The sequence below is a fragment of the Zootoca vivipara genome, chromosome 9 (genome assembly GCF_965207765.1).
Source record: "Zootoca vivipara chromosome 9, rZooViv2.hap1.1, whole genome shotgun sequence".
In the NCBI taxonomy this organism is placed as follows: Eukaryota; Metazoa; Chordata; class Lepidosauria; order Squamata; family Lacertidae; genus Zootoca; species Zootoca vivipara.
This window is the reverse complement of record NC_142592.1, coordinates 77,519-140,897: the sequence shown is the minus strand read 5'-3', so window position 1 is coordinate 140,897 and position 63,379 is coordinate 77,519. Positions and strand designations below refer to the sequence as shown.

The 63,379-nt window shown below is 43.3% G+C and overlaps 1 protein-coding gene, 2 long non-coding RNA genes and 1 pseudogene across 8 annotated transcripts; 1 reads left to right on the top strand and 3 right to left on the bottom strand.

Moving 5' to 3' along the window:
- Positions 1 to 2,680: 2,680 nt before the first annotated feature.
- LOC148684512 (uncharacterized) lies at positions 2,681 to 6,039 on the bottom strand. The gene is made up of 2 exons (XR_015951751.1): positions 5,905 to 6,039; positions 2,681 to 3,942 (listed from the first exon to the last, which is right to left on the bottom strand). It is a non-coding gene; the product is annotated as an uncharacterized LOC148684512 (long non-coding RNA).
- BMAL2 (basic helix-loop-helix ARNT like 2) lies at positions 5,881 to 44,664 on the top strand. 6 transcript variants are annotated; one of them, XM_060279465.2, is made up of 16 exons: positions 5,881 to 5,972; positions 16,307 to 16,454; positions 18,157 to 18,189; positions 18,962 to 19,119; positions 19,677 to 19,756; positions 21,516 to 21,608; positions 22,839 to 22,956; positions 24,162 to 24,308; positions 26,505 to 26,745; positions 27,260 to 27,366; positions 27,959 to 28,109; positions 29,883 to 29,941; positions 33,931 to 34,039; positions 35,123 to 35,204; positions 38,394 to 38,502; positions 40,545 to 44,664. In XM_060279465.2, exons 2-16 carry the CDS (start codon positions 16,318 to 16,320, stop codon positions 40,673 to 40,675), a joined length of 1,755 nt encoding a protein of 584 aa, XP_060135448.1. In that variant the 5' UTR covers positions 5,881 to 5,972; positions 16,307 to 16,317; the 3' UTR covers positions 40,676 to 44,664. The 6 variants fall into 6 exon arrangements, with proteins under 6 accessions (XP_060135448.1, XP_060135447.1, XP_060135449.1 ...); XM_060279464.2 differs by having other exon boundaries at positions 5,905 to 6,020; XM_060279466.2 differs by lacking the exon at positions 5,881 to 5,972 and adding an exon at positions 6,048 to 6,181.
- On the bottom strand, positions 14,130 to 53,214 carry LOC148684511 (uncharacterized). Its single transcript, XR_015951750.1, has 4 exons — positions 53,082 to 53,214; positions 27,286 to 27,344; positions 18,004 to 18,054; positions 14,130 to 14,147 (listed from the first exon to the last, which is right to left on the bottom strand). It is a non-coding gene; the product is annotated as an uncharacterized LOC148684511 (long non-coding RNA).
- Positions 53,215 to 60,514: 7,300 nt separating this feature from the next.
- LOC118091090 (translocon-associated protein subunit delta pseudogene) lies at positions 60,515 to 61,056 on the bottom strand (annotated as a pseudogene).
- Between the last annotated feature and the right edge of the window lie 2,323 nt (positions 61,057 to 63,379).

The window sequence follows — 63,379 nt, the reverse complement described above, 5'->3', positions numbered from 1 at the left end:
ATAGAGGTTTCATGAGAAGTAGCATACAAATATGCAAGCTTCCATGTTCATCCCCTATCTGCCTGTTGGCAGGAGAGCTGTGCAATGAATAAATGGACAGAGTTTTGTATGGGGAAATGATCCAGAACAACCAATGTTGCCAGTATTTGAAATCTAATATAGCTAGAGCAATTGCACTTTTTGCTTTGTTTTGCTAGAGGTTTTATTTTTTTAAAGGTTGGTTATACAAAGCCACAGTCACTGGATGCAGTGAGAGAGAACCTGGTATTAACCTGAATTACCCTCGTTAACTGATCACAGAAGACTTCATAGGCTGCATGATTAAAGTAATAGTTTTATTTTATTTCCCTATGGTATCTGGAATACGCTCCATTATCCGAAGTGCTGAAGCACATCAGAAGGCAGCAAAACTTCCCGCTACTACTGCTCTTCAAGAGGACCTGCTTGTAAACCCATATAGCTACTCCCTCCATGCCAGCCCTCTTGCTTGCTTGTTTGCTTGCTGGCAGTGGGTAGAAATTGTTGGGACTCCAGCTCCCATCAGCCCCAGTCAGTATGGCTAATCATTAGGAAAGATGGGGGCTGTATTCCAACATCAGGAGAGTCACAGGTTCTGTATCTCTGGGCAAAATAGTAGTACTCTGGGAACTCGTTCTAGTTTTTACAGCAACAGCCCATGAAAAGATGCAGAAAACCATGTGAATGAGTTTTTGCTTTTTCTCTTTGATTTATTTCTTTTGCACATTTGTGCACAGCTCTTCCCCAGTAAATAGCCAGTGCTTGAAAAGTACCTTGACCTTGTTTAATGATTAAAATTTCAAAAAAAATATCACTTGATAATTGAATGGCAATTACAATCTATATTTTCTCTCTTTTTTAAATATACAAATTCATTAGTTGTGGTTTGGGGAAAGTTACAATAGAAAGCATTATAAAGATTTATATAAGGCTTTTTACAGCATATTAAATAAACATGGCATTCTTTTCTACAAGTTGTAGTTTACATTTACTGTTGTTTTATACCCGTGTGATCTTGGAGGCTCCTCTAAGGCTCTTCAAAACACTTTGCAGCCCCGCCCCACCCCCACAATCCTGCCTTTTCCATTATTATTATTATTGCCATAATAGCACTGCAGTGCTAAGCGGCTGCAAAATGAAAAATATTTTCATTAGATTTGAAAATGGGCCCGCCTCATGATAGTTTATTCTGTACAATAGAATCCTGATGGAATTGCACTTCCAAAAGCTGAGTGAATAGAAGAAATCACAGCATGTAACAAATGTTTTTTCTGGACTATTGGTCCAATGTGGATGAAATTGCCAAGGTATTTAGCCTGTGGCCGCAAGAGCAGCACTGGTTTCTTTAAAAATGAAATATTCAGACGGTAGTGGTGCAAACTTCACAGCTGTTCAGAAATCTATGGTACAGCCCTGCAAAATGTGTGCTGGAATGCAGGTGGAAGAGTCTGCAACAGCATTTACCAACCTAGTGGCCTCCAGATGTTGGACTACAACAAATTCCATTGGTCCCAGATGTCACATACTAGTTTTATATACATGCACCATGTTTTACATGGGAAAGCATATGAAAGTACAATCTTTCATTGTTTCTAAAAGAGCATTTTTATGGAACTGTAGGTAGATAGGAGGAATTCTCCACCTGGGTCATTGCCACAGCTACTAGTCCTCTTGCCTGGATGTTGTTCAAACATAGCACATGAAGTACTTCTTCATCATGTCACCTTGATTAAATAATGGAATAGAATCGTAGAACTGTAGAGTTGGAAGGGACTCCAAGGATACCTAGTCCAACCTACAATGCAAGAATCTCAGCTAAAGCATCCAAGAGAGATGGCCATCCAACCTCTGCTTTAAAATTTCCAAGGAAAGAGAGTCCACAACCATCCAAGAGAGTTCATTCCACTGTCGAACAGCTCTCGTAGTCAGAAAGTTCTTTCTGAGGTTTAGTCGGGAGCTGTTCTGCAATATTAAGCATTTTCTGCTTTTTTCTTTTCTTTTTACATATACCTTGGATCAACTTTGTTTTGATTTTCATGCTGCCCTGTTCTCCATTTATGCTTTTGAGCACATCTGCATGAGAGCATTTCTAAGTACTCTCAACAGCTTGCTTCTTAATTTTATCGATATTTTTGTTTCAAAAATGTATGCCCCACCTAATTTTTGAGGAACTAATGAGGTACAGTATCAAAACAGATTTGTTTTTAAAAATAATAATCCCCAAGCCAAATGAAGCATTAAAAACTACAAAACAAACCAACAAACCCAAACACAGAGTGGCTGGGGAGACTCAGCCAGGTGGGTGGGGTATAAATAATAAATTATTATATAATAACTCCAATCTGGCAAGGCACCAGACCCCCCCCCCATCATCATAATCTAGAGGTCTTTTTGAAAAATGACATGCCTGAAATACCTAGAGTGGGTGTTCACCACAGGTTGAGGGAGCTGGAATAAAGTTTCAGATGATGCCTAGTTAATGAGTGGATCAGACACATCAAAGAAGCGATTCAGTTAAATGTGTTGTAAACTTCATACAGGGAAATCCCGTTGGCTAAAGACTGGTCTCCACAGCATCATCTGGTGTCAGTGTTATAATGCATATAAAGCACTTTATCTTTACCAATATAGCGGAGTGTGAGAAATGTACAAAAGAAAGCGGTCCCAAGTGGTTTGTTTATTTAGCAAAGTTATACAGTCAAAAGAAAAATTTTTCAGCAATAACAATAAACTTAAATGTAAAATATAAAATTCAAAACATGTATATTGTTCAATCAGTAAATTAACCAATAATTCAAAATTAGTCACAGTTCAACACCAGCACCTTGAATAGAGCTTGGAAGCAAACAGACAAACAGTGCAGGTTGTACAAAACTGGAGTGATGGAATCAAAATGCCTGGCATCTGTCAACAAGTATGTATGATTGGAAATGGCCCAAGACTTCTTTTAGGGTTCAAAGTCCCCAGTTCCATATTCATAAGCATTGATCTGGGGGCTGTACAGTTGATAATGCCTTGCATAAAAACAAAGCTTTGCACTGGACATGGTGCTAGGCCATCACAGAAAGCAATGGTGGGGAACCTGTTGCCCTCTTAATGTTGCTGGACTGTCATGTCCATCATCAGCCAGTATAGTGTAGTATGAATGGATGGATGAATAAGGTCTCTGGAAAAAATGGAGGGCTCCACATTTGCACACCACCAAGTTGGGGGCCAGAGGGGTCTCTGGGCTCCTTTCCACCTCTAGAATGGATCACGGGGAGGCTGCAAAGGACCTTGAGGGTTCTGTCCCTGAAATGGCCGGCATGAAGGGTGGCATACAAATTGAAGAAATCATCACTACCACCTGCCATTCCCTGGGCATTAAAGCACCAGAACCTTCCGATATTGGAGCTTTCAGGGGGATGAGGGGGTTATGTGAACCCCGTTAGGATGTTGGAGGCAAAGTTCCATGAGGAAGAGATGCAGAATTTCTTGTCTTCTCTTCCCTCCCTCCCTTCCTTCCTTCCTTCCTTCTATTTTGGTTTGGTTTCCACATTTGTGATTATTCCGGCAGGCAGAAATTCAGCAGGTGGGGAGCATTTGCCAGGCACTGCCTGCTGCTGCCTGTGGGGCCAGATAAGCCCCCCAGGGGAATCAGAGGGGCAGCTTGAGCCCCACAGCCCCCCTGATGTTGGGCATGAAGGCCTACAGGGTCAGTTGCTACGTCTCTGTCCAAGAAGAGCTGTAGGTGCAGCTTGGCCCCAACAGGACAGGACTTGCCTGGGGACATCTCAGGCCTCTCCTTGGGCCTTGGGAAAGGGGCTCTTCCTCTGCCTTGTTCCTCCACATCCCTTTCATTGGGTGTCTTGTCTTTGGACTTTCCAAACCTGAGAACAGGGCTTGTCACACCTTGTTTTAAATCGATGTCAGCTGCTTTAGAGTCTGCAAAGCAGGATACAAATAATAGAAGAAGTATTAAACTGTATATTTCAAAGTGTGTGTGTGTGTGTGTGTGTGTGTATGTGTATATATATATATATATATATATATATATATATATATATATATATCACCCTAGCGTTGCATGGCATTAACATTGTTCTAACCACTAGGCCACACAGACTCTCCTAGAACCTTGGCACTGAGGCTGGGAATTCCATATTCTCCGCCTAGCAACGGAGCTTGTGACCGTTTGAACAGAGCTTCCTGCATCCTCAGCATCTCTAGGTTTGCAGAGGTGGAAGAAGATGATGTCCCAAAGACTCCTGGAAGATGATGTCCCAAAGACTCCTGGAGGTAAGTGGAGGAGGCCAGAGGACCTAGATTAATGGTACAGTATCACCAAGTTTGGAAAATAGCTATCCAGCCAAATAAAGGGTTGAGCTTTGCCCAGGTTTTTGGAAGGGGAGAAGGAATGCCAAAAAGGAAAATTCAGTGTCCTATATTGCGATTGAATATTATTTTGAACAGAGGATTCCTTCTGATTTATGTACATGTGAATCTGGAAGAGGCTTCAGTTATATTTCTACATGCTGGATGTGATGTTCTACTATAATTTGGAAGGGAAAGCGAAAAACAGAAGAAAAGAGAGAGTGAGCGGCTGGCCCAGTGGAGGGGAAGGGGATGCCGGGTGGATCTGTTTTTTCTGCAGAGCTGAGGCAGGGAGCCCTGCTGTCCACCTGTCCACAGAGTCCATCGCAGGAAAGGGCTGCTCTCAGGTGCAGGTGAGGGAGAGACAGGAGGCCTGGTGGAGCTCTATTCCTGGAGGAAGGACGGATGAGAAACAGCACCATGGGCTCTGCTGAGACAGGCCAGATCCCTCAGGCCTCCTCTCCCCCAACTGTCATCTGGCGGAAGCCATTTCATCAGGCTGCCTCAGTGGGAGAGCTGAGAACAGCATTCTAGACACTGGGACCTGGGCTTGTGAGTTGTCTTTTCCTCTGCCCTCCTTGCCCCCTTTCCTTGTGTGTTGTATTTCTGTTTGTCAGATTTGTTTATTACAATAGAAGTTTGCCAATAGGGAGTTTTCTTGCATTTGATTTCACGGAAGGCTCTCTTGGAGCCTTTTTGGCTTAAGAGAGGGGTACAACTGCTCTAAAGTGGTTAGTGCTGGACTAAGACTTGGGAAACCAGGCTTTAAAATCTCCATTCAGCCATGATGTTCACCTAGGGCCAATCACAGCCTCAGCCTAACCCACCTCAGAGGGTTGTGAGGATAAAATGTGGAGAACTATGTACAGCACCTTGACCTCCTTGGAGGAATTGTGGGCTATAAATGTGTTTTGTAAGAAAAACAAACCCCACGATTGCTGGTCCTGCTGTCTGGAGTTTCGAGTCCAGCAACACCTGAGGGCCACAGCTTCCCCATCCTTTCCCTAGGGAACATTTTATTAGCAGCTGTGTTTTCTGATTTGGGAATGCTCAAAGCTTATTTTGGGAAGCAGAGGCCTCCAGACACCTGTTCTTGTAGAGGCATTTCCAGGGCCTCTGTTGGGCACTTAGAGGTAGGATCCAACTTCAGCCTTGCAGCGTGGCCTGAGCTTTTTGAATACTGTAGTTGACAACAGAATTATATACATGTTTACTTAGGTAAGTTGGAACATACTTTCACAAAAATGTCCATACTGCAAGAGGACTGCAACCTCAAGTTAGATCTTGGGCCACCTGCACCCATAGCTGCCAAGTCTCCCGTTTTCCCCGGGAAACCCCCCGTTTTTAAAGCCGTTTCCCACTGTCATCCCGAATGGCAAAATATCCCGTATTTCCCCCAGATTTCTTCCAGTGCCGCTCTGCCCATGTCTGGGCACCGGAAATTGGGCAGCGCCGGTCCGACATGCATAGAAGCGACTTCCGGTGCCGGCGCCGTGCCTGCACCGTGTTGTTTTGTTAAAGGTGTGGGTGTACCTGCACGTTAAGATGGAGAAGGCACTTTTTGCGCGTTATCTTCTGTACTGCGTAGGATTAGAGAAACCGTGAGTTGGCAGGCCCGTGAAACTCGGCGGTGGGAATCACCGCTGCGGGTGAGAAAGAGTTGCTGCTGACAGCCAGCGTAGGCTGGAAGTGGGTCAGCGGATTCCGTGTGGATCCAGTCAGAATTGGCCTCCACGGACCCATTGTTAAAACCGTGTTTATGGGAGACAATCTTACTCGGCTACGAGTGATCGCCAAAGAAGAAGAAGACGTAAGGCGGCGGAATTAGAGTATCTGGGTCTGCGGCGGGGGGCGATGGCGGGGTGGAGCTCGGCTTGCCCGTTGGCTGGGTGCCAGCTGCTGAGCGCCCCTTGAGCGCCGAGGTCCCTTCGCGTCCCCATCGAGCTGCGCCCCCCGTCCGACCCCGAGCTGGCCAAAAGCGTTCAAGCTTCCTCGCAGCGCGTCGCACGGCTGAGCGGAAGAGGCGTCCTCGGCTCCCTTCATCCTGTCGTGTAACCGCAGAAGGGGAAAGGGACCCCCGCAGGCCCAGCGCCACCCAGCCTTTCGCCCGACGGGGGCTCGAGAGCTTCGTGCGCGCTCCGCCGACCGAGCTGCCCGCCCCCGAGGCGTCCTTCCCCTCCGAGGAGCCGAGGAAGGGCGCCGAGGTGGGCCAGCTGCCCCTGCCGGCCGCCCTTCCTCGCCTCTCCCTCAGCGCGGAGACCCGAGCATAGCTGTCAAGTTTTCCCTTTTCTCGTGAGGAAGCCTCCTTAGCGAAAGGGAATTTCCCTTTAAAAAAAGGGAGCACTTGACAGCTATGGACCCGAGGCTCCCGGGGGCGGCGGGTGGGGGGCCGGTCGCAGCAGCAGGGGCCGCTTGGTTGGGAAGCTTTTCGGAGCGCCGCCGCCGCCGCGGTCCGAGCGCCATGAGCCGAGGCCTTTCTACTCGAAGCTCTTCTCGCTCCGGCGCCGAGGCCGCGATCTCGCGAGAAGAAGCCCGCTTCCCACACACGGAGGCGGCGCTGCGGCTGAGGAAACCCGCGCCCAGGTGCTCGCTCGCGCGGCGGCGGCGGGCTAGACGCTCCGCCCTCGGCCGCCTCCTCCTGCTTTGCCTCATGCCTGCTGCGGGGCAGGGGGCCGCGGCTGCCTCCGTAGCCCCGGACTAGCCGGGGGCGCTCGCCATGGCAGAGGCGGGCGCTGAGGAGATCGGCGGCAGCAGCAGCAGCAGCAGCCAAGGGCTGAGGGCAGCCGCGGTGGCCGGCGCAGGTGAGAGGAAGGGCGGCGGCGAGCGGGGAAGCGGGCGAGTCCTTCCTCAGAAAGAGCGGCGGGTTTCGCGTCTTTCGCCGGCGTTGTGAGGGGTAGGACTAGATGACCCTTGGGGTCCTTCCCGATTCTGTAGTTCTATGAAACGCCACCACCAGCGAGGTCAGCTGGATGTGGAGGGAGGCGGGAGGTGCGGTTTCCTCTCTTCTCCCGAGGCATTTAATTGATGGGTTGGTTGGTTTTAACATATCCTAACCAGGACAGCCGCCCACAGCGCAAAGGGGATTTGCTGGGAAAGAAAGCGCCGCAAGGCAATAGTAAGACTCGAAGCAACTTCGCCGAATTTCCCTTTTCCACCTTCACCCCCGAAACAAACGAAGACGCCCGAAGGATCGAAGAATAAGTGAAAGTGGGGTTGATGGGTGTGTAAGCGGGATGCGAAACTTCCTCCTCCTCCGCGCTTCGCTACGGCGACCTTTACTTCTCCTGCCCTACTTTGGCAAAATGTGCGTGATCTGGCTGCCGGAGTGGACACGTACATTTTAAATCTGTACGGCTGGTGTTCGTCGCGCAGAGAACAAAGTTGCTGCCAGCCTCCCTTTCTACTTCAATTTTCTCCAAATGACTTTTTTTTCTCTCGGAAAAAGCGGGGAATAGGAAGAGGAGGAGAAACCTGCAGCGATGATGCTTTAGGAATCCCCTCTGGAGCTTTTAAAATGTGTCCTGGTGGAACTCCAGTTTTCTGAAATAAGTGACTAGCCGTGACATCAGTTAGATACTTAAACTAATACTGTACTTGTTGTGTATTTTATGTTTGACAGAGAAGGTTAAAATCAGCCCCAATTTCGGTATGATTTCTACATTATTTAACTGAAATATTGGGATGCATTAAATGCTGTTAAATGCAGTCCAAGTGCATTTTTCTGTGAAGAGTTTATAGAATTATAGATATATGTAGATGGATAAATAGTTTTACCATTTGGCTGGAATTGTTCTGTAATCAGAGTTGCATATCCTTGGAGGTCCTGATTCTTGGTGTACAACATGCTGCAATTTTATCTACAGTTAATTTTAAAATATGTTTTTACTCATTAGCTTTTTAATAATTTTGTATGTGTCAAGATATTTTTTTGCCATGCTGTGGTACTTTAGGTTATGGATTATTTTTGTGTATATTAATATCCCTTGTTCTTTCAACCTGAGGGTCAAGTGATACGGTATATAGAACAATGTTAGTGTATAGCTTCCTTCTTAACACTTCAAAGTTGTCTGTTGCCAAAATTTAAATCTAGAAAGGTATATGCTAATTGTGTTCCAATTTGAGACGGTTTTCTGTTGTTGTCACTTCTGTTTTACTTCATACTAGAGAAGTAGCATATATAAGTTCTGTCTTCAAAAAGTAGGTCAAGTGCTATCTTGTTTCAAGGCTGGTATTTTCCTTGCTAAGGTTATGACTGAATTGTTTAATTTTCCAGTTTTCACCTATTAAGAAATAGTTATCAAAAAACTATAGGCCATGTTACTGATCTTCAGGAAAAAAACCAGCTCCTAAAGCAGTGATGGGCAACCTTTTGAGCTTGGTGTGTCAAAATTCGCCAAAAAACCGAGCATAACTCGGATGGTGTGTCACTTCAAGAGAAAAACCATAATTTCACAATATTTATAGTTTAAATAACAAAAATGTATAATTGTAATATATAACTGTATTTAATAAACCAAAAACTAATTATTTAACCAAACAAAACCAAAAAACCTTTATTTATCACAAAGTGCCCAGAGTTGTTGAGCTTTTTGGGGGAGCTGCTAACCAGAAGTTTTGGAGGTTTTTTTTGGAGGGGTGCAAAAGTTGCTTTGCTTTTTGGGGGGATGCCCCAAAGCTGCTGTGCTTTTTTGGGGGGAAAGAGAACAGAAATAAATGATGAATAATATCTTCGCAGGAACTAACACGCAGCACCGACATAGTCTGCCAAACTGCAAAAAAAACCAGCACAGAACGGGTTAAAAAACGCACGCTGTTACACCCAATCATAGTCTGCCAAAGCACCAGAAAAACAGCACAGAAAGGGTTAAAAACCCAATCTCTGGCTACCAGCAGCAGCAACAACAAAAAAGGATCCGGGTTTTAACAGCGGAGACAAGCTGTAGCGTGAGGAGCGGGAGAACAAATGGGGGAAGAACAGCGCGAATGGACCAATAGGGCGCGTGCCAGCATTGAGGGCTCTGTGTGTCACGTTTGACACGCATGTCATAGGTTCACCATCACTGTCCTAAAGAGTACTGGATCTTTCTACACCCTCCTTTTCTGATGCTGAACTAAACAAGGTGTGTCTTCTTTTTCTTTGGTGATCACTTGTAGCGCAGGTGGCACTGTGGTCTAAACCATTGAGCCTAGGGCTTGCCGATTGGAAGGTCGGTTCGAATCCCCGCAACGGGATAAGGTCCCGTTGCTTGGTTCCAGCTGCTGCCAACCTAGCAGTTCGAAAGCACGTCAAAGTGCAAGTAGATAAATAGGTACCACTCTGGCAGAAAGGTAAACAGCGTTTCCATGCGGTGCTCTGGTTCACCAGAAGTGGCTTAGTCATGCTGGCCACATGACCTGGAAGCTGTACGCCGGCTCCCTCGGCCAGTAAAGCGAGAACACTGTTCTTTGATTGCTATGAAAATTCAGGAGTGGAGAAACACAAGCAAGCTTCACACACAGACATGCATTTATGTGTGTGCACATGCTGTTCACCTTGTCATTGTTTTGCTCACTGCCTGCAGGGGCAGACTGGTAATATGGTGCCCTGAGTGAGGACATAATTTGCCCCTACCCCCACCATCCAAACATTCTTATTTTCAGAATAATTCCTAATGGTACAAGTTACAGGTAGGTAGCTGTGTTGGTCTGAGTCGAAACAAAATTAAAAAATTCCTTCAGTAGCACCTTAAAGACCAACTAAGTTTTTATTTTGGTATGAGCTTTAGTGTGCATGCACACTTCTTCAGATACCAATGGTACAGTTAGTTTTGTATGGATCTTCTCAGTAGGTACCCATATAGGTACACACACACACACACACACACACACACACACACACACACACACACACACACACCATAGAATCAGAGTTGGAAGAGACCACAAGGGCCATCCAGTCCAACCCCCTGCCGAGCAGGAAACACCATCAAAGCATTCTTGACATATGGCTGTCAAGACACAGTACTCCAGGTGAGGCCTGACCAGACACAGTAGGACACAGTACTCCAGGTGAGGCCTGACCAGAGCAGAATACAGTGGTACTATTACTTCCCTTGATCTAGACGCTATACTCCTATTGATGCAGCCCAGAATTGCATTGGCTTTTTTAGCTGCTGCATCACACTGTTGACTCATGTCAAGTTTGTGGTCTACCAGGACTCCTAGATCCTTTTCACATGTACTGCTCTCAAGCCAGGTGTCACCCATCCTGTATTTGTGCCTTTCATTTTTTTTGCCCAAGTGTAGTACTTTACATTTCTCCTTGTTAAAATTCATCTTGTTTGCTTTGGCCCAGTTGTCTAATCTGTTAAGGTCATTCTGAAGTGTGATCCTGTCCTCTGGGGTGTTAGCCACCCCTCCCAATTTGGTGTCGTCTGCAAACTTGCTCAGGATTCCCTCAAGCCCATCATCCAAGTCGTTTATAAAGATGTTGAATAAGACTGGGCCCAAGACAGAACCCTGTGGCACCCCACTAGTCACTACTCTCCAGGATGAAGAGGAGCCATTGATGAGCACCCTTTGGGTTCGGTCAGTCAGCCAGTTACAAATCCACTGAATGGTAGCATTGTCTAGGCCGCATTTTACCAGCTTCTTTACAAGAATATCATGGGGCACCTTGTCAAAGGCCTTGCTGAAATCAAGATAGGCTATATCCACAGCATTCCCTTCAACTACCAGGCTTGTAATTCTGTCAAAAAATGAGATCAGATTAGTCTGACATGACTTATTTTTCAGAAACCCATGCTGACTTTTAGTGATCACAGCATTCCTTTCTACGTGCTCACAGACCGTTTGCTTAATGATCTGCTCTAGAATCTTTCCTGGTATTGATGTCAGGCTGACTGGGCGGTAATTGTTTGGGTCCTCTCTTTTCCCCTTTTTGAAAATAGGGACAACATTTGCCCTCCTCCAGTCTGCTGGGACTTCGCCTGTTCTCCAGGAATTCTCAAAGATTATTGCCAGTGGTTCTGAAATCACCTCTGCCAGTTCTTTTAATACTCTTGGATGTAGTTCATCTGGCCCTGGAGACTTGAATACATCTAAATTAGCCAAGTATTCTTGTACTACCTCCTTACTTATTCTGGGCTGTGTTTCCCCTGCTGAATCATCTGCTCCATATTCTTCAGGTCGGGCATTGTTTTCTTTTTTTTGGAGAAGACTGAGGCAAAGAAGGTATTGAGGAGTTCTGCCCTTTCTCTGTCCCCTGTTTGCATTTCACCATCTTCTCCCCTAAGTGACCCCACTGTTTCCTTGTTCTTCCTTTTGCTACGGACATACCCATAAAAGCCCTTTTTGTTGCTTTTAACCTCTCTAGCAAGCCTGAGTTCATTCTGTGCTTTAGCTTTTCTGACTTTGTCTCTACACGTGCTGGCTATTTGTTTGAATTCCTCTCTGGTGATTTCCCCCTTTTTCCATTTTTGGTACATATCCCTTTTAAATCTTAACTCAGTTAAAAGTTCTTTAAATAGCCACCCTGGCTTCTTTAGGCACCTTCCATGTTTCCATCTCATTGGTATTGCCTGAAGTTGTGCTTTTAATATCTCCCTTTTTAACAAACTCCCAACCATCATGAACTCCCTTCCCTTTTAGTATTACTGTCCTTGGGATTTCACCCAGCGTTTCTCTAAGTTTTCTGAAGTCAGCTTTCTTAAAGTCTAGGATTTGAGTCTTAGAATTATTGGTTGCTCCTTTCCGCTGTATAATAAACTCCAGAAGAGCATGGTCACTCCCACCTAATGATCCCGCCACTTCTACCCCACTAACCAAGTCATCACTATTGGTTAGGACCAGATCTAAAATGGCTGATCCTCTTGTTGCTTCTCCCACTTTTTGGACAATGAAATTGTCTGCAAGGCCAGTGAGGAATCTGTTCGACCTTATGCTCTTGGCTGAGTTTGACATCCAACAAATATCAGGATAGTTGAAATCCCCCATTACTACTATCTCACTTCCTTTGGAATGCTTGGCCATCTGTTCCAGGAAGGCATCATCTGTGTCCTCAGTTTGGCTTGGGGATCTATAGTAAACTCCCACAATGAGATCACTGTTATTTTTCTCTCCCTTAATTTTGACCCAGATACACTCAACTTGGCTTTGAAGTTTTAAATCCTGGATCTATTCACAGGTATACACATCCCTGACATATAATGCTACTCCTCCTCCTTTCCTGTTTGGTCTATTTCTCTGAAATAGATTGTATCCCTCTATTACTACATTCCAATCATGAGACTCATCCCACCAGGTTTCAGTGATGCCTATTATGTCGTATTTAGTTTGCTGTACCAAGAGCTCAAGTTCATCTTGTTTATTTCCCATGCTCTGTGCATTAGTATACAGACATTGAAGACCATTGATCATTCCCCCATGTCTCTTATTTAAGGATATTTTCCTCCCGCCACTAGGTCTGCATGCTGCTTGCTCCATTTGGTCATTGACATTTGGATGATCAAGGACATGTTCAAGGACATATGTTGCTGTTGTTGTTGTTGTTACTATTTTGTGTGCCCTCTTGGTTCACACCATTGGTGGGAGAACTGCCTGCATTGCCCTAAATCTGGTGTAGCTGCCTGCCTTGGGCCAGTTACTATCAGCTGGACCAATCTCTTATGGCTGCTGTGAAGATATAGAAGGTGGCTACAAAAGGGGACTTCTTTCTTGTTTTATAGACATCAGTTTTTGCTTCCTTTAGTCAAACTGATTGTACTCTAAAGAGACATTCCTCCCCTGTCCCCAAATTAGTACACCTCCAAGGCTTCAACCAGTCTTAATCTGGCATATTTATTAGGTGTTTCGATGCAAAACCCCAATTGTATGCAAGTGAGTTCACTCCCAGCTTGGTATAGCATGCCCAAGGGTATAGCATCACCATAAACCCTTTCTCTGGGACCTCCTCACAAGAAAACCTAGGCTGCAAACTTCTACCCACTTACCTGGGAGTAAGACTCATTAAACACCTATACTTTATTCTGAATAGACATGTACTATACTGTACTGAGAGTTAACGATACAGAATTATTATTATTTTTTTAAAAAAATGCCTGGAGTTTAGAAGACGTGCCTTAGCCCCTTTGCAGAGTTTTCAGTTTGCATGTGCTTTTTCTTTTTCTTTGCAAGGGTGGAAGATTCTTTGGCACTCACCCACATTTACCGTACTCTGTAGTGGAATTAGCAGATAATAATTTAAAGGGAGTACCTGATCTCAAATGGAGATTACAAGGTTGGGTAAAAACACTGAAAGAAGGAAGCAGCCAGTCTGGTTTCTCTCACAATAATCATTTAGAAGGTTAAGACATGTCTACATAGCAGTTAACGCCAAAGTTTAGGGACATTGCCATTCAAATGGTGTGTGTGTGCCACATCATGTGATTGATTTTGAGGGGTGGGGCTTATCCCCCCCCCATATTTTTTATTCAATACATGTGTGCCCTTTGTACCTCCTTCTTGACACCCCTGCCTGGACACAGATTAATATTCTTAATTTGCGTGATTTGATAACATTTGTTTATTGGACGTGTTGTAATCTTGAAAAAACTAAGTGTGGAAATTTAGTAACAATGAATTTATAAATGATCCTGTGGTATGGGAGAAATACTTGAATTATGTGCAATAACAGCTATGTGTAGAACAAGGGTTGCTTATATATAATATTAGCCACAAATGGCTACCAGTTTGTATATTTGTAGGATTTTACTGTATTTTGAAACTATTGGTTTTGTTTTGTCATTTTGGAAATTTATCTAGATAAAATAAAAATCATAACAGCAGTTTAAAGATAGCAGCCACATGATCCATATAATCGGTTCTGGATTGGGTGTAATGGTAAACCATAGTTTATTTTCATGGGCATGGGCTGAAAGCTTGTGCACTCCCCCTTCTGAAGCAGCTGCAAGGAGGGCAGTAGAAATCCAATTCCATTTGAAACTAACTTCAGTTTGTAAGTTTTCCCCCAAACTAGGGCAGAATGTTTAAACCAGTGTTTCTCAAATTTTAGGCTCCAGCTGTTGCTGGACTACAACTCCTATCACCCCTAGCTAGCAGGACCAGTCAGGGATTTTGGGAGTTGTAGTCCAACAACAGCTGGATACCCAAGTTTGAGAAACACTGGTTTAAACTACAGTTTGTCCAAACAAGCCTAGATATTTTAACTGTGTTTTCTGATTCTGGTTTGTTTGAACAAACCATTGTTTCAACTGGCTGCAGGTCCGGGTTATGAGACAGCAACGAATTAGAAGTAGAACAAAAATTAGAATTAGGAAGTACCTATTTCTGATCTTCTTGCATTTGTGCTGCAGGAGCAGAGGATAGGAGGAGGCAGCTTTTGCATGTAATGCTAAATTAAGATTTTTTTGTTATGGCCAAACTGCTCTGTCATCTACCTCCTAACACAATAAACTGCCAAAAGCTTTCCTAAAAACTAAACTTTCTTAAAACTGGACAATCAGACTTTGGCAGATTTCCTTGGGAAATGAGTTTTATTTACTCTAGAATCACCACAGAAAAAGCTGCACTCTGCATTATAAAGTTAGGCTACAAACAGAAGGAAAGATGAGAGCCTGCAAGGTGTGGATAAGAATGTATGGGTAAAAAAAAATCCCATTAGCAATTCTGCAGAATGTTGTGATCTGTTGTAGATACAGCATGTAAAAAAATTGGGTCATTCAGGGATGCCTGGATTTGAGTCACAGTAATCTGTTTACTTTCCCTAAAACGGAAGCACAATTGGCTCTTATATTTACTGCAATATTCCAAGATTAAACACCTACAGCAGTGGGTGGTGAACCTTTTTGTTGCTTACCAGCTATTACAAGGGTGCTAGAAGGTGCTAGAAGGTATGTAAGGGACGTGGGTGGCGCTGTGGGTTAAACCACAGAGCCTAGGGCTTGCCGATTGGAAGGTCGGCGGTTCGAATCCCCGCGACGGCGTGAGCTCCCGTTGCTCGGTCCCACCTCCTGCCAGCCTAGCAGTTCGAAAGCACCTCAAAGTGCAAGTAGATAAATAGGTACCCGCTACAGCGGGAAGGTAAATGGTGTTTCCGTGTGCTGCTCTGGTTTGCCAGAAGCGGCTTTGTTATGCTGACCACATGACCTGGAAGCTGTACGTCTGCTCCCTCGGTCAATAACGCGAGATGAGTGCTGCAACACCAGAGTCGTTCCCGACTGGACCTAATGGTGCCACACCTTTAAAATACTCTCCTAAAGGAAGTCCACCCAGAGACTGCATTACTATCATTAAGGGCTCATCCACACTTTCGCTTGTCCTGTGCCTAGAAAGCATGGGTCCAAATGACTTTCTTTGTTTTCTAGGCACAGGTCCAAGCAGTTTTGCCTTTACCTCGCCACGTCCCCCTGAAAAACTGCTCTTCAGCACTAAATTGGAGCAAATGTCAATCCAGAGAAAACCCAATTGACATTTATTCATCAGCGGGTTTTCCCCAGGGAGTGTGTGGTGTGTGGATGAATCCTTAGTTACCAGGCAATCTGTTTTCCTAGGCTTAAGGGACTGTGAACATTCTTTAACTTAGTGAAGATTTGTTTTACCATATAGTTAAATTGGCTGGTGATGTTTTAGTTTCTTTTTAATTTCCTGTATTAGTTTGTATTTATTATTGTTGTTGTTATTTTATTATTTTAAGTTTTACTTCTTGCTTCTTACACCATGGTTAGCAGCTAGCCTAAGAGCATAAATCTTTGTTGACGGTGTGGGACATAAATTATGTAAATGGACAGATTGATTGACACAGAATTAAGAAGCATGTTTGTGATGGTGGAGCTCTTTTGTATCAAGGTAATTCACGGATTTAGGTCAGCAGTTTTTTTCATTTCTGTCTAGATTGATCAGAATACAGTACATACAAAATCACTCTGTCTCAACTTTGGCACTATTTTACTATTTGCAGATAATTTTCAGATGGAAGGAAACCAGTGTGTTGCCTCTGCAATCTCAAGCCTTATGACTCCTATAGCCCAGCCTGTCACTGCCAATTCAAGTAATACATTTGGGGTGGACTTTCCAAGAAAACGCAAAGGAAGTGATTCTGATAACCAGTAAGTGGGGGGGGGGTGTATTTTTGCCTCACTATAGTATAATAATACTGGATTTGTGTTAGACCTATAGTTGCTAGTGCGTGCGTACATGTTATGCATCTAACACATCCTTCTTAAGGTTTTTACCTCTTATCTGTTCTTTCCATGAATAGAATTTGATACTTCCCTGATATTTTGTAATAATAAAACAGGGCTGGAAATCAACAGTTGAAAACATTATAGGATTTAATTGGAGGGGATTACATATTTTAAAACAACAATAACAAATATTTAACCTAAAAACCATTAGATTTGGTACCAAGATTATCCTACTGAACGAAGCCTATCTGAAGGAGGGTATCAGAATTTCAGCTGTTTCAGGTAGCCTCCATGATATAATGAAATTTATTCCTACTTTCCATTTGTCTAGTGTAGATTCTTCTTGCCACAGATGGTTTCAGTGAGTTAACACTGAAAGTTTTTATGTACATCTTTATCTTTTCCAACAATGGCATCTTATCTCATCAGATACATCATGCTGCTTCTTTTTGGACTTTCCATACAGTTATTGAAAATCTGTTTCAGAACTACTAACTCATATCTGAGCTCTCCAAAGTGTTTTTCATAATACCTCTTCATAAGACTAAAAATTGAGATAATAACAAAAGTTTTTAAGCAGAGGTTGGATGGCCATCTGTAATGCATGCTTTATCTGAGATTCCTCCACTGCATGGGGTTGGACTAAATCAGGCGTCGGCAATGTTTTTCGGCCGTGGGCCAGATCATTCCCACGGACAATTGTCCGTGGGCTGGACATGCACTGGACATGCGCAGAAGTGATTTCCGGTGCCCGCGCTGCCCATCTCCAAAATGTCCTCAGCACTAGAAATCGCTTCTGCCCATGTCCGGAAGCCGAAAATCACGTCTCGACATGCGCAGAAGCGATTTCCGGTGCCTGTGCTGCCCATCTCCAAAATGTCCTCAGCACTAGAAATCGCTTCTGAGCATGTCCGGAAGCCGAAAATGGCGTCTGGACATGCGCTGAAGCGATTTCCGGCACCGTGCTGCCCATGTCCAAAATGTATGTAGCGCCAGAAATTGCGTCTGAGGCTGCGCAGACACAATTTCTGGTGCCACTTGGTGAGTCGCCGCGCTTCACCAGTTTAGTGCAGCACGTGGGGGACTTGCTGAGCAGGCGGTCCGTGGGCCAGATGCCGTGTTTCCCCTATTTTAAGACACCGTCTTATAATTTTTTTCCCTCAAAAAAAAAACACAGGGTGGCTTATTTGGGGGGGGGGTGTCTTATTTTTATTACGTCAGTATGGTACGGTACAGCATTCTACATTTATTCAATTATAATTAAGTCGTCTTCTTCTGGAACATACAGCAATCTACATTTATTCAGCAGATTTTAAAAAATCCTCCCACCTCCAGCCAACAAACGGCAGTGGCTGGGCAAGGAGGAGGAGGGAGGCGATCCTTGGGGCAAAGCTAATAAACTGGAGGAGGGAGGGAAGAAGGGAAGCTTCAAAAGCGCCAAGTTCCCAACAGGGGTTCCTTCTTACCGTACCTGTATTTATCTCCTTGCGTGCGACGTGTTCTTATGTGTCCCAGGTCTCTGCTGTAAGAAGAGTAAGGAAACCTCAACATGATTTTCTATTGTAATTGTTTTTCATTCTTGATTTTCATGTTTCCTAAATAGTTTAAATTCTCTTTTCTCTAGGTATGCCTGTGATACTGATGATCTCCAGAACAGGTATAATGCCTTAACAAACTAACAAGCAAATAGATAAATACAGTACTGTACTTTTGAATACCATGCTCAGAAGAGTTAAAGTGGTGGTTAAATGTACCGGTATATTTGTGTTTCTACAAATTCAAAATGCTCTTCAAGATCACTTAAAGACTAAAATGTATAGTGTAGTTAAGTAAAACAGTGTCTCTGCTTCAGATAAAATGGCTAGTATTCCTTGTTTGGCTAGTAGAGTTACGCTGAATTTGAGAACTGAGTAGACTGCTGAACTCCTCTATTTACAGGGCATAAAGTAATACCTGAGTGAGTGGAAGATCCCACAGAGACTGGCATATCCCTAGTTCTCGTGCATGTGTACTGGTTAGTGCAGGCTTTAATTTGTTTGCTTGAGGGGTCATGGTAGTTTTAAGAAGATAAAGTCTTAACTTTCATTTGTTAGTGTTAAGTTTTGATTTAATCCTAGATCGTGTTCAGGTGTGTGTATACATACATATATACTTCTGTAATTAACATTTGAAAAAAATATGTCAAAAACTATAAATAAGAGGTTTTGACAGTCATTTATTTATCCCCCATGAATATTCAGCCCCTACTTATATTTGTACATTAATATTTTCTCCCATCTCTAGTTATTAATTGCAGAAATCAGTATGGTTCTTTCTGCGTTCTCTTGCTGTTCATATAATAACTTTGCAACATGTTCATATGGAGTTCAGCTTGTACTGGTTTTTATTAAGTACCACTGCACAAAATAGGTCTTCTGCATTCTTTTTAGGGAGGCTCATAGCCAAACAGAGAAACGAAGAAGAGACAAAATGAATAACCTCATAGAAGAACTATCTGCTATGATACCTCAGTGCAATCCAGCGGCCCGTAAAGTGGATAAACTCACAGTATTAAGGATGGCTGTGCAGCACTTAAAGTCATTGAAAAGTGAGTTAAGAATGATATAAAATATCCTCTTTTAAGTGTAAAAATGGTGTACTTCCACAAATATAAATACTACAGTGTCCTATGTAGGACAAATTGAGTGCCCAGCTAATGCTTTCTTTGATTGCAATATCTTTTGAACAAGCTGCCTCTCTGTAAGGCATGAAAAGTGTCCTGGCAAGTTATAATGTTGTACTGTACTGACATAGCAATCCTTGCTTTTATTGCTGTTGAAACAGCCCATTGGATTTGATGTTAAATTCAGAAGTTTTCCAATGCTTTAAGTATTTATGAAAACGGAACCTGAAAGATATTATTATTATTATTATTATTATTATTATTATTATTATTATTATTATCTGGCTGGGTTTCCCCAGTCACTCTGGGCGGCTCATAGCGTATATCGAAACATAAAAAACATCAAACATTAAAAACTTTCCTATACAGGGCTGCCTTCAGATGTCTTTTGAAAGTCAAATAAACCTACAACTTTGTGTGAAATCTCTTTATCTGCCTTTGGTCTCCTTTTAGAAATTAATTTATCATTTATCATTTTGCAGGTTCTTCTAATTCTTGCTCAAAAGTCCGCAACAAGCCTTTTTTTTTACAAGATGATGAACTTCAACACTTAATTCTTAAGGTAAGTAAAGAAAGGTCAGGAATTGAGTGTTATTTCAACAGTAATTGCTTCATACTGCATTATTAACTTTCTTTGCCTTTCTCCAAGACAACCTCAAGATGACTGATATTAATCAAATATAATACGACATTAAGCACTATTAAAGGCTACTTCCAGGTGGTTCAGGCTGCTGCCCCTCTCCTCATTCTACATGTAAACTAAAGAGGGCATGACAAGTTTTCTATCATTTCTACTGTCTCACAAACAAATCATTCTCCAAGATTGACTTCTTCAAATTGGATCTTTGTGGTGACAAAGGGAGGGACATACACACACCTGAACCAGACCAGAAATGGAACATCCTCTCTATTGGGTGGCAACACGAGAACAGGCCTTCTCTGCAGTGGCTCTCCGTTTATGGAATGCTCTCCCTAAGGAGGTTTACCTGGGGCCTTCATTATACACCTTTAGGTGCCAGGCAAAAATGTTCCTCTTTAACCTCTTTAACCAGGCCTCTAGTTGACTGACATTCAATGTCCTTTTAAAATGTGTTGGGGTGGGGGAGTTATTGAGTTGTTTTTTATTTATTTTCCTTTTGTGGTTTTATATTCTGATTTTATCCTGTGAACCACCCTGAGACTTGCAGTTATAGGGCAGTATCCAAATTCAATCAATCAACCAACCAACCAACCAACCAATCAATCAATCAATACTGTACCTTTGAGAAGACACCAGATATGTCATCTGACTCCTGTATGGTATGCCACATCACATGTATTATTTATAGTCATCCCTTCAATTTCGTCAGTTGAATGTTGACCAAACCTCTCTGACAGAGGGAATGGAGACTTCCAATTCTGTCCCTGCCTAATGCTTCCCAGGTCCAGTCTTTGGAGAGAACAGAATATAGAATCCTGTATACCACAAAATATATAAATCCTCCCAGATATTGGTTTTAATGTATGTGCTCATTCTGATCCTGGTGAGTTTACCATATCAGTTGATTCATTGGTTGAATGCTTATTCTGAACCAGTGACACTTTCTTTTAACAGTGTTTTTTTTACTTAAGGTTCAGTAGAGACTTTAAGATAATGCTTCAAGTTCTGTTCTGGGGTTTGGTGCAGGTTCAAGTTCAGTTTGACTCCCTGCTTTAGGCAATCCTGAGTTGGATCCAAGGTTCTCTTCCTAAGATAGAAAGAACGTCCCTCTGACATTAAGATAGAAAGAATGTCCCTCTGACAATTGGGAGAGAAACTCTGGATCCAAGCTATAATGCTTTTAAAGATTAAAAGCCAGCATTTTGAATTGTGCTTAGAAACACACAAGGATCCAGGAAACATTGTTTTCTGCTGCTCCAGAGAAGCGGACACGGAGCAATGGATTCAAACTACAAGAAAGAAGATTCCACCTAAACATTAGGAAGAACTTCTTGACAGTAAGAGCTGTTCGGAAGTGGAATTTGCTACCAAGGAGTGTGGTGGAGTCTCCTTCTTTGGAGGTCTTTAAGCAGAGGCTTGACAGGCATATGTCAAGAATGCTTTGGTGGTGTTTCCTGCTTGGCAGGGGGTTGGACTGGATGGCCCTTGTGGTCTCTTCCAACTCTATGATTCTATGTTTTTAACAAACATAATATGTTCAAATCAATGCTGCAATCTTAAAATTATTAAAACTACTGTTGGCATAATTTATTTTTCTGTCTCCTGAGATGTTGTTTTTTCTGCCTACTGCCTATAAACGTGTGTTTGTGTGTGTGTGCTTTCTCTCTCTCTTAATTTACAGGCTGCTGATGGGTTCCTCTTTGTGGTTGGATGTGACAGAGGGAAAATCCTGTTTGTTTCAGAATCTGTTTTCAAGATCCTTAACTATGACCCAGTAGGTGACTTTGTGTACTAAATACTGTACTGAATGTAGACAGCATTCACAGCAAAATATTTAGGATAACAGTTTCTTTAAGTAGCACCTTAAAGACCAACTAAGTTTTTATTTTGGTATGAGCTTTCGTGTGCATGCATGCACACGGAAGCTCATACCAAAATAAAAACTTAGTTGGTCTTTAAGGTGCTACTGAAGTTTCTTTAAGTATTACTAATTCCCTGATCTGGTTCCAAGTGCCAACGCTTCACCATCACACATGCGCTGCCATTTTTAGTTTCAGAGGTTTTTTTTGTAAGCTGCCCTGGAGACATGGAGGACAAAGCTATCAGCAGCTACTAAGCTACTAGCCACTGTGGCTTTGTTCTACCTCCACTGTCAGATGCTGTGTGCCTCAATACCAGTTTCTGGGAATTGCAGGTGGACAAAGTACTGTTGTGCGCCTGTCCTGCTTGCTGGCTTCCCTGGGGCATCTGGTTGCTAACTGAGGACATGGTGCTAGAGTAGATAAGCCATTGACCTGACTTGCAGGAGTTCTTCAATCACATGTGGCTGTTCCCCATTAGTGGCTGACAGTGAACAAGCTTCACCTGCATCTTATAATAGTTGCTGTTGGCACCATCACCTAGTTGTTTCCTCACCACTGAATTTAAGAATTGCATGATGTTACATAAATAATTTGCCAGCCAGTGCTCTCTGCTATAACGTGAAAATATCTGATATTGTTTAAATGCAGTTTTCTTTGAAAACAAACCCAAATGTTTGATTCAACAATCCATTATACAGTGGTGCCTCGCTTAATGAATGCCCTGCTTAACGAAATTTCCGCTTAACGAAAGGATTTTTCGAGCGGAGCTTGCCTCGCTAGACGAATGCGTTTTACGAAATATTCGTCTAGCGAATTGCGGTTTCCCATAGGAATGCATTGGAATTCAATTAATGCGTTCCTATGGGCAAAAAAAAATTCAAAAAAAATTCAATGCATTCCTATGGGATTCGCTAGATGAATTTTTCGCTATAAGAAAAGACCCGTGGAACGAATTAATTTCGTCTAGCGAGGCACCACTGTAGTATGACTGTGAATGTGTGACAACACACACACAAATATCTTGGCGCTTACAGTGGAGTACTTTTAAGTACTCAGTGTCCTTCAGTATACTTGTGTCTTTTTGTTTGTGAATGAGATTTGTAATGCACAGCTTATGAGGTAACAATGTTGTGTTCCATTAGACGAGTTTGATTGGGCAAAGTCTTTTTGACTATCTTCATCCAAAGGATGTTGCCAAAGTGAAGGAGCAACTTTCATCTTCTGATGCTTCTCCCAGAGAAAAGCTAATAGACAGCAAAAGTAAGTCTCCACCTAAAATTGCTTAGATGTCATGATTTAGCTGCATGTACATACAGTCAAACCTCTTCTTACATCGCCTCTGCTTGCGTCCATTTTGCCCAACATCCATGGCAAACCCGGAAGTAACCGGTGGGTTTGAGGCCGTTTGCACATGCGCAGGAGCGGGCAATCATCACCCATGCCTGTGCACAACGGTTCCTCTCCCAGCGACCCGTTTCAACCTCCAGACGGACCTCTGGAATGGATGATGGTCGCAGGTAGAGATTCCACTGTACTATATGTACATATAGCCATGTTCCTGTAGTTTTGATTTGTGTGAGCTAAATCATGAGTGCTTGATTGTACTTAATGTGGAAGACTTTAAGACAACTGAAAGTGCCCCAAGAAGCATGTTTTTTGATGTCAAGAAATAATTTTAGATATGTACCAAAATCAGTCATGTCATTTTTACCAGGCATGCTGGTTTATTGTGTGTGTGTTTAGTCAATAGAAAAAACTGGTGTAGTCTAGCATAGGATAAAATGCTTCACTACCAAGAATCACTGTATTTAAAAATGTTAAGTGCCATTCCTAATGTAATCAGATACAGTGGTCCCTCGACTTATGAATTACTCAACATCCAATGTTTTCAACTTACAAACGGGACAAATGGCTGCACGCTTACGAATTTTTCTACATCCGAACGGAAACCATTGGCAGTTTTAAATGCGGTTTCCTCGACTTACGAATTTTTCTTTTCCTATGGGAAACCGCTTTTTGACTTACAAACTTTTCGACCTACGAATGTGCATTCGGAACGGATTAAGTTCATAAGTCAAGGGACCACTGTACTGTTTCTATCATATACATTATGTAACTTGTAACTGGTATTTGTATGAGCATTCTCAGAAACCATTTTTTTAAAAATGTTCCTACCAAATTAGTGGTTAAAGCTATATGGAGTTCGAATTCAAACTTCAGTCATACTGTTTCATCATGCATAACATTGGTTGGGTTGTAAAATATATTGCTGCTTTCCCCTCTTGAGTTACTTAACCATATTTCTTCATTTTCATATTTTAATTCATCAAAGGTTTCTAATCTATATGTGCGAAAATTTCAGAAACAATATGAAAGTACGTTGGAAGCATGTTAAAGCTGAATAGTGTTTTTCTTTGACATGCCAAGTATTTTTGTGTGTTTTGTTCCTTTTTAAACTTTAAAAGCCGGTTTGCAAGTTCACACAGATTTTCAAGCTGGGTCATCATGTCGTCTGTATTCTGGTGCTCGCCGTTCATTTTTTTGTCGAATAAAGTGTATAAAAACCACAGTGAAAGAAGAAGATGAGTCCTTGCCAAACTCAAAGACAAAAGGTATTTCTAAATAAGTGAATAATATTTTATTTCAAGTGCTGTATGTGTTAAATCATAATGTGTTTGAATTATTATTGTATGATTTGATTTGTACACATTTAAATGGAAATTACTCCATTAAGTTTAATGGACTGACTTACAAGTACACATATGTTGGTTTGCACTGTAAGTGATGTAACATTGTAGCATCCATGTGAATAATATGTTTCTGGAAACATGGAATGGTTTCCTGAAAGGCACTGAATAGGAATTAAGTTACCAGAGCAAATATAGAGGTTTCTCAAAAGCTGTTAAGAAATTGGGGAAGCTCTGCAATTGCACAGTGTGTGCATGAATCATTCTTTTTTTATATGCCTGTAGAAATTTGCATACCCAGGACAATGACTATATTTTTAGTAGAATATTGTACAGCTGGTTTCCTTAAATTTAACTTTTTTTTTAATTGGTTTAATTATGAGACCACATACCTCATTTTAAAGAATGCAACTTCAACCTCAGCTTTTCCCCATTCTTACTTACTTGTGCAAATGTATTTCAGAATATGATCTTTTTAAAATGTTATAGCTGTGTTATTTATTTCACATGATTTGTGTTATTTATTTCACGTGATTTGTATACCACTTGATTCTAATAAAACCTCAAAGCTGCTTGCAAAAAGCTGTAAGAAGTGGACATCAGCATTCAAAATACCGAAAGCAATAGTCCATCTAAATTTATTACCCTCCTTACTTACTTAAACTTCATGTGTGTGGGATGAGTATTTCTGTGCTACATCTGTTGGCTTTATTAAAGAAGAAATGACTGTCACTAGAATCAGCATTGTATTTGGTGGCCCTATGCAAGGTCAGTAGGGGACTGACATTCGGCATTCATTTTATCACAAATGTAACATGGATAGTTTAGTAATAATTTCAGTAGGGTTTTGCCAACAGTTAGGATTGAACAGATAGTTTCTGCAAGATAGCCAATTCCACACATGCATGTCCTAAAAGGTAAAGGTAAAGGGACCCCTGACCATTAGGTCCAGTCGTGACCGACTCTGGGGTTGCACGCTCATCTCGCATTATTGGCCGAGGGAGACAGCGTACAGCTTCCAGGTCATGTGGCCAGCATGACAAAGCCGCTTCTGGCGAACCAGAGCAGCACATGGAAATGCTGTTTACCTTCCCGCTGTAGCGGTTCCTATTTATCTACTTGCATTTTGACAAAATGCAAGTAGAACTGCTAGGTTGGCAGGAGCTGGGACCAAGCAACGGGAGCTCACCCCGTCACAGGGATTCGAACCGCCGACCTTCTGATCAGCAAGCCCTAGGCTCAGTGGTTTAACCACAGCGCCACCTGGGTCCCTGCAACAACTTAGTGGTTCCACTGGGGATTAATTTAGTGGTTCCTAATGGGATTATGCTATGGTCCATGGGGTCACGAAGAGTCGGACACGACTAAACGACTAAACAACAACAACAATGGGATTAAATAATAATAAACGTTTCCGTGTGCTGCTCTGGTTCGCCAGAAGCGACTTTGTCATTGGCTCTCTCGGCCAATAAAGCGAGATGAGTGCCGCAACCCCAGAGTAGGTCACGACTGGACCTAATGGTCGGGGGTCCCTTTACCTTTACTTTACTGTATGATATATGATGTGCATGTTGCTGGACTGTAGCATTTAAAACTGCAGTTGTAGGGTTCATGTTTCAATGTTCCCCATTTTGTGGGGAGGAGAAACCTTTGCAATTATGCATTTATTTATCCAAATGAAAGATAAATAGAAATTCCTCTTTGTTCTGTTTCCTGATTTCCCCATATTTTTGTATCGGAGAGGGGGCCATTAAGCTTTTAATAGGCTCAAGCTAAAAGTCCCTTCTGCAGTTTATCTGACTCAATGTAAATCATAACACTTTTGAAAACAAACAGTATTTTACTGGAAAGCAGTCTCTTTTACTAAACTATTAAATTTTCTTCTTATATGTAAGAACACGTTTTAATTGCCAGCACCTATGACTTACCTTCTCAAATCATTTGTAAGATTAGAAGTACACTTCCACAGGTAAGCCAAACCTAAACAATGTTTTTTTAAAAAAAATCATAAAAAATTAACACTACAGTCTTGAGTTTAATAATTGTATGGCTCATACCTTTAGGTTAGTGATGATTTTAGAAAAGAAATTGAAAAACTGTTTTGTGTTTGTACTAAATTAGATCTTAAAAAGTACTGTACTGTTCATTGCACCGGGTATCTGAAGAGCTGGCCTCCGAATGAAGTGGGAGCTGAAGAGGAGAGTGATGCTGAAAAAGACAACAGTAACTTTAACTGCCTTGTTGCAATTGGGCGATTACACCCTTACACTGTTCCACAAAAAAGCGGTGAGATAAAAGTCAAGCCAACAGAATTTGTAGCACGTTTTGCCATGGATGGAAAATTTGTTTTTGTAGACCAGCGGTAAGCATTTTTGTCTTTTTAATTTTAAGACAATAGCTCTTAAATTGTGTAAGGTTTCAATATTTAGATAAGATCCCATCCCACACTGCAGAATTCCTGTTAAGTTGCTGTTGCTCTATAAACTATTTAAGTAAGACTTATTTAAAGTACTAGTTTCTAACAGGGTTTTTTGGATTTGATTTGATATGATATGAACATTTACAAATAATCTCTGACTTCAAACTGATTGAAGTTTAAATAAAAAAATTAAATGTGGTTTTATAGTTGAGTTTAATTTTAGAATTGTGGTGATATTTCCTTTTATTAGATCTAGTAATATAAAAGAATTACAATGTAGCATTTGTTTTGTCCTTCTGTTTTGGCTGTATATGTTAACTTCCAGTTTTAGTATTTATTTCTTTTCAGAAACAAGCATCTCTTGCTTTTCGTATGCATGAGGGACCAGAGTAAAGTGTTTAAAAAGCCCATTTCAGATGTTTTCAGAATCTGTAGTGCGTTTGTGTTTTCTTTATAGTGCAACAGTTATTTTAGGATACTTACCACAAGAGCTTCTAGGAACTTCATGTTATGAGTACTTCCACCAAGATGATTATAGTCATCTAACAGAGAAACACAAAGCGGGTAAAGTATGGTAGTATTTTATTTCCTGCTACTGCTAACATTTTTATTTGGGGGGGGGGAGAGGAGCTATCTTGAGTAGTGGCTCTGTAGTGAAGGTCATGCTTTGCTTGCAAAGCATCCCAGGTTTGTATTTTTGGTACAGCTGAGGAAGAACTCTTGTCTGAAACCCTGGAAAGCCACAGCCAATCAATTGGGGATCCAGGGGCCCCTGGAAGTCCACGAAACACACCCAGGGGGTCCACAGCCCCATCCCATGCTTTTCCCCAACTATGTTTTGGTCATTTTTGCATGGTAATACCACAAATTTTAATATCTGTTTTAGCGCTGTGTGATTTTTCCATATATTGGCCAAAATCGGTTTTGAAATCATACTGTGGCCACTTTTTCTTTCATCATAAATTGATTCTTCACCTCTTATGTTTTAGCAAGTTCCCTTTTTCTTCCTCTGTTTATCATTCATTAAATGAATGATCATGAGAATCATGTTATCAGCATCATAGGGATGACGTCTGCTGTCTGAACATACCGTAGGTTTAATTGAAACACATTTGAAAACTGGTCTTGTTCATAACTTGTTCTATATTTTTCCCAGTGCTTCAGAGCAAAGAAAAGATATTTACAAACTTCTACAAATTCAGAGCAAAAGATGGCTCTTTTGTCACGTTAAAAAGTCAGTGGTTTAGTTTCATAAATCCATGGACCAAAGAACTGGAGTACATTGTGTCAATCAACACAGTTGTTTCGTAAGTTGCAGTCTTATTCATATAAGCTATGAATAAACTATTTTAAATATTTACCATAGCTTAGATATTATAAAAAGACAAAGTTAATTAAAAGAATGCATATGCATTCACTGCCTATGAGCTTGAATGTAAAAAAGTAAGTTTCCTTTTGTATTTAATTATGCAATATTAATGCAGGTGTTTTATGTTGGTTCTGTCCTGCTAACCTTCATACTAACATAATATCAGCTTGTATGCTAGAACTTCAGTTGTAAATGGAATAAATATTAATGTATTAATTTTTAAGCCAATTGCTGGCTCTACTGCTGCATAGAAAGTGCTAGCTTTTATTAAAATGGTTGGGGGCCCAACTCCCATCCCTTGTGGGGGCGCAACTAGTGCCAGTGCCTTCCATCAAGAGTTTGGGTGTAATCTTCGACGCTTCCCTTTCTATGGAGGCGCAGTTTGCAGCTATAACAAAGGTGGCATTTTCCCATCTCCGCCAAGCTAAGCAGTTGGTCCCTTATCTCTCTTGCCCTGACCTCGCCACTGTGATCCATGTGACGGTCACCCCCAGGCTTGATTATTGTAACTCACTCTACATGGGGCTGCCCTTGAAACTGACCCAGAAACTCCAGCGGGTGCAGAATGCCGCAGCGAGACTCCTTACGGGGTCTTCACCACAGGATCACATTCATCCAGTGCTATACCAGCTGCACTAGCTCCCGGTGGAGTACAGGATCAGGTTTAAGGTGCTGGTTTTAACCTTTAAAGCCCTATACGGCCTAGGACCCTCGTACCTACGGGACCGCCTCTCCTGGTATGCCCCATGGAGGACCTTACGGTCTACAAATAACAACACCCTGAAGATCCCGAGCCCCAGGGAGATTAGACTGGCCTCGAACAGAGCCAGGGCCTGCAAGACACAACTGTTCTGCCAGGCCTTTAGTCAGGGTTTAGTCTGACTCCTTTTCTCTTTGTATGAACAAGTACCAAGGAGGTTTCCCAGCCCGCTCACAGGTCCTTATAATACCAGTGGAAATAGTTGGTACTGGCGAGTATGAACCGCTTTCAAATATAACTTGAGGATGGCCATTTGCCCAGTCTAATTTTAATTTATTTGAATTATTTTTTGGATCGATTCTTTGTTTGTTTTTATGTATATTGTGTTTTTATATGATGTTAGCCGCTTTGAGCCCAGCTCCGGCAGGAGAGGGCAAATAAATTTGTTGTTAGTTACAGGTAGGTAGCTGTGTTGGTCTGACACAGTCAAAATAAAAATAAAAAATCCTTCCAGTAGCACCTTAGAGACCAACTAAGTTTGTCATAGGTATGAGCTTTTGTGTGTATCTGAAGAAGTGTGCATGCACACGAAAGCTCATACCTATGACAAACTTAGTTGGTCTCTAAGGTGCTACTGGAAGGATTTTTTATTTTTAAATTGGTTGTTTTTGTTGTTGTTGAAATATATTCAATTTTCCATTGCACCAGCCCATGTCAGGCTTGTTGTGTTGGATAAATAGATTTGATCTTTCTAATTAGGATGACAATCCTTACTTGGCAAATGTTAGGTTATCCCATCCTGGTGTCCTCCAGATGTTTTGAACTACAATTCCATCAGCCTCTGCCTCCATGGTTATCATCCAAGGGATGGTGGGATTTGGCTGGGGGAAGCTGAGAAAGGCTGCTTTAGGAAATGATGGTGGTGGTGGTGATGGTGATGTAGAAAACATGTATATTATTTAAGTCTGGGAAAGCTCCTTTATGTAACTTTTCTGCTCTGGTGCATTTTAGAGATCATAATGAATCAGATGAGGAGGCACTGTTACCCTGCAGTTCCCTGTCTCCAGAAGGCAAGTACACCTGCTTACAGTGAAAATGATACACACAATATTACATAAATCAAATTGGAGCTTCACTCTGGGCACATTACTAAAAAAAAAAATCCTGATACAAGCTGCAGACTTGTCCGTTAAATTAATAAAGTGACCAGCATATGAAGAGGCATGCAAATACCTCTATGAACTAATAGGTATTAAGAGCCCTCCGCCAAATATCAGTCCCCACCTCCCCACTTTGCATTGCAAATAGTTTGTGAAATTGTGTACGTCCCATACCTTTAAAGCACATCCATCCTGCCCCAAGAATCCTTTGTTGTTGTTGTTTAGTCGTGTCCGACTCTTCGTGACCCCATGGACCATAGCACGCCAGGCACTCCTGTCTTGCACTGCCTCCCGCAGTTTGGTCAAACTCATGTTCGTAGCTTCGAGAACACTGTCCAACCATCTCGTCCTCTGTCGTCCCCTTCTCCTAGTGCCCTCAATCTTTCCCAACATCAGGGTCTTTTCCAAGGATTCTTCTCTTCTCATGAGGTGGCCAAAGTATTGGAGCCTCAGCTTCACGATCTGTCCTTCCAGGGAGCACTCAGGGCTGATTTCCTTAAGAATGGATAGGTTTGATCTTCTAGCAGTCCATGGGACTCTCAAGAGTCTCCTCCAGCACCATAATTCAAAAGCATCAATCCTTCACCGATCAGCCTTCTTTATGGTCCAGCTCTCACTTCCATACATCACTACTGGGAAAACCAGTAGGCAAGGTGATGTCTCTGCTTTTTAAGATGCTGTCTAGGTTTGTCATAGCTTTTCTCCCAAGAAGCAGGCGTCTTTTAATTTCGTGACTGCTGTCACCATCTACAGTGATCAAGGAGCCCAAGAAAGTAAAACCTCTCACTGCCTCCATTTCTTCCCCTTCTATTTGCCAGGAGGTGATGGGACCAGTGGCCATGATCTTGGTTTTTTTGATGTTGAGCTTCAGACCATATTTTGCGCTCTCCTCTTTCACCCTCATTAAAAGGTTCTTTAATTCCTCCTCGCTTTCTGCCATCAAGGTTGTGTCATCTGCATATCTGAGGTTGTTGATATTTCTTCCGGCAATCTTAATTCCGGCTTGGGATTCATCTAGTCCAGCCTTTCGCATGATGAATTCTGCATATAAGTTAAATAAGCAGGGAGACAATATACAACCTTGTCGTACTCCTTTCCCAATTTTGAACCAATCAGTTGTTCCATATCCAGTTCTAACTGTAGCTTCTTGTCCCACATAGAGATTTCTCAGGAGACAGATGAGGTGATCAGGCACTCCCATTTCTTTAAGAACTTGCCATAGTTTGCTGTGGTCGACGCAGTCAAAGGCTTTTGCATAGTCAATGAAGCAGAAGTAGACGTTTTTCTGGAACTCTCTAGCTTTCTCCATAATCCAGCGCATGTTTGCTATTTGGTTTCTGGTTCCTCTGCCCTTTCGAAATCCAGCTTGCACTTCTGGGAGTTCTCGGTCCACATACTGCCTAAGCCTGCCTTGTAGAATTTTAAGCATAACCTTGCTAGCGTGTGAAATGAGCGCAATTGTGCGGTAGTTGGAGCATTCTTTGGCACTGCCCTTCTTTGGAATTGGGATGTAGACTGATCTTCTCCAATCCTCTGGCCATTGCTGAGTTTTCCAAACTTGCTGGCATATTGGGTGTAGCACCTTAACAGCATCATCTTTTAAAATTTTAAATAGTTCAGCTGGAATATCATCACTTCCACTGGCCTTGTTATTAGCAGTGCTTTCTAAGGCCCATTTGACTTCACTCTCCAAGATGTCTGGCTCAAGGTCAGCAACCACACTACCTGGGGTGTACGAGACCTCCATATCTTTCTGGTATAATTCCTCTGTGTATTCTTGCCACCTCTTCTTGATGTCTTCTGCTTCTGTTAGGTCCTTACCACTTTTGTCCTTGATTATGGTAATCTTTGTACGAAATGTTCCTTTCATATCTCCAATTTTCTTGAACAGATCTCTGGTTTTCCCCATTCTATTGTTTTCCTCTATTTCTTTGCATTGCTCATTTAAGAAGACCCTCTTGTCTCTCCTTGCTGTTTTTTGGAAATCTGCATTCAGTTTCCTGTATCTTTCCCTATCTCCCTTGCATTTTGCTTGCCTCCTCTCCTCCGCTATTTGTAAGGCCTCGTTGGACAGCCATTTTGCTTTCTTGCATTTCCTTTTCCTTGGGATGGTTTTCGTTGCTGCCTCCTGTATAATGTTACGAGCCTCCATCCATAGTTCTTCAGGCACTCTGTCCACCAAATCTAAATCCTTAAACCTGTTCCTCACTTCCACTGTGTATTCATAAGGGATTTGATTCAGATTGTATCTTACTGGCCCAGTGGTTTTTCCTACTTTCTTCAGTTTAAGCTGGAATTTTGCTATAAGAAGCTGATGATCTGAGTTACAGTCAGCTCCAGGTCTTGTTTTTGCTGACTGTATAGAGCTTCTCCATCTTTGGCTGCAAGAATTGGTTGCAGCCATTTTGCTACAATATTTTGAGGCTTGTTTCTTTTTATGGTGATGGTATCTATACACCACTTATAATTTAGACAGTAGCAATGCCACTTGTTTCACCAGCATGTTGTGGCTAAACTTTAACACCACTTTGGAGAGCTTTAAGCCAGTGTGGCATAATGGTTAAGAGTGCTGGACTTGGACCTAGGAGAGCAGGGTTCAAATCCCCACTCAGCCATAAAGCTCACTGGGTGATTTTGGAGTCAGTCAGCATCTCCCAGGCTATTCTACTTTACAGGGGTGTTGTGAGGACGAAATGGGGAGAAGCAAATACACCACCTTGAGATCTATGGAAGATAAAGGTGCCATATAAACACAACAAACAAAGCTTCCTTCACCTGGGTGAATGTGGAAACCTTTTAGGAAGAGCAAAATGGAGCATCTAAGGAGTGAGGTGCATTCACTCACCTTCAGTTTGATATGAAAATACGATATTAACCAAAGGCCAACGTTGTTCCCTCCATGTGGCGTTGGACTGCATCAGCTTCAGTCTTAGGGGCAGTGACTAGGAACGATGAGAGCTGAAGTCCAGAGCCATCTGGAGGGGACCATGTTGACATCCGCTGTTCAAAGGTACCCCTTAACATTTACATACCCCATATAGAGGCTATCTGGATGTACACACCTTCCCATTCTTATAAATCTGCACCCTGCAGACAAATAACTCATAGATTTTTATTGGGTGTGTCTTACTCTTGTAGGGTAAAAGCTGATGGTGCAAGATAAAAATGAATTACAATTATAATTTTCATTGTATTACTTCTGTGAAAAGATTGAAGTTTCTATCCTTGTTTATTATTTTGGAGCAAGGAGTTGGTAAAAAAAAATACTGTAAAAAAATACTGAAATTGAAGGTTACATTACATGAAAGGGAAAGCATTCCATCTATGTCATCAAAATTGAAACAAATGGTTGTGAATAGGATGTATTTATCACACAGTTAAAATTACTTTTAAGCGTTAAAACGGATAATCTGCCTCCCAACCTTCACTCGGTGCCAGTGTAAACCAACAAATGAATAGAAAGAGAACCTGCCCAAGTGACGCTGCCACAAAAACCACACACATATACCATTTTTGGGGGGGGGGAGAAAAATAATATGTAAATTTACCACCCACCATCTCCCCACCATAGCTGCCAAGTTTTCCCTTTTCTCGCAAGGAAGCCTATTCAGCATAAGGGAAAATCCCTTAAAAAAAGGGATAACTTGGCAGCTATGCTCCCCACCACTCTCTCCTACCACCTCTCTTCCCCTTCAACCCTATACTAGATACATTTTCTTACATTAAACATAACTAAGAGACTCTATGATAAAAAGAGAGAAAGATTGCATGTTCTTTTGTAATTCAATAAAATCTTTAATAAAAATGATTTCAATAAAATAAAATAGATAATTTGTTACAGTGGGAAACAGTGTAAAACTAAATAAAATCATCTTGATTCCCTGTCTCTTAAAACATAGATACAACAAAGCCACCATATCTTGGTGTACCAGGGATGTCTACAGGAACTGTACTTGGGGCTGGAAGCATAGGAACTGAAATTGCAAATGAAGTCTTAGATTTACAAAGGTAATAACTCTATTTTTTTGCAACAAACGCTAACCATTTTTTTATTTTAAAAGGTGGACTAACCATGGCCAAAACTGAAATAAAAGCTTTAGAGGACCAGATTCTAGACCACTCTGAGGGATTCATTTCAAGAGCTAGGTCACCCTCTCATGTTAGTTGAAGGGTTTTCAAAGGGAGAAAATTGTAAGTATAAAAGCAAAACATAAGGTGTTGAAACAAGTTCCTTCTGAGAACCCTTGGACACCGGAAATTCAAATCTCTAAAGATCCACTACCACCAGCATGTAATCCTCCATATTTAATAAAATGGGAGATCTGTTTAGTGGAGTGGATTGCCAACCTTTAATACTTTCACTTGAAATTAAAATAGGGAGCACTTGGTAAAAAATGTAATTAATATATGGCCCTGGCACACTTGATTGTGCACATGACCCTCACAGTGATAGCTAAAGTATGGAATTTGTTCTCACAAAATGTAATGTCCACCATCTCAGGTGGCTTTAAAAGAGGATTAGGCAAATTCATTGAGGAAAGGCTATGAATAGCTACTAGCCACAGTAGTAATGTTCTAACTTCATAGGCCCCAGAATACCAATTGCTGGGAATTACAAGCGGACAGAGTGCTGTTGTTCTAAGTTCCATCTTGTGGGTTTTCCATAGGCATCTGGTTGCCCACTGTAAAACAGGATGCTGGATTAAATGGGGCTTTGGCCTGATCCATCAAGACTGTTAGTACATCCTTTTGGTTCATTGGCATCCCTTTCTACTAAAACTTTGCAGAACTAAAGAATCACTTAATCAGCTTAGGCCATAGTTTTAAACAATACAGCCACTTGATCACTTAGTCTGAATTTTAGGACTCTTTTATAGGACTGAATATGATCAGGTTCCTCCAGCGATGGAGGTCTAAGACCTTGGAGGGAAGGGGTGGAGATCTTACTTAAAGGGCAAATGTTGCTAATCTTGGTTTCTGATACAGCAGCACTAGTTAATAAATAATATCAAGTGTTTTAGAGGCCAGATTGTTTGTGTTTGCCAAAGACTTTGTGAGGAGGATTAAATGTCATCTTTTGTTTTTATCTAGGTTACATACATCTCCACCTCCTGGCGAGTTAAGTCCATCAGATCTTATGAGGAAGTCTTCTTCCCCAGTAGACTGTAGTGATGTGAGTATCCATAAGCCACTGGCCTCTAAGAAAGGCTAATAACCCAGTAACTTGATTTGATCTTTCTTACTAGCCCTTTCAACATGTTACACACATGAAGAGAATCCGTGTATAGAGCAAGGAGGAGTGCCAAGCCTTTTGTCTCACCCCTGACATCATGTCTGAAGATCTCCTATGTGTAATTCAGCTGCTATCATGTAAAGGTTCTAGATGAGAGGCCCACCTGTGCAGTTGAGACCCTGATCATGTGAGACCCCATATGCTTAGCTGCCAAGTATCCCATTTTTCGCAGGAAACCCCTGGATTTTAATCCGTTTCCCGCTGTTCTCCTGAATTGAGAAAAATCCCAGAAATCTCCCGGATTTCCTACTTGCCAGGGAGCCTCCATTTTGGCTGACTCATATTGCCTGACTTATATTATTTTGACTGTAAGACTCCATCTAGGGACAAGACCGGTACTGCAGGTTATTGTAATTTTATTTCCAGGTCAAAGCTCCCTTTAGCGGTAAGAGGAGTAATTGCAACTCACTATTTTGAGATGGCAGGAAAGGAAAGGAAGAAAACCACGGGAACACCAGCTGACAGGAGAGGATCAAGGCAATAAGAAGTCAAGGATTTAGATGCTTTATGGCAGAAGATAAAAGAAGAATTTAAACAAAATGAACAATGTCTGGAGAAAAAATTAGGGGAAGTACAGGAAACGATAGACAGAAAAATTGAAGGGGCAGTGGGAGAGCTCACAACCAAGATAAATGATTTGACGGTAAGATCAAAAACTATGGAAGATACGGTGAAGAAAACGCAGGAGGAGGTTCGGGAGGCAAAGAAAGATCAAGTGAAAGAGAAAATATCAGATTTAGATAAAGCACAAGAACAAATATGGGACAATATGGCTATGATGGAGATGAGGCAGAAACAGATGAATCTGAAATTGAGAGGGATTGTAGAGGAACCGAATGAAGATGTTAAACAAAAAATAATTAAAGAATTGGTGAAATGGATGGATGTACAAGAAGAGGAGGTGAGCTAATCCATTGTAAATGCATTTAGGATTAAAGTAAGATCAGCAAAGGCCCAAAGCAAAGAAAGCCCCTGGAGATTGTCTGGTGATATTTAATTCAATGGAAATGAGAAATGCGATACTGAGACTGAGTTACACCAACAAACTAATAATTGATGGAAGAAGGATACAAGCCATTGGTGTCACTATTGAGGAAGAATGGAATTCAACACAGATGGGAGTAGCCAGAAGGGATCATGTTCTATTACAAGGAGAAAAAAAATTATTTTGACAAGCATGCAAGATGTTGGGAATTTTTTAAGAAAGTATGAGAAGTATCTTGGAAATTTAGAACCCAGTTTGGCAGAATTGGCGGAAGCATCAGGAGACGCAGAACCAAAACTTAGGAGAGAAAGAAGAGGAAAGAAGGAGGAGGAAAAGAAGAAGGAGAAGAACAAGAAGAGGAGGAAGAGGAAGAAGAGGAAAAAGGAGGAAGTGAAGAAGAAGAAGAAGAAGAAGAAGAAGAAGAAGAAGAAGAAGAAGAAGAAGAAGAAGAAGAAGAAGAAGAGGAGGATATTGCTAAGAAATCTGCCCAATCGTAGGTAAAGTTTCTGATAGTTTGAATTTCAAAATGGCGCTTAAGTTGATTTCATGGAATGTGAATGGACTTAATGATAAAGCCAAAAGGAATAGAATTGAACATGTTTTGAAAAAACGAAATTTAGATGTGATTTGTTTGCAAGAAACACACGTGGCAAAGAAACATAGACATATTTTAATTAATAAAAGATTGGGCAGAGAATTTATAACCTCAGATGTAAGCAAAAAACGAGAGGAGTGGTTTTGTACATAAAAGAGAAACTGGACCTGAAATTGATTTCAAAGGATGAAGAAGGAAGAATGATTGTTGTACAGTTAACATCGCAAGGAGAGAAATTAATTGTGGTGGGAATCTATGCACCAAATGAAAACAAAGCAGAATTTTACAAAAGTTTAGAGGAAAGTCTGATAGAATTCATGGATCAAAAGATAATTTTAATGTGAGATTTTAATGGCGTGGTGATACCAGAACTGGACAGAACGAAGAAAAGAAAGAACAAAGGAAAGTTACCGGAGACATATTTTGATCTAGTGGAAAACCTAGGTCTAGTAGACATTTGGAGATTAAAACACCCAACGACAAAACAGTTCACTTTCTTCTCGGAATCGAATCAGAGTTCGGGAAGAATTGATTATATGTGGCTCTCCAAGGAACTGGCACCCAGGGTAGCAAGAAATGAAATTACACCACGAACATTGTCAGATCATAATTCAATATCCATGGAACTGAGAGGAAAAGAACAAAACTCCTTTAGATGGAGGATGAACAACGACCTGTCTGATGACAAAACAATAGTAGAAAAATCAAAAGAGATTTTAAGAGACTATTTTCACTGGAATTTACATAAAGAAACTTTACTTGACATGGTTTGGGACGCAAGTAAGGCAGTAATGAGAGGCTTCCTAATACAAAAAAAAAGCTTCCTGGACTTGCGAGAAAGTAAAAGGATTTAGGGAAATGATATATAATGAGTTGAAAAAGATGTTTAAGTACACTTTTCCCCAAAAAACCCGAAGCTTTTCTATTGGGACTAATGGGAGAGGAAATGGCAAAGGGAGATCAGAGACTATTTATGTATGCTACAACCGCGGCTAGGACTTTATTAGCCCCAAAATGGAAATTACAGGAGATACAGGAGTGGCAGACGAAAATGATGGATTATGCAGAACTGGCAAAGTTTACCTGTGGGATCCGAAACCAGGGAGAGACAAAGTTCCAGAAGGAATGGAGTAAATTCATTGACTATATGGAGAAAAGCTGTAGAAGTTTAACGACACTTGCAGGACTGAAATAAATCCTACGAACTTAATCTACCTATGATTGTAAAAAGGAACTGCGAGATAAGAGTGAGAAATAAAGCCGAACGATGGGAGGGAGGGAAGTCTCAGCTCGGCAGAGCGAAATGAACTGAGAGGGTGAATTTAAGATGGAAGGTAATTATTATTTTTTGTTATTTTTTGCTTATTTGGAAATTTTAATTTAAAATTTTTTTTTGAAAAAAGAAAGAAAGAAAAGTACCGGTATTTGATTTCTGTAATATCATTTTTGTTGATTTCTGGCTATTGTTACCATTTTTGTGTGTGCTCAGGTGCCAAAGAGAGACATTCTTCAGCTGTGTCCTTCAGGAAAATTAGATGTGGAAACCTCAGGGCAACACCAGGGCACTATTCCACTCCCCAACAATGAACCTCTTCTCAGTAAGTTTCCCTTCTGTTTATTTATTCTTAATGAGGTATTTGTAAGTCTCTGCAGAATAGATTGTGTATCTGAGGGTGTTTAGTTCCTACCAGTTTGAGATTGCCAGTGCTCCTGTTCATAGAATCCTTAGGTTAAAAGAAATAGATGTCACCTGTAGATGCAGCCTGATTGGGGACAGAAATGTTCTAACTCATGGATGGGGAATTTCCAGCCCCCTGCCAGTCTCCCCATTTAGCCTGCTCTATACCTGATGCAGGGGATGTGGTTGGCACTGTGGTCTAAACCACTGAGCCTCTTGGGCTTGCCAATCGGAAGGTCGGTGGTTCGAATGTGTGGGATGGGGTGAGCTCCTGTTGCTCTGTCCCAGCTTTTGCCAACCTAGCAGTTCAAAAGCACACCAGTGCAAGTAGGTAAATAGGTATTGCTGTGGCGGGAAGGTAAACAGTGTTTCCATGTGCTCTGGCTTCCATCACAGTGTCCCGTTGCGCCAAAAGCAGTTTAGTCATGTTGGCCACATGACCCGGAAAGCTTCTGTGGACAAATGCCAGCTCCCTCAGCCTGAAAAGCGAGATGAGCGCTGCACCTCATAGTTGCCTTTGACTGGAGTTAACCATCTAGAGCAGGCATCCCCAAACTTCGGCCCTCCAGATGTTTTGGACTACAATTCCCATCTTCCCCGACCACTGGTCCTGTTAGCGAGGGATCATGGGAGTTGTAGGCCAAAACATCTGGAGGGCCGCAGTTTGGGGATGCCTGATCTAGAGGTCCTTTACCTTTACCTTTTATGCATGACTAGTGTCTTTCAGCCCGTTAAATAAACGGGCGCTAGAACATATGTGAGCGCTGCGCGGAGCACCGGATTGAGGAGCCGGTCTGCAGAGTCAGCGCCCATTGAGGAAGCGATTGCTCCGTGCGCCGCTGCTGGGCGCTGAGTGCAGACCGGCTCCTCGATTCGGTGCTCCGTGCAGCGCTGATTAGCGCCGACCCGGCAGGCCGCCGGATAAGGAAGCGGCCTGCCGGGTTGGCACCCAGCAGCGCTGCGCGGACCATCGGATCGAGGAGCCGGTCTGCAGAGACAGCGTCCAGCAGCGCTGTGCTGGATTGAGGAGGCGATGCTCCATGCGGCGCTGCTGGGCGCTGAGTGCAGACAGGCTCCTCAATCCGGTGCTCCGCGCAGCGCTGATCAGCGCCGACCCGGCGCTAGAACATACCCGAGAGCAGCGCGGAGCGGCATGGGCGCCCTTGGCAAGCTCAGGGCGGCGCTCCTGGCTGGCCTGCGGGCAGTTCGGCCGCCAGAGAGGCTCTTCAGAGGCGCCTCCACCGCGCAGCTCTGCCCTCAGCCTCCCGCTCTGGAAGCGGCCGCCGTGCTCTACGTCCACGTGAGTCCGGCGGGAAGAGGAACGCGACCCACCGCATGCAAGAGGCAAAAAAAAAAAATTGGCGGTTGGCGGCCGCAGGTAAACGGTAGGCAGAGGGTTGAGGGGGGGAGGGCGTGTGTGTGCGTGCAGTCTCTGCGTCCAATCCCTGTGTCCGTGGGGCACATGTGCAGTAGCGCGGACACAGGGACTGGACGCAGAGACACAGGGACTTTATTATATAGGATACAATATGGGTTTCATATGGCTACGGGTGAGGCTTCAAAGTAACAATTGGGAGCTTAAAGTGGGCTCTTGGTTGTTACATTGCAGGAGCAAGGCATATTCCCAACCGCCCATTAACTGATGGGTGGTAAGAGCACACCTCACTGGAGGAGAGGGAAGTTGTTTCCATTCCTTGGAAACCGCTTCTCCTTCGTCAGGTCAAGCCAGGTAGGGTTGGGAATCCCTTGTCTGAACTCCTGGAGAGCAGCTGCCAGTCAGTACAAATTGTGTTTTCATTCTTTGTATCCCAGTCTTGGCTATCTTGCAGCATGTGCAAGGAATTACAGATGTGATGTGTAAAGTTATTTGTGCCAAAAGGATGTTGCTTGTTTCAGAGTAAACAATGAATTACAGAGGCTGATTTTTGCATAAAGTTGTGACATTTTTTGTTCTTTTCTTAGGTGATGCTTCTCACCTGGATTTTGATGCAGTTTGTCAAAGCGACACTGCAATGGCTGCTTTTATGAATTACTTGGAAGCTGAAGGAGGTAATCCAGCAGAGCTCAGTGACATGCAATGGACTCTTTCGTAAAGGTAAAGGGACCCCTGACCGTTAGGTCCAGTCATGACCAACTCTGGGGTTGCAGCGCTCATCTCACGTTATTGGCCGAGGGAGCCGGCATACAGCTTCCAGGTCATGTGGCCAGCATGACTAAGCCACTTCTGGCGAACCAGAGCAGCACACGAAAACGCCGTTTACCTTCCCGCTGGAGTGGTACTTATTTATCTACTTGCACTTTCATGTGCTTTCGAACTGCTAGGTTGGCAAGAGCTGGGACCGAGCAATGGGAGCTCACCCCGTCGCAGAGATTCGAACCACCAACCTTCTGATCCGCAAGCCTTAGGCTGTGTGGTTTAACCCATAGCACCACCTGCGCCCCATGGACTCTTTAGTATTACACAGCTAAGAAGGAATTTAAGCTACTTTGATGCACAATAATAATAATCTGTTCTCAAGTACTGTACTAGTACCTTTTTAAGACTTTAATTCAAATTTTTCAATATCTATATTTTAAAATGACTTTGGCCTTATCCTCAGTCATTTTGGCTGCATATGTTGAAAATATGTGATTTTTAAAAAATGACACAGGACCTCAATTTTGTTACTGATACACTTGTTGACCGGAATCTTAAAACAGTTATATTTTTACTAAAAAATTTTTTAAAGAGAATCTACTGTAACATGGGCATAGAGATTTTGTTCTGAAATGCTCCTGTCTATTTATATGTGTTTTCCTTGTTCCTAATTTATTACTGCTACTTCAGTAGAAGTACTGTACTTGAATACTGTACTAGAACTAGACTTTTTATGTCCATTCTTGGAGGAGCTCTAGTCCTTAAGATATTTTGTTTTGCTGTTGGATTGTTTTGAACCCAGGGATCAAGAAACAAGGAATGGAAGTTTTTTACAGAGTGAGCAATCATCCATATTGATCGTGAAATTGTGCATTGTTCCAATGTAAAACTGCTACAGGAAAGAGTTAAAACAACAAAATTAGGTATATTATTTTCTAGTGTTTGCAGTAGTGATAGAAAACATCACACACACACACACACACACACACACACACACACACACACACTCTCTCTCTTAGAGCAAGGAAGCCAATGATCTTTCAGTAATGCACTAAAATGCACTTGTCACCTTTGGAGTAGCTCTTGAGCACCCATGGATCTTTAATGCATAATATGGGAATCATATCTGACAATACCCAAGGTACCCAAGCCTTGAAGAAAATATAGATATACTAGAATTCTTTCTTTCTTTCTTTCTTTGTTTTCAGGGGGCTGAGCTTTGTAGTTTTACAGTTGCAATCCTATGCATGTCTACTCAGAAGTAACTCCCACTGAGTTCAGTGGGACTTACTTACAGGTAACTGTATAAGATTGTAGCATTGGCCATTAGTATTCCTGTTCTAGGCTCTTTAGAAATGTATTATACAATACAGGCTGTCCATTTTGAATACATGCAAATGCTGATTATGTTATGTGTGGATATTCTAGCACAGTGTTTTTCAACCTTTTTTGGGCAAAGGCACACTTGTTTCATGAAAAAAATCACGAGGCACACCACCATTAGAAAATGTTAAAAAATTTAACTCTGTGCCTATATTGACTATATAGAAAGTAATTTTTCGATTTTTCCCACGGCACATCAGGCAACATCTCGCGGCACACTAGTGTGCCGCGGAACAGTGGTTGAAAAACACTGTTCTAGCACACTGTGCCATTGGAGTGCATTTTTTCACATAGTGAGAGTCCTTCTGAGAATGTGAAGTACTGGTCCCCTGCCATAAAGTACCTGTAATTTAAACTTCAACATGCAGATAAACACGTACAAATTTGAACTTTAGAAAAACAATTACTGCCTGTACTAAATAGCAATTTATTTTAAAATTCTAAAGTCTTTGCTTTAAATATGATTGCTCCACTGAGAAGAGTGAGTTAGATTAGAATTTTTTTGTTTGTAATGTGTAAGTCTGTATGTGAAGACACCTTCATGAAATGGATAAATGCATCAGTAATGTACTAGCAATTGGTGAGGCCATGTGCAATCAGTGTTTTGGGGGGTCATTTATAATATGTTATATGAAGTACCTGTATTATATTTGCCTTTTCCACATTATCGATTATACTGCAGGAATAGAGTTATACAACTGATAAATTTGTAACTTGTGGAACATACCAGAGAAATAATTCTAGGGAAAGAGAAATTGTGAGTAGTTATGCTGAATAGCCAGTAGAGGTGGGTCTTCTACTATTCCGGAGTACTGTATTGTAACAGCATTAATATGTGAGCTGCACTGATCACACATGTGATGTTGCAGTACATATATGAAAGGGTAGAGACAATCATTTTAGGATTATTTAATCTCTAGAAAATGACAGGACATTTGCCATTGGATATAACTTTTTCCAATCTCACTATTTTTGTTAGAATCATAGAGTTGGACAGTCTTTAAACCTAGTTACAGGTAGGTAGCCGTGTTGGTCTGACGTAGTCGAAACAAAATAAAAAAAATTCCTTCCAGCAGCACCTTAAAGACCAACTAAGTTTTTATTTTGGTATGAGCTTTTGTGTGCATGCACACTTCTTCAGATACACTGAATTAGAAGTCCCCAGGTGCTTATATGTAGAGAAAGGGTGGGGAGGGGTGGTGGAAATGGGTGATAGATAACAGTTACCTCACGCAGTCCACATTTTACCAGTGTCTCCACAAGAATATAAGGGGGGACTTTGCCAGAAGGCTTATTGAATTAAATATAACACTGCATACATAGCATTTCCTTATCCACCAAGCTTGTAACTTGCTGTCTAGCTATTGGTGTTCTCCAGCTGGCAACAGAAGTTAGGGCCAGCAAGGAGGCCAGGACACTTCCCATGCCAGGGGAGCACCAAAATGTAGTGCCCACCACCTGCGCACTTCCTTGCCTATCCAGAAATAGAAGTGAAACTGACAGTGCTGTTGTCGTTCCCCCTCTCCTTTTTAAGGAAAATACTAAAATCATGTACGTAGCTGTATATGGAGCATGTGTAAAAGGTTACTGACAAAGCTAAGCATGGCTCAAAATGTAGAGTAAGAATAAACATCTCTAAGCAACCTCCAGCCCCTTGAATATATTATTTGCCCCCACCCCCTTTGATAAGCAATAATTTTTTTTAATGGTGTGAATGGATGATCTGAAGCAATTAGATTTGGCAGCAGAGCTTTTAAAGAGAATTATTGACCTCTTGGCTTCCCCATGACCCAGGACATTCTCATAGTGTCCATCTTGCAAGTGAGTACAAAGTATTGAAAGAACCTTGCTTGATCCTGTGGAAACACCCACAAGCCTCCTGAATTTGACTTCTGTGTAAATAGCCTTGGAACAAGCAACGGTGGTAGTGGTGGTGGGAAGAAGAAGAGGAAGAAGAATGGTTCTGTTGGGCCCCCTTAATGTTTAGGTAGACAGCAAGATGAAACAAGATAACTAATACTGTAATCATAAGAAAGGGATAGTATGAAAAAAATGAATTCTCTTCTGTCCCACCTAATTGTGAACTTGTTGGATGAGTGAACAGAATTTTTAAAGGGTTCAAACGGACATCCTAATGGTTGGACAGTCTTCTCGATGCCAGCAATATGAGTCTGACCAAACTGCGGGAGGCAGTGGAAGACAGGAGTGCCTGGCATGCTCTGGTCCATGGGATCACGAAGAGCCGGACACGACTAAACAACAACAACAATGCACATTTGGCACTGAACTCTTCAGGTAATGACTATTGGGATCTTTTATGATGGTTCATGTATCATTTTCTTGGTTGGGGCAAATCGTCTCTTGAACTAGCTTTATTCAGTTTAATAGGACAGTGTTTTTCCTTAGTGACAGGTACAGTATCTGTTCATTTGCTTTGTTATTAAATTATTGTTTTTCCACTTACAGAGCTTGTTCTTCAACCTTTCCTCTTTGCCAGTTTCTACTTCTTGTAAATAGTTACGCTAACTAATGTTTAGGAAGAATAAATATATATTTTATATATGTAGTGTGTGTATATGCATTTTTCAAAGTGCCATATTCGATTCATTTTTTATCACCTGGTTTGGACTTTGTTTGTGGGTTCCTTTTTTTTTTTTTAGCTCAAGGAGGACCTGATTCCCTCAGGAGTAAGGTGGTGCCTACTGGTGGTGGGCAAGATCAAGCCATGCCCTTGTGTCTCTGCTACCCTGTTGCCCATTCTTAGCTCCTTGCCACCCATATGACATTGGGGTGAGGACTGTAGCTTGTCCGCCTGTGATACAATCTATCCCTACCCACCTGCCCCAACCCTCATGTGCAGCTTTTCACATTGATGTGTTTTGATTGCTATGGCTCAAAAATGCCCATCATGACATTGTTCCTTGAGCAAGATAAACTTTTGCTTTAGTATACCACCATAAAGATTATGTAATCATTTTGTAGAATTGTGTAATGCATGGTTTCACTGTGATGCATTGTGGTCACTGTAAAGGTAAAGGGACTGCTGACCATTAGGTCCAGTCATGGACGACTCTGGGGTTGTGGCACTCATCTCGCTTTACTGGCTGAGGGAGCCGGCGTACAGCTTCTGGGTCGTGGCCATAGCTGCCAAGTTATCCCTTTTTTAAAGGGATTTTCCCTTATGCTGAATAGGCTTCCTCGCGAGAAAAGGGAAAACTTGGCAGCTATGGTTGTGGCCAGCATGACTAAGCCACTTCTGGTGAACCAGAGTAGCGCAAGGAAACACCATTTACCTTCCCGCCAGAGTGGTACCTATTTATCTACTTGCACTTCGATGTGCTTTCGAACTGCTAGGTCGGCAGGAGCAGGAACTGAGCAACGGCAGCTCACCCCATCGCGGGGATTCAAACCACCGACCTTCTGATCGGCAAGCCCTCTGTGGTTTAACCCACAGCGCCACCCGGGTCCCTGACATTAATCAAGTGAAAATTGGGGCAATTACTTCTGAGCAGCTGTGGCTGATTTTCAGCTGTGTCCAACCTGTTCAGTGATAATATATAAGTGCAAGGGCGTACCCACCATGGGGCAAGTTAGGGCAGCTGCCCTACTCTAGAAGCCAGCTGGCAGCTGCCCCTCTCTAGAAGCAAAAGGACGCAGCGAGGGAGAGGAGGGGAGAGAGCGCAACACCCTCCTGCTGGAGCTCGCCCGGGCTGCCTCCCCACAGCCTTCGCTCGTTCAGCTCATTCTGCTGCTGCTCTTACTAGAGCAAACAAGGAGGGGGGAATGGAGAACCAGAATTGGAAGAGCTGGGGTGTGGATTAAAACACTGTACGTAAAACACCACACTCACTCTGATGTTCCTCCCAGGGATCGCGGTGGGAGGGAGGGGGGGGGGAGAGAGAGAGAGAGAGAGAGAGAGAGAGAGAGAGAGAGAGAGAGAGAGAACTTGAAGCTGGCTGCTGAAGGATTGAAGTCTCTCTCTCGCGCGCGCGCAAAGAGAGGAGGCTGAACAGGGCGAGCCTTCCAAAGCTCCTGTGCCAGTATTTAAGATACAATTTGTTTCCTTGTTTCAGGTAGCAAATGGTCGGCACCACAGCTTTTACTCTTGTCCTTGGGGAGGGGGGATCTTTATCAGTTTAATGAAACCTCCAGCGATAATGAGGTGTGAAAGGAGTTCCGTTTTAACAGGGTGGTTTTGCATAAGGAGGCTTGGAAGGCATGGGAATGCAATGGTGTTATATCTTTCCCAATTGTCCTCCCTCCTTTGTGTCTTTTATCATCCAAGCTGTTTGGGCAGCCACTGTGTGATGTGATCTTAAAAGATGTGTGTTAGAAAGGGTGGGCATGGATGTCTCAGTTTTCTCTTTCAGCCTTAAAGGGCCAGCACCCCTTTATTGCTATAAAGCAGGCATGTCCAACAGGTAGATCATGATCTACTAATAGATCACTGGACGTCTGTGGTAGATCACTGGCTCCCCCCAAAGAAGCTCAGCAACTTTGGCTCCCCTAAAAAAAGCTCTACATCTTTGCCCTGAAGCCCCCAAAACAGGGCTTTCCTTCCTAAATAAAGCTAAACTTTGACCTGAACCCGCTAAAACATGGGTGGCTTTCCTTCCTAAAAAAAAGCTCAACAACCTCAACCTGAACCCCCAAAAGGGGGTAGATCAATCACTGCTAGTTTTTAACTCTTGGAAGTTGGCCACCCCTGCTATAAAGAGTCTGCATGTAGCTTCATTGGAAGCGATGGTATGTTGGCATTGACAACAGATATTTTTTATGTTGTTATGTATTACGGTTTTTAGTTTCTTTGCTGTCTCACCAATAGAAAAACCTGGGTGGTCACTGTTAGGGAATTTTATGGGGGGGGCACCCAAACGAGGCTTCATTTGGAAATCAAGATTGGCACAAATGCCCTCAAGGGGACCCCATTTGATCCTACAACACCACTCTAGTATCGCACCAACACGAACCCCCTCAAGATCAAGCCCTGTGTAATAAAGGCTCCCTTTCCTACCCTTTCTCTGTTGCCTGAGACTCTATGTAACCATATTTCTTTATGAATGAATACAGTGTATCTTTATTTCTAAATGAACCCCCCTTTTGCTACTCTGGCCAAGGGCTCTCAGGGATGCAGGGAACAGCCATAATCCTTTAAGCAAGAGGTCAGGTAGCCAGGGTGGTGCTCCTCTGCATATCCATAATCCATTCAGGTACCATCTCCTGCCATTCCCAACCCTCCGAAGCCAGAGGCAATACTCACACCTGGACCCATTGTTCCCCCCCCCCCCGCCAGGTACTCAAGGATCCCCTCCCAGATACTTACTGGTACTTGCTTAACAATGTTCTGGGACATTGTGCATTGTTACCGTATGTTAATCCTGTTTACCTCCTGTTTACCTGTATGCTAATGCCCCTTGCCCCTTCCCCTTTTCTGACGTTTTACCCTGTCACAAGTGATGTATGTATGATGCTTTCGATGTACATTATGGGATGGTGGTGGGAACTTTTAAAAGTTCTTGCAGCCCTGTTCATGGTGTTCAGTCTGGCATTGAACCTGCTGCGCAGTAATAAACCTTGCTGTTTGCTCCGGATCGTGGCTGGACTCCTTCCTTTTATACTCTGCAACGACCACAGGCCCTTGCCTGATGAGCTGGGTGGCTGAGCATTCTCGCACCCAGAATTTTGCCCTAACAGTCGCTTTTTATCTTTGGACGATGCTCAGAACAAAACAGGAAGAAAGCAGGTGGTGGACTTTTGGGGGAATTGGAGTCCTTTTACTTCTTCTTCTCTCCTTTAGGAGGGATATAACTTTCCATCTCCTTCTCATAATGAACTTTGCCACTGTTTGCCATGTCTTCAAACTTGCCTATTTGTTTTGCTGACATTGTCCACCATTCAGACAATTGGGTTGCATTTCGCAGGGCAGAAGAGTCCGGACCTTGGTGTATTCAGCTTGCTAGGCTTACAGGAATCCGGACGTATGAAAGGGGTCGGTCTTGCTGTGGGCAGGATTCCTGCATTACCGGGGGGGTTGGACTAGATGACCCTGGGGGTCTCTTTCAGGCCAGCTCTACATGATTTCTGTGAGGGGTTCAAGTGAAAGGAGCGGCTGTAGATAGTTTCTGTGCTTCAGGCTGCTATCCTATACAGGCTTACCTAGGCATAGATTGATTTCTTAAGATGGTTGTGTGAAAATTATTATGGACAAAGTATAATTATGTAGCGCCTGTATTGTAGGCTCAGCTTATAAATATGTGTAAATAAGCAATACATCATAAAGACACCACTATCTCCACTGTGGAAATATGAACCCTGGGTAAGTGCCTGGGCCCCTGGAATCTCACTGTTGTGGATATTGGGGTGGCATGGAACAATATTAAAACTTGCAGTTTGCCCCCCCTCCTCCATTCCCTCAATACTTTTCATATAATCATAGAATCACAGTACTCCAGGTGAGGTCTGACCAGGGCAGAATACAGTGGTACTATTACTTCCCTTGATCTAGATGCTATACTCCTATTGATGCAGCCCAGAATGGGATAAGGCAAAAGATGGGATAAGGCAAAAGCAGGCAAACTTTAATTTATTTCTGTACAGCAGGCTTTGCTAAGCTGATTCCCCTCCGTGTGCTTTGGACTACAACTCCCATCTGCCTCTGGCAGCGCAGTTGTGGTCCAAAACACGTGGAAGGTGCCAGGCTGTCAAAGGATGCTGTTCATTCATAATATGAGTGCCCATGTGCGTAGTATGGGATATGCCTTGTCCTTGCTCTTGCGTAACCACAGCTGGTCCTCAGCAGGCTCATTGAGAATGTCCCTTTTTATAGCTGCTTGTCCTGACCTTTCTCTGATCCTCCTTATTATTTCCCTGGATTTCCCCCCTTTTGGTGTTATTAGACTGGAGTCAGTTTCACCTGGGCTCTGTAGCCCCACCCACGTCCCCACTTTGTGGCACCTCCCCTCCTGTGCCTTGGCCCCGCCCCTTGCCCCTCCCCTCCCATGCCTTGGGCCCACCCCTTGCCCCCCCCCTAGTTTTGATCCTGGGTACGCCCCTGTATAAGTGTGGACAAGCTCTTCTGACTTAACAAATGAACATAGTAAGGAAAAGAAGTAGAAACCATTTTTCACATTTAGGTATTCATTACTCTTAGGTATGTGCTCAGCTCATTTCTGAGAGAGAGGAGACTTTAGCTGCTGCTTCTGAGCTAGGCGGGCCGGGACGGAGCCAAGATGCCCGTACAGAGGCCAAGTGGGGAGAGCTTTTAAGATCAGGTAGGAGGAAAGCTTCCTTCCCAGGTCCCCCACCCTCCTGCCCCAGAATGGTGCTAGTGTGGCTGGGAGCCAGGCGCCTGCTGATGTCTCCATTTGCAGCAAGGGAAAGACTCAGCTTGGGAGCCGCCACTGGAGGCTGGAGCCCAGACATGCCACAGAGGTACTGGGTCAGGGGAAGGACGAAGACCCCTATACGGAGGTAAAGTGGGGAAAGGCTCAGAGTTCAGGTAGATGGAAATGCCAATTGAGTGCCCCATATTATAGGAATGCTTCCTTCCCGTGTGCCCCACCCTCCTGCCCCAGACTGGTGCTAGCATGGTTGGGAGCCAGGCGTCTGCTGACGCCTCAGGTTTTTTTTTGCAAGGAGGGATCCTTTCCCCAACATTTACCTTGTTCTGGCCAAAACCCTGGAGAGATGTTGACGACCCTCAGGTACTGGAGCAGAGGGAAGGCAGGGATTCTTCTAAAACACAATAGGGGTGTCGTAGGAACACTGCCTCCTGTGGCTGTTGTCAAAGCCACCCTTATAAAAAGAGCAGGTAAGAGGAAGGAAAGATTTGCATGGGACTGGGAGAACACCCTTCAAGTTGAGCGTACGTGTTCATGCTGTGGATACATTTCTGAAAAAAGGCGTACGCTAATAAGACAGGGTTTGGGAACTGGGGTCCCTCCTACAGGTATTTCTCGACTACAACTCCCTTTGTCCTTAACCATTGTCCTTTTTCTCCTGCTTTTCAGACAAACACCCAGGTGGCCATGCTGCAAGTGGAAGTTCTCCACCTTCCAAACCAAGGCTTAGTCCCAGAACCATTTCCATTTGTTGGTTTGTTTGAAATAATTTTCATTCAATATTTTCTTGGTTTACAAAAGTACGTGAATTATCTCTTTGTTCAAGTAGAGTTTGGTCTGTGATAGCCCATTCACATGTTCAGGGATTCTTTCCTCAAAGCAGCCCTTAGCCTAGAGTTCTGCCATGCTTCAAGGATACCTTCTTTCTTCCAGGATCTCCTTTGTGCACCGCTGTGGCTCCTGCAGAAGCACTCTGTATAAAAAGAACAGGTATGAGGAAGGAAAGATTTGCATGGGGCTGGGAGAACACCCTACAAGCGGAGTGTCAACAGAGAACGGGAGAAGAACCTTCCTGCATGAGACTAGAAAGGAGATGCTCTCGTCTTGAAGTGGCTGGGCCAAGCTTTCTTTGGGAGCAATGTCAGGGCATCCATGCCCCACATCTGCCAGGAGGATACCAAGTCCTTCTTCCTCCACAGGGCCACACTTCAATAGAATGGTTTCTGTTGCCAGCACCCAAGCTGATGGACAAGAGCGAGACTCCATCATCCGTGGCATTCCAGTCTTGCCTTTGTGAATTATACCGTCCTTCCAAGTCGCTGGAGGAACCCATGCTGCTCAGTGCCTTGTATGTCTTCTGGGATGTCCCGGCTGCTGTCTGAATGTTCCAGTCTATGACAAGAGGAGAACGGAGTCACTGGCATATGTTAAAACTCAATGAAGAAATTGGAGGAACTGGTTGCTTTCGATATGCCAATGATTAAATAATATATCGTGATACAGATTGTTAAAAAGAAACAGTAACAAGCAGTTTTCTTTCCTTCTCTGCCTTCTGCTGGGAGCTTTGCTTAAGAAGGCTGAAGCCAGCTGGTTCTCATTAGCACTTTCTCCTTGGAGTCTTTGAAGCTGCAGGTGAAGTCACTCCCCCCACAGCAGATGACGCTGGTTCCTGCCCCATGACACTATCCCCCTCCCCAAGGTGCACCTCCACCTGCCAGATGGGTGCCGCCTTTCAGGGAGCACGAGATGGAAGTGTTGGACCAACCAGACATTGGGGGAGCATGGACATTCAAGGCATCTTCCCATGAGGATTTCCCATTAAGTCCATGTCCATAAAAAAGGCTGTAGCCCCCCCCCCCCCAATTTCTATCACCTTCTTCTTTGGCGAGCACACGGAGCTGAGTAAGATTGTCTTCCATGAACACAATATTAACAGTGAGTCCATAATGGACTGTGGAAACCAATTCTGGGTCCACACGTCTTTCCACAGTGGGGACATAGGTATCCTGGCAGGAGTCTATCAGGGTGAGGGTTTGCTGACCGTGCCACCCTCTTAGCTTGTTTCTCTCTTTCTTCCTGATTTCAAGCGTCTTCAAAGTCCATGACACCTTTGGTAAAGGCTGTTCTCCAACTGGAGTTTTCGCAGGCCAGCCTTTCCCAATTGTTTATACTTCATTTCTTTTAGATTTGCCTTGAGAGAGTCTTTAAACCTATTTCGTTGACCACTAGCATTACATTTTTAAGTTGCTTGGGAAGACAATAATCGGGTATAGCCCAGGTCTGTAAAGCAGCTTTCCTGGTAATTGGAGGGGATTGTGTGAGGCATCTGGACTTAGCAGTACAAGCCAAGCCCTAGCACTGTGGCCCTCCTATTTGAGGGAATTCTGTTTCCCGGGCAGCTGGCAGAGCCCCTCTTCTCTTGTCTTGGAACAGCCACATGCCCCAGGGGATGGCGACTGGACTGTTAGGGTTGCCAGACTCAATAGTGGACAGGACTTCTGTGCCTTTAATTGCCCTGCTCTCTTTTGAGTCTGGAAACCTTAAAGAGAAACCAGCAGACCCTTTGCTTGGAAATTAAACAGTACCTCTGTGGCATGTCTGGGCTCCAGCCTCCAGCGGCGGCTCCCAAGCTGAGTCTTTCCCTTGCTGCAAATGGAGACATCAGCAGGCGCCTGGCTCCCAGCCACACTAGCACCAGTCTGGGGCAGGAGGGTGGGGGACCTGGGAAGGAAGCTTTCCTCTTACCTGATCTTAAAAGCTCTCCCCACTTGGCCTCTGTACGGGCATCTTGGCTCCGTCCCGGCCCGCCTAGCTCAGAATCAGCAGCTAAAGTCTCCTCTCTCTCAGAAATGAGCTGAGCAGCTGTCTTAATCGGAGGAAACTTTGGCTGATGCTTCTGCGATAAAATGGCCGAGATGTCATGTTGGCATGGGAGAGAATCATGTCCCTTCTCCTTCCCAGGTGGACCACAGAGAAACACTATAAAACTATAGAAATATCTAAATCAGGCCTTCCTTATGCAGCAGGCCAGATTGCGGTCAAACGCTTCCCCTGCCACAGAAGGTCACAGCATATCTGAAAATGATGGGTTTCCCCAGGGCACTGCTGGGCTGCTGCTGCTGCTTGGCTCCTCTCCCAAACCATGGGCCTGGGAACAGGGCCGTCTTAAGCGCCCCTAACGCCGTGGTGCCACGGATCCCTCCGGCACCCCCAGCCCCGTTTTCCAGTGCAGTGGGCGGGCGCAGCACGGCTGCCACAGACGCTGCTGCACGGCGGGCAGGCACCGCATGGTTGCCAAGGGCGCAGCTACGCGGCGGACCGGCCGGCCAGTGGGCGGGCGCAGCTCACGGTGCCCCCCCCTGGCGGGCCAGCACCGTGGTGCCCTGCGCCACCCAGCCTGGCCATAGGGCCGGCCCTGCCTGGGAAGGAAGAAGGACATGGCATTCTCCTGGCATAAGCCGGACCGGGGTCCCGTGGCCCTCCCCAATAATGTTCTTCTGAGCCACAGTCCCCTCAGTGTTTTCTCTCCCCAACATCTGCCTTCCCAGCTCCCTCCCTTCCTTAGTCTGCTGCCTCAACCCCCCGACGCATAATCATGATTCAAGAGCACATGTGAGAGAGTAAATTGAAAAATCTTACCTAGTTATGTGGTCGCTTGTAAAAGAGGAATGGGGAAGCTGTGGCTTTCCACGTGTTGTTAATCTCCAACTCCTATAAACTCTAGCTGGCATGGCCAATGGTCAGAGATGCCGTAAGGGTCACAAGAGTCCCCTTCCTTGCTCTAGAAGAGATTACAGTGGTACCTCGGGTTACAAATGCTTCAGGTTACTGTTAAGTTGTGGGTGAGCAGCAGACAACACAGCGATTCTCCAAACAGCTCTTTATTTGAGTCAGAACAGAACTGAACTGAAGTGCTGAGCCAGCCTGCTTTTATAGAGGCTGGCTCAAACAATGTAACAAAACATCATTCAAAATTCCCTCCTAAAGTTCCCTCCTAAAACAACTGCCTCGGACCTGACAGTGACTTCAATACATAACAGTTACAAACTCCGCTAACCCAGAAATAGCACATCGGGTTAAGAACTTTGCTTCAGGATGAGAACAGAAATCGTGCTCTGGCGGTGCGGCAGCAGCAGGAGGCCCCATTAGCTAAAGTGGTGCTTCAGGTTAAGAACAGTTTCAGGTTAAGAACGGACCTCAGGAACGAATTAAGTTCTTAACCAGAGGTACCACTGTAGTTTCTTCTACAAGTGTCCCCTACTCTAAGTGTGCATTTGCTAAGAATGAAAAAGCGACCAAGCCAACATGCTACCGTATGTCGTTTTTATCTGCTTCAGTTGTATAAAACTCCACTGCCTCCAAGTCCTCTTAAGTTTTCTACTTAACCACAAAGGTTGCTGGGAGAATTTGGGAAGTCACAATCTCTCAACCTTAACCTAGATCAGTGACAAAGGCTGGGCTCTTTAGAAAAGGAAGAAATAGAGAACATGGAAAGATGTGTCTACTGAATCAGATCATGGCTCCTTATAGCTTAGTATTGCCTGCAATGAGGGGCTGGATCTCTCCAGGAATTCAGGCAAGGCTGTCTCCCAGCCCCATGGGGACATACCAGGGACTGAATATGTGATATGCAAACCACATGCTTTACCCCTGAGCTACAGTTCTTTCCCCAGAGTTCATTCTGGAAATATCGCACTCAAGTTCCACATTTTGTCCAGGTTGTGCCTAAGTGATCAGAAGCTCTGAGTCACGGGCCTAGAACTCTTGATAACTTATGAATGGTGACAGGATTGGCCCTGACATATAGACAATACTGTACAGGACTCTGTTCTGAAGTTCCAGTTCAGGCAGGAAAATGCCTTAGGCCTTGAAAAAAAAGATTTTATTTTAAAAGTATGTGAAGAAGCTTTTATTTCTGAAGCCACTGTGCTGTTTAGAAGGTCTTATATTAAGTGGTGAAGAAGGCCAAGAGCTTTTAGGAACAGCAAAATATATCAATACTGTACCAGGCAACCTGCTGTTTCCAAAACACAAGCAAAACTAGGCCATGAAAAACAAAGATGAATAGGTGGAGAGGAAATGAGTGCTGAGCAGGAATTAATATCTATCGCCGCCTTCTGTTTTTATCTTCAGGCTGGAATGAGATGAATTTCTGCAAACTTGTTTTGATACATTTGGTGGCATTTGGGGGCTTCTCTCATTCTCATCATGTTCCTTTGAAGTTTGGTCTCTTGATTAATGCAGAAGTGATTGGTTGCATAATATTGTGTTAAAAGCAGAGTGCATCTTGCAGTAATTTTCCACTACAGTATATGTAAAATAAGGCATGTTTAATTTAAAAGTAGTAGAGCACATAAATAACCCAAGCACTATCTCCTCAGCCCATGGGGACATTTGTAGGCTGAGAGAGGGCTCTTGTTTTAAGATCTATCTTTAATTTGATGAGATTATGAAACCTGTTCCATAACGAGGGTAGAAGCAGTAGCAAAGCCATGATTCCTTGACGCGCTGGCTGGATGGTGAAGGAATGGACGCTAGCCTCAGCGATATCTCAGCTCTGGAGTGTGCAGCTCAGTAGTTAAGTTCTGGCTGTGTCTTGTTTCATCGCGATCCCACCTTCGTCACCAGTGTTGTATAGTGGGAAAGATGGGCGACAGACACAGCTTCTTTAAGCAACAGCTCTTTATTGCAGCAGTTAGAACTGCTCCATGTTCTTTCTCCACAAGAGCGTAGCTTGCTGCCTTATATTGTTGTTTAGTCGTTTAGTCGTGTCCGACTCTTCGTGACCCCGTGGACCAGAGCATGCCAGGCACTCCTGTCTTCCACTGTCTCCTGCAGTTTGGTCAGACTCATGTTCATAACTTCGAGAACACTGTCCAACCATCTCATCCTCTGTCGTCCCCTTCTCCTTGTGCCCTCCATCTTTCCCAACATCAGGGTCTTTTTCAGGGAGTCTTCTCTTCTCATGAGGTGGCCAAAGTATTGGAGCCTCACCTTCACGACCTGTCCTTCCAGTGAGCACTCGGGGCTGATTTCCATCAGAATGGATAGGTTTGATCTTCTTGCAGTCCATGGGACTCTCAAGAGTCTCCTCCAGCACCATCAATTCAAAAGCATCAATCCTTCACCGATCAGCCTTCTTTATGATCCAGCTCTCACTTCCATACATCACTACTGGGAAAACCATAGCTTTAACTATATGGACCTTTGTCAGCAAGGTGATGTAACAGTAACAAATTCAAACTAACCAACCAATCCTTGAACAGCAGCTCTCAATCCTTCATTTGCATACTGGTGGCCCAGAGTGAGAACTGCAGCCGATCTCAATACATAACACTGACATTCCGTTGTGGCACCCATAACCTAGGTTTAAGGTGCCATTTAGCTCCTAGCTTTCATATCTCAGTTTCGAACATTGATTGGGCCTCGCCTGATCTGACTGCAGCCTGTCTCTGGCCCTTCTGATCTTCATTTGGCTGCACTTGAACAGGACCCCTTTTTACAGCCTGCCTTGTAGTTAGACTAAAGCCAGACAGTAACTTTGCAGAACTTGTTTGGATATGAGAAAGCTTCATGAACTGATAATCTGCTGATATAATGAGTGGAGAGTTGCATCCTATGGACTTGTGGAGGGAACTTGCTGTGTTAGAAAACCTTTCAACAGGTCTGCTCTAATAACAGGAAGCATTAAGAACCAATAATATTTCAGCAGTAATTTTTAATTTGTGAACAACAGATTAACAACCCAGCATAGTAGCAAGGAGTTAAGGTTGCCACTTGTTCCCAGTTAAGTACAGTGGTGCCTCGCTTAACAAATGCCCTGCTTAACGAAATTTCTGCTTAACGAAAGGATTTTTCGAGCGGCGGTTGCCTCGCTAGACGAATTTGTTTTATGAAAAATTTGTCTAGTGAATCGCGGTTTCCCATAGGAATGCATTGGAATGGATATTCCCAGTGTTAGCTCTGCCAAATAAGCAGATTTGGTGGCCACCATGAGCAACAAAGAATGAGAGGTGTCGAACATGGTGGAGGTACTTTGCTAATCTGGTTTCTTCTACAGTTTCTGAGATGTAATGCTTTGCTGCATAGAATCATAGAGTTGGAAGGGATGCCGAGGGTCATCTAGTCCAGTGTTTCTCAACCAGTGTGCCTCCAGATGTTTTGGGACTACAACTCCCATCATCCCTAGCTAGCAAGACCAGTGGTCAGGAATGATGGGAGTTGTAGTCCCAAAACATCTGGAGGCACACTGGTTGAGAAACACTGATCTAGTCCAACCCCCTCTGGTGCAGGAATCTCAGCTGAAGTATGCATGACAGATGGTCATTCAACCTCTGCTTAAAAACCTCCAAGGAAAGAGAGTCCACAAGACGGTTCCACTGTTCCACTTGCATCTGGAATCCTCTGCAACATTACAGATTGTTTGCAGGGTGCTTTATTATCCCTACAACACCAACGTTAGGGAAACAAATGCCTTGGCTATGCCCTTTGTATCTTGGCCAATTTAAGATGAGAGGAATTATAGGGCAGAGGAAATATTTTATCCTCTGTGTGCTTTGTTATCAGCAAGCTTCAGGAAAAGGCAAGCAAGTGAACTTGTTCAGCAAGGGGTAAAGGTAAAGGTAAAGGGACCCCTGACCATTAGGTCCAGTCGTGACCGACTCTGGGGTTGCGGCGCTCATCTCACGTTATTGGCCGAGGGAGCCGGCGTACAGCTTCCAGGTCATGTGGCCAGCATGACAAAGACGCTTCTGGCAAACCAGAGCAGCACATGGTTTACCTTCCCGCTGTAGCGGTACCTATTTATCTACTTGCACTTTGACGTGCTTTCGAACTGCTAGGTTGGCAGGAGCTGGGACCGAGCAACGGGAGCTCACCCCGTCGCAGGGATTCGAACCGCCAACCTTCTGATCGGCAAGCCCTAGGCTCTATGGTTTAACCCACAGCGCCACCTGCGTCCCTTCAGCAAGGTGTGCGTCCATATATATATAATCCAATATTGGGGTGTGTGTGTATTCATATTTATATCACACCTTTTCACCCTTTTAAAATTCTCATCGGCTCACAAGGTATATCAAAACAATAAAAACTAAATTAAAACAGTAACAACATTGAACTTAAAAATTGGAAGTTGGTTATTAGAAATCACAGAATGGGAGAAAATCTACAACAAACTAACAGTGCAACAGAGCAAAAAAATGTTTTGGCTGAGCACCAATAAAGTGGGAACCAACTGCCCTCCTAAGGTAGAGATCCACAATCTGAGCACTGTGAATGAAAAGAGCCTGCCGTGTGCCCTGGCCAACCAGCCCTCTGGTGGCAATGGGATATGAAGCAGGGCCTTTGACTGCTATTGCACCACTTGGAAAGCCTATGCAGTATAATCACATCTTACATGCATTTAACTTGTGCAATTTCAACCATACACTGAAATTGTGCAAGTTGAATCCTGCAAGGTGGGTAGCTTGGGAGGTATGGCCTGTTCAGCGCCCTGGTCCCGGGATGGTCTCATGAGATCTCATAGGGTCACCTGAGTTCTCTTGAGAACATCCCAGAGCCGGCATGCTAAGCAAGCTGTGTCTCCTCAGCAAGGCCTGCTTGGGTTACTTGGTGGAGAAAGAGTGTTTAAGCTCTCCACCTTGGCTCCTGGGCAAGGCCCACTTGTCATGTGGGCTACAGGAATATGGAGTTTCTCTCTTCTCTCTTCTCTTCTCTTCTCCCCACTCCCACGCTAGCTGTGGGGCAGCTCCTAGGCTTTGGGTATGCACAGTTTTCATTTATGCATGGAAACCTTGCAACCAAAACCCCACATAAGATGTGATTGCACTTTATACTGTATAGTAAACAACTTAGAATGAATGAAAGGCTTTAGGTTTTCTGCTTATCACAATATGCTCCGGGGCTATGTGAAAAAGTGGTGTAACAGGAGTGGGGAAGTAACTTAAATCTAAATCTAAATTCTTTTGAAACTGATCTTGGGATCTTCTGAGTGAAGCCAATCTTTCTCATTCTGCCTTTACGGTCTCTAAGCCTTCAGACACTGTGGCCAAAAGGGTGGGAAGGGTCTGGAGGCTAGAGGCAAAATATGAAATCTTCAGCAATGAATGCTACTGCTATGCATTGCTGATTGTGCTGTTTTACTGAATTGTTAATTTGCGTTCTTTGCTGGAATGGCTTCAGGGGCATGTTGCAGGTTTATTCATTCCTTCTTCTCTCTCCCATCTCCACCTCCCTTAGAAGATACGTCATTCTAAAGAGATGTTACTGCCGGTGCATTTACCTTGAACAAACATTATTTCAGCCTTTGAGTTTGTTTTTCTTTTCTCTACTCTCTGGACAAAGGTACTATTACTTCTGTGTTTCAGATCCTTTTAGGCTAAAAATAAAAGTGTGGTTTAAGAAGTAACTGGTTATCACAAGGGTGCTTGTTTAACCCCCCTGTGCAGCCAGTCAAAATGGAGTTTCATCAAATGAAGTGCAGTTTTGCAAAGGGACGTTTGATATTTTATGAGGAAACTGAAATAAATATTCATTTCTTGTGGTGGTGGTTGTTTATTTTAGATCTTATTATTTATGTGGAAATTGTTCAATTTGGTTCTGTGCTTTTTGATGTTTTATTTTTTGATTTTTTACTACTTTAGTTATGTGGTTAATTGTGTAATTTTTTTCATGTTGTAAGCCGCCTTGAGCATGGAAAGGCAAGATACAAATAAAATGATGCATGCATGTATGTATGTATGTAAAGGCCAGGTTGCAAGCATGTCCTGCCTCAGGGTTGGGCCAGTGATGTGGTGAGAAAGTGTCATGCTTATCAGAGCTGCTGCAAAGTCCCCAGCCAAGGCAGCCCTGGCAATGATTCTGCAGTTGCTTTGGCATATTATTTTCAATATAATGCATGGAATAAACTGTAGAACCGGATCAGAGGGAAGCAGAGGCAATATATAGTTCAGTTTCTGGTCAAAATAGGCATTATACCAAACATGTAGCTGGCGCTATGTATTTAGCTCCTCCTTTACCCAATAACATTCCATAGAATAATGTACCCTTCCCCAGATAGTCTGTGACATCCTTGTGGGGAAGAGTAATACAATGTTCCATGTGTCTCTTCCACCCACCCCAGCAGTAGCAGCCAATTATGTGGAGTGGGAGTAGGAGATGTAGCATGTTGTAATGTTGAATGTAAATAAGTTCTGCTTAGGGATCAGGGAGAAATTCAATTCAGTTTATATTTAGAGGCCAACTTTCCAAAACAATATGCAGACGAAAACGCAGGTCTCCATAAAAATATGCATACAAAATGCATTGTATTACGCAAAATTGAATGCAAAATGTTTACATTAGGAGATCATTTGACTAAGATGCCGATGAATTTATTGAGATTTTTTTTTTAAAAAAATGATGAACTGATGTGAAAATGTGGAGAATTTGAGACTGAAAAAACAAGAAATGAGAGAAACCAAAATTGACAGATTCACCCTCCCCTTCTGCTACATGTTGCTGTGGGGTAGTTAGGCAAACATGTGCCCTTGGCTTTACATTTAGTGTAGTCTCTGCTTCAGCTTTCTGAGTCCAGTAATTCATAAACAACAGCCTTCTGAAAAAGTGAGCATTAATACAGCAATGCCGCATTAGGAGCAAAAGTGGAATTTCTAAATTAGAGGAGGTAGGTGTGGGACTACCATATGAATTCATAATCTTCCCACACACAAAAATCCACAGCTGGGCTCCTTTCATAAATTGCTGCCAGACAGGGTCTTCCAGTGTGGTGTAGTGGTTAAGAGCGGTAGACTCGTAATCTGGTGAACTGGGTTCGCATCTCCGCTCCTCCACATGCAGCTGCTGGGTGACCTTGGGCTAGTCACACTTCTCTGAAGTCTCTAAGCCCCACCCACCTCACAGAGTGTTTGTTGTGGGGGAGGAAGGGAAAGGAGAATGTTAGCCGCTTTGAAACTCCTTTGGGTAGTGATAAAGCAGGATATCAAACCCAAAACTCTTCTTCTCTCTTCCATGATACATTGCTAACATTCATTTATGTATTTTTTAATAATGCCTGTCCACCCCCCATCTTTTTTTTTTTACATGAAAGGTTTATTGAAGCAGATTATGCTTGGATGTTGCTCTTGGCACTGAAGGCCATGTAATACACAAGGAGACCAATGAATGCTGCCAGCACCTCAGTGGAGACCCATGGTTCGCTCCAGGCACCTCGATGATCCACATTGACCAAAAAGAGGGGTTTGACCTCAGAGACATCTTTGTTGTTCTGCTGAGCCTTGCACAAGATGCTATAGTATTCCTCATTGAAGAACTTCACCTCGTAGGTGTCAGAGCAAGTCAGCTTATGCTCCATGCTCCAAGAAACCTGATAGTGGCCAACATCCTGACCCCGAGTAACAGGAAACTGCTTACCATTGATATCTGCATAGAGAGCAACATTTTGAGATCCATTCTTACAGGTGAGGGAGATCTCAACAACAAAGACAGTCTCAGAAGAGATTACAGCATCTGAGATAGTGTAGTAGGATGGAGAGATGACTGGGTCTGTAGAGCTTTCATCTCGCGCCCCACGCAGCGCCAAAGCCAGCCGAAGCAGCATGAGCCTGGCGCCTGCCATCGCCAACCAGTGGGAGGAGATGAGGAAAGGCACCGCCCATCCTTCTCTAACATTCAATGTGGCTTATGCAGTGTTCATGCACACAGCAATGAACCACACAAAACACTCAAGTTTTTATGGGCACAGACCAAATCAAGCATTTTAAATGAGACAGTCCTCTGCATGTTTACTCTGGAAGTCAGTGTCACCGTGTTCACTGGGGCTTACTCCCAGCGAAGTGTGCATAAAATTGTAGCATAAATGCAGTAAATACTTTTGAGAGTCCGCCCTAATGAATTCAGTAATACCTGCCACCTATACATGCTTTATATCCCATTAATCTGTGAAGTGGTTAAATCTTTGCCATTGATATCAATGGTCTATTTTAATGTCATCTCTAGGTATGTAAACACAATCCCCTTCTACAGCTAAAAGCAATGATTCAGTATGAGACTTTAGAACACTGATATGAGGTCAGTATAACCACACAGAGTGAGAAACATGGGGCTAAGCCCACCCCAGCTTGGGCCTCTTCATACTCTACAACTGTGTCACAGGAAGAATAAGCCAAGAACTCTGAAAGGTCAAGGTATGAAATGCAGACCCAATGAATGTAATCCTAAAGTACACACTTGGAAATGGGAAGCCAACACAGTTCCTGTTCAACTATGAAGATGCTGTCATCTCCCCCTTTGGGGGTTAAAGTGCTAACAAGTGGATATTACAAGGCATGTGTGTTGTTTTCCTCTTCGTTATGAAGGCAGGAAGGATAGTTTTGTGGAGAGCCAAGGGAATCAAAACAGCAGGCCATTCCTGGCTCATTGAGTGGCTTTAACTGTGGATAAATCATTTAAATATGCTGGCAGAATGTGCTCCTCTCTACAGAATGTAGATATATTGTTGCCTTAAGGACATAGGAGCCGACACCATGGGGGCTTCGGCCCCCACAATGAAATATTTGAGGGGGCTGGGCAAAGTTGATGGGCACTCCCATTCAAATGGTATGTGTGCATTGCATCATGTGATCAATTATGCGTGGTGGGGCTTATCTGGACCCCCCAAAGTATTTTATTCAAGTTGGCACCCCTTCTTAAGTTTTTAGCCTTGGCAAAGCGGTCTGGAGGGCTTAGAAATGCAAAAGGAGGGCAGGCATGTAAAGTACTCTCCCTCTGCAATGGTTTTTTTTTTTTTTTGGTGAGGCAGTTTGCTCCTCTCTGCTGAACTCATTCCTACTGCACCTCTCGCCCTGTCTGCATTCCCACCCACTAACCTTATTGGTGCTGGTACTGAGTATATCTTGGAAAACCTGTTTTTAGCCCCCTGCCAATATCTAGAAGTATTATTCTGTGTGTTTTTTTAAATGCTATTTAAATACCTGCTTTCACTATTGAATGGCCCCTGGTGTAATTATTTATGGCACAGTTTTAATTGGTTATTTTTATAACCAATTATTTTTATATTGTTTTTATTACATTCTGTGAGGCAATTTGGAGAGCTCTAGTCAGGCTGAAAAATATTAATATAAATATTTCATATATACCTCTCTCCAGTTATTGAATCTAGTGTTTTTGGTTGTTCAATTGTTACCATACAAGGGAGGGTGGAATAAAAACGCTGACCCTTCGGCCAAAAGAAGACAAACTCAGCGTGTAGAAAGACTTTACTGTATATTTATTGCTGCGGCATAAATCTAAAGGCCCCAGTGGATATCTCCGAAAAGCTGGGACCACAAATACAAAATTCAAGACACTTTTATAACAATTATCACCTCATGCACAATCCTTTTCAGCAATATGATTGGGTAACAGAACACATGGACAGCTTGTGGACCCCTAAAACTAATTTCATTGGTCAGAACAGCCTGCCCCTAATTACTATGGCAACAGGTATCTTTAAGCAAAGTTCATACAAAATGCTGTTTTTCCGCTATCCCTTCCCTGAAGCCTATTCTGGGTCAGGAGAATTTATTGATCTCCTGACTTTGATGCCAGCCCCCAGTCAGCCGGTGATACAGCTTGTTCTTCCCTCTGTGGTATGAGGAGCAGAGAGCAGTATATCACAGATGAAACTGCCACTGTTCCTGAGTCCCTCTTAGGAGATGTAAAATTTCTGGAAATTTTGAAGCCATGAGAAACAAAATGTTTTTCACCTCTGTTTTTCCCGGGGGGGAAATATAAATTTTGGAAAAATTGAAAAAAAGTTCAGTGTGGAGTAGTTTTACAAATTGTGTGAAACACACTGTATATAAAAGTATTAAGGTCAAGGGACCCCTGACCATTAGGTCCAGCCGCAGACGACTCGGGGTTGCGGCGCTCATCTCACTTTACTGGCCGAGGGAGCCGGC

Excerpts from the sequence above, each read along its gene's own strand:
- BMAL2 (XM_035126723.3), top strand. The coding sequence starts at position 7,088 with ATGGCAGAGGCGGGCGCTGAGGAGATCGGCGGCAGCAGCAGCAGCAGC. Across the intron at positions 19,757-21,515 it reads TTCAACACTTAATTCTTAAG|GCTGCTGATGGGTTCCTCTT; the intron begins GTAAGTAAAGAA and ends CTTAATTTACAG. Across the intron at positions 38,503-40,544 it reads CAACAATGAACCTCTTCTCA|GTGATGCTTCTCACCTGGAT; the intron begins GTAAGTTTCCCT and ends TTCTTTTCTTAG.